The sequence below is a fragment of the Pezoporus wallicus genome, unplaced genomic scaffold, assembly GCF_028554395.1.
Source record: "Pezoporus wallicus isolate ANWC-B61680 ecotype Strahan unplaced genomic scaffold, APGP_CSIRO_Pwel_v1 scaffold_2584, whole genome shotgun sequence".
In the NCBI taxonomy this organism is placed as follows: Eukaryota; Metazoa; Chordata; class Aves; order Psittaciformes; family Psittacidae; genus Pezoporus; species Pezoporus wallicus.
The window spans coordinates 8450089-8513529 of NW_026642851.1; the positions used below are offsets into that span (position 1 = coordinate 8450089).

At 45.1% G+C, this 63441-nt stretch overlaps 1 long non-coding RNA gene and 1 other non-coding gene across 2 annotated transcripts; both read right to left on the reverse strand.

Annotated features, from left to right (window-relative positions):
* Nucleotides 1-8945: 8945 nt before the first annotated feature.
* Nucleotides 8946-9019, reverse strand: TRNAN-GUU (transfer RNA asparagine (anticodon GUU)). Its single transcript has one exon. It is a non-coding gene; the product is annotated as a tRNA-Asn (tRNA).
* A 17558-nt stretch (nt 9020-26577) lies between these two features.
* LOC130611731 (uncharacterized) lies at nt 26578-37761 on the reverse strand. The gene is made up of 3 exons (XR_008975293.1): nt 37694-37761; nt 30950-31009; nt 26578-27993 (listed from the first exon to the last, which is right to left on the reverse strand). It is a non-coding gene; the product is annotated as an uncharacterized LOC130611731 (long non-coding RNA).
* Nucleotides 37762-63441: the final 25680 nt, after the last annotated feature.

Below are 63441 nucleotides of genomic sequence, written 5' to 3' on the forward strand. Positions count from 1 at the left end.
GCCTGAATGTGGTGCTGATTGACCCAGCCCCACAAAACCAAGTGAGTTTCTTTCTTCTTTGGACTCCTCAATGCAGGGCACTGAGGGCTCCACGCTGGACAGGTTTTGTCTTTGAGAGCTGCAACTGCCTGGGGCTGGAGAAGCTGGAGCTTGGACAGCTGCTCTGAGGCTCCAGGAGAGCCAGGGCAGCCCCACACCCCCAGCTGCTGCCTGCTGACCTCTACTTACCCTGTCACGTTGCTGTGTATGCCTTTCAAGACTCTGGAGGACCTCTAAACTGACACCTAGATCCATACTCCAGAAAGACCGAGGAGAACACTTTGAATTAGTAATCAGCAAAGTATCCAAACTACCAAACCCTGGAAATAGTCCCTTGTGGATGTTTAAGTGACAACTATATTGTTGAAAAAATCTGTTGTTCCTCTGAGGATTAGTAATGGCACAGCCAAAACCTGCTTGTCTGTCAAGAGGAATCCTAGCAAAGTCAGAGGGAAAAGTAATAGGACTTAACACATAACCAATAACAGTAAAAGAAAAAGTCATATGGTGGCATGTTCATTGGCCCTGTACCTCCCAAAAGGTCAGGGTAACAAAGAATGTCCTGCTTCGATGGCCTCATCATAGCAGCTTTGTGCCGCAGCAGCTCACTTTGCAGGTCTTCTCAGGACAAATACAGCTTCATAACTGCTCACTGGCACTCAGCTTCAGTGTTGGGATTTCAGTATGTTGGTAGAATACCCCAGAGACTATACTATACCATAACCTCGTGGCTGAGCAACAACAGCATTTTTACTGGGGAAAATGGCAATCTGCTAAGTTTTTCTGAAATAGACCTTTTTTTCCTAGTGGGAGCATCACTCCTCACCTTCAGGGCCAGCCCATGCAGCCCCATGAAACTAAGACAACATCCCTTACATTGTCTTACAAAGAAACAGATTTAAATATGGTCAGTGAAAATCAGCATGGATTCCAGAGATAATCTCCAATTACCAACAGCACCCGTTGGCCTGACTGTGGTATCATGTGCTGAGTATATCCCATAAACCGGTCTAGGACTGATTATGAAGGGAGGGGGGGGTGGGTGTGTGGGTGTGTGGTTTTAATTAATACTATTTTTGTATCATTCCACTTCCCAAGCCACCTGTCAAACTGACCATAAATTAGATTTCTCCCTTGCATATTACCACCACAGTTGAGCTACACCTGAGATCAAGAGTATTGCCTTTGAGTTAAAAGCACACAGATGTCTGAGTAACAGTAAAATTACTTAAGTATGTAAAAGCCTATAGAAATGCTCCAAAGCAGCTTTCCGTATATAGCAACATCACTGTTTTAAGTCAGATACATTGGGATTTATTTTAAAAAGCCCTCCAAAGCAACACAAACTAAATTTAAACATCTTTGGTTCAGAGGAATACACTCTCTACATAAAGAGTACATATCAGGAAAATGTCATGTATAAAATTGTAAAGTGCCTTTGTAGGAAAACCCAGAGTTTCATGCACAAGCTCCTTGTCCTATGCATTAAAGCTACTTTTTTTTTTTTTCCCCATGCAATTTACAATACAGAATCATTTTTAAAAGCAGCAGTGTTAGCCCAGCCACAGATAGACTCATAGATTTCAAAGCCTGCTTGAAGCCCTCCCCTTATCACCACCACACATATGTGGAGGAGATCCGCCAGTAAGCCAGTCCAGTAGTTTCCATCCAAGCCCAGCCCCAACAGCCTGGGGCTGCTGAAGTCATTAGGATTTTTATGAACACCTACTAGCCAGATGAGTCCTCATTTCCAAATCCCTTTCAATTTTTTCCACTACAAGAAAACTTTCCAGAAGTTGGGTAATAGGCCCCAAACAGCTCTTTCAGCACTAATGTGAACTGGAAACTAAAAAGCCATCCAGCAGGTAATTTGTACAAGTCTCTTATATCTTGAAAATGAGGCTATTCATTTTCTAATAATAAATCTTTACTGCAGCTAATCTTATCTTCCTTCCACAATAAACTCCAAATTATTACCTTTCGAGTCAGCCTATCTGTGATTTTAGAAGTGTGTGACAGCAGTAAAAGCAATCCCCGCATCTTAAGACTGAAAAAAAGGAATACTTAGGATAGGCACACAGAAGATCTTTGTTTCTTAAGCTCTGAACAACATAACGGAATAACTTACAAACTGGGAACAAACTATTCATACTAGAGAAGTCAAGGACAGTCACAGCTGCTCCGACTCCTGATGGCTCTGGGGAAGCCCCACCTTCTGTTTGAGGAGACCTGCTCAAATGAAAGCAAAAGAGGAAAAGTGCTCTTTTTTTTCCTTTATTAATTTTAACTTAGACCTGGTCGAGCCCAGACTTCATTCCTAAACACTAAAGGCAAATGAATAAAACATTTTTGCAAATATTTGTCTAAACTCATTATTACACATCATTAATTACAAGTTTTATCTCTCATTTATACTGGAAGTACCTCAGAGCAAGCAACCTTGTGAGGCCCAACAGTACCAAGCACAGCATGTGTAGTGGCACAGACCTTTTCTGTATCACTTTTCCTCTGCTGAGGTAAGCAAATTATATCGAGTATCTGCAAAGATAATTTCTGGGTTTCAGAATATTTGTATCATCCAAGAAAAATAGAATGTCAGATGAAGTATGTCCTCAAATAAAACTGAAGATCTGAATTTTGAATAGCAGCTTCTTGTCACTCCCCATTCTCAATCAAGCTGTAAGAAATATTTACAGAAGTGATCTGTCTGAGAAACCCAGACATGTTTGGAGAGAATCTGTAAAAAGAAAAGAAGACCAAACCTGATCTCTCCAGTTCTGCCACTTTACTGCACCACTTCACAATCACCTTTTAAACAGCACAACGGATTTAACTGACTTTTATACAGATATATTTACAAACAGCACTCAGCTTCTTAAACCAATTATTCCTTACCAATACATGCACTACTGTAATACATGCTTAATAGTTGTTTGCAGAGCCTGCTGTGGAATGACCCAACAAGAAAGCAAAATAACCAGAATATCCTGTCCATTCAGAGTAAAATATAAAATCACCAGTCCCTTTGGACTCAGTTATTTGGAAGTTCCCAGGTACTCCTTACCCTTCTGAAAGGTGTGGGTAGAAGCATTCTCACCATTTTTGCTGCCTGTTAACCTACTCAGGTACAATCTAGCTCTCGGGTTTTGTCACCAAAGTTATGATGAAGATAAAGGAATATAATACTTAACAGAAAAAATATCTGAGCCTATCTCATGTAAAAGATGGGCAAATTAACCTAATATAAGCTTTATTCTTTTTCAGCAAAAAAAAAATCTTATACTGTTTTTCACTTCCTGTGAATATGCTTCTTTCGGGGAAAATATGTATTTTCAGTAATCATTATAAAGACATTTTTAAACTTATCTCATTTGGCAAGTAGGTCAAGTTAAATTCATTTCTTTCATTTATTTCTACAATATTTCTTTGACTTTCACATTTGATGGACAAAATACAGAGGTAGATCTCCTTAGTACTTCATTGCACCCTGTTTCCTCCCTGGAACCCTACATACCGTTCCCACATAAATCACAGTTTCATGACATTTAAATGCAGTTCCTTAAGCTTGAACAAATTTGATATGGCTTTCCTCTCTGGGCCCTACAACAGCCCCCAAATTCCCAGTATTATTCAATCTAGCTGAGACCTTCCTGTTTCTTACATAACATGAACAATTTGAGCCAAGTGTTGCTTTCAGTTTTAGAGTAAGACCTGCCTATTACAAAGCCAGTGCCTCTTTTTCCAGGTTGTTTCTAGTCTATGCATTGCTTTTATTTTCTCACAAATACAAGTTTGTGATTTTAGGCTTTGATGGAGCTTGTCATTTGCATTTTAGTGATTTTGCTCACTCCGCTTTTCACTCTCATTATTCTTTTGAGATTCCTACATGCTCAAATTATAAAAAACTACTAGGATGCTACTTGACTTCACAGTGCCTTTTGATCCACATAGTCTCAGGAAATGCTGTACAAACATCAGGATGCCTATAAAACAGATGTTAAATATATTTTAACATGTCAGTCCACGGGGGAAAGTATGGCACTGAGAAAATAATGCAAAAGTGTTCAGATACTGAAAGTAAAGCTGTAGCGAGGTACTGAAATAATCAAGAACTGCATATGCAGTGCCTCAACATTTCCTTGAAAAGAATTAGAATCTTTAATGAGAACAATGCAGTTCTTAGTAGAAACCTTGCCCTTAGCAATTAGGATTAGAAATTGTCATTAAAGAAATCAGTAAGTGAATAAAATGAAGCAGTTCTGCCTTGCAATCCTATTCTTTCATCTTCAGGCAATCCTCTCCAGCCATTGCTACATTACTTTTATTAGCTGTCTTTGGCTTTTTTAAAGTGTGTTGTTTCCACTGAAGCTTATCTGTGAAGGACTGAGTCCAAAGTATTCAAACAGCAACGGGGAAACAAATAAATAAATAATTCCAGGGAAGGCGCTTTTCCGAGCCTGTGTAGCTGAACCACTGACTTATTGTCTCTGCGCTCACCACATCACCACCCCCCCCCTTCAGTCGGTTGTTCCTTTTTTTCTTAAAAAAAAAAAAAGGTATTTTATTTTTAAATTTTGGGAAGGCCTAACCAGCATTAATAGCCTTATAAGTCTTAGTAAAACAAAGGATAGCTATTTTGCAGTTATAGGAAAACAAAAACCTTTCAGAAATCAGCATCTTGTATTTGCTTTCACCATCAATTGAGGGGGGGGAAGAAAAAATAAAGACAGATGTTAATCTATTTTAGTAAAAGTGGAAAAAAACCTGGGGACCTTCTAAGCCTAATCTCAGCCTAGACTGATTTTTATGGGCAAACAATGAATCCTTAGAATAATTGATTCATATCATGAATACACAACAAACTCCGAACCCAGGGGCCTGGTCCCATTTCCAGGGTAAGCTGTAGAATATCTCCTTTGGCTTTGGTGATGGTAACAACGTGCAATATCATTAAAACTAAAAAAAATCCTTACACATGTGTTCTGGGTGAACACACAGCAATTGTTTATGTTACATGAACATTAAAGGGGGGGGTGTGGGGAGGCTTGCAGCATTACATGTGAGCGATATCGATGCAAACAAATCAATATAAATCGTGGGTAAAAAACCCAACAAAACACACCATCGCTTAGAGAGGTACTAAATTTCCAGACCACAGTATTCAGATGATGATTATTTATTGCCATTGTATGTAGAGGAAAGGCTGCGGCATTCCTTCCAGTTTCGTTGCTTCGTGCCAGCTGAATTCTGCGAGAGGGATGGTGTTAGAAATGGAAGGCTACAGTAATGTTAACTATGCTGTTTCCCTTCAACATCCATTTTGTTCCAAAGAAACACTTGCCAGAGATTAAAATATTCAAGATGGCTGTTTTCTGCACCCTTTCTGCGAGCTCTACAGTTTTCCACGTTTCAAATATTCCGAGTCCCCGACCTCCCTAGGGCTGTGGCTATTTTATCCCTCATCTATCAGCCTCCCAAGTTACTAAATATTGGCCAAACTTCAAAGAGGGCTGATCAACGGCCGCCCCGTTTCCATCCCGGACACCGCCGCAGCCCTCTGGAAGCCGGTTCGGCCGCATGCCTCCTCCGTACCGACACTCGCAGCCGCGCGCAGCCGGGCGAGGATGCTCCGCAGCCGGGGGCAGAGCACGGCCCCCGCGGCGGGACACTCCCGGCAGATCCCGGCCCTGGGGCAGCGCCCGGAGCCCGGCGGTTCCGCGGGGGCCCGCTCCCCGCACCTGGATTCCGCGCGAGGCCCCGCCGAGCCCTCCGGGGCAGCCGCTGAGCAGCTGCGGGGTGGAGCGGACAGCGGCAGCATCGAGAGGACCAGGGGGTGGCGGCGGCAGCAGCGGGGGGGGGGGGGGGGGGATCCCGGCTCCGTCTCCGCCTCGCCCGGTGGCGGGAGGCAGCTGGAAGGTCCAGGGAGGGGAGGGAGCGGAGCGTATCCCCGAGGTTCTACGCAGAGCCGGGCCCTCCACCGGGGTTCCTGTGGCTGGGGCAGCGTTCTTTTGTCCCACCGTGTGTGTGTGTGTGTGTGTGTGTGTGTGTGTGTGTGTGTGTGTCCCGGAGCGAAGGCGGAGGCCGGCGCGGCCCGGGCCGGCAGCAGTGCTGGCAGCCGCGCCCTCCCCTCCCCCACGGCCGCGCTGGACGCGGCGGCCGAGGGGTGCCCCGCACCCACGGGCAGCGCCGGGCTCCCACCGGCCTCCATCCGCCGGGCAGTGGCAGGCGGGCGGCCCGCGGCGGTAGGGCTCCCACCCCTACCCCTCGCCGAGAAGCGGAGCCCCCGGGCGCTGCCCGCGGGGGGAACCGCGGCAGGGCTGCACCCCCGGCCCCGCGTCCCCGCGAACAAAGAGCCGCGGCGGGTTGCGGGTGGTTCTGTTCACCCAGGCGAACGGGCAGTGCAGGGTGTCTTCTGCGGCTCGGGGCTTCTTCGGGTATGTCGACGTCCGCTCTTGCCCAACCGCGCTAGAATCTGGCTGGGATATTGGTTTGAAATATTAAGGCTGGGGTTTAACTCGGTATTTGTTAACAGGTCACTCTGAATATGTCAGGGCTTTTCCTAAAAGTATCAGGTGATGCAGTCCCTCACTGCACTTAGAAGAGCGTTTGTCCCAAACCGCGTATAGACAAATGGATTAAGCTAAGAATCGGATGGTTTCTCTGGCTACATTGCACAGCTGTGAGGGTTTGTTTTTTTTTTCATGGCTGAGAACTGAGAGCTTCACTGACCTCTAAAAAAATATTACTTCATAAGAAGAAAGCATCGAGTCCCTATCCCCCTCCCTCCCCCCCCCAAAAAAAATAGAAGTAAATGGACCAGGTGTCCCGTTTTCCACAACCTTCATTGTAATTAGTTGGTGAGCAGAAGCGATGAAGCACTTTCCACTTGCACAAAATGATTTTCTTAAGCACCGCCCCAACGCTGCTGTGTGTTACCGAACCCACGATGCGCGTTTGAAGAGCCTCCTACTGTACCCGCATCTAGGGAACGCGTAGTGAGTGCTCACACCCCGCATCTGTTTTAAGCGGTTTGATGGGTGCATTTGCACACCGACGTGCAACACCTGGAAGGAGAGTTAAGAGACCTCCTGGTCAGCAAGAATCACCTCTGTAAAACCCATGTATGACCAGCTAGAGAAAGCAGGACTTGCTGCCTGGGAGCAGAACCTTCCTCCTGAAGTATCACTTCGGTGAATTTTAGCTCCTAAATTACCTCCTTTCCAGCCACTGCTTCTTTACACTGCCGTGATCACTTAGCTGTTGTGATTCCTGAGAGCTCTCGGTGACCGCCCGGTGACAGGCAACCCCAGCGTAGACAAACTCAGGTTTGAAAACCCTGTCCGTCGCCAGGCTTCGCTGGCTCCTGAGCTGGATCCATCCTTCCGCTGCCAACACCACGGGAACGGAGAGAAGGAGGTTTATCTGAATGACTCGAGTTAAAATAAAATTGTACCTGTCACTGGGGAACATCTGTGGGTGAGGCGTTGCTGAGGTCAGCAGGTGGGTCCCGCAGCGAGCTGCACCTATCCCGTGCTGAGAACACAGCTGCCAGGTTTTACAGTTTTTAATGAAAAAAATGAAAAGATGCGGGTGATGGGGAAAAAAAAAAAAAGAGAGAAAAAACTATGCCAGCCAACAGCTGCAGATCCAGCACACCGACCATTTAGGGTTTATTACTTTCAAAAAATTCAAGGTTCCTCGGTGTGTCTGAATCCATGTCTTTTCTTCGGTATCTTAGCTAGCGAGGGCCATGTCCTGTCATCAGCCTGACCTTTAAGAGGGCTATATCCTTTATTCAAAACAGGCGAGTTGAAAAGAAAGATCAGTGAAATACAATTTCACCGGGGAAGGGGGCATTTTTAATACGAATCCTGCTCTCTATAAACTGTAAATAGACCCTCGCAGAGCTGTCAGGAGCTGGTCTGGAAGGCAACCGGATTTCAAGCGGCCGGAACGCTCGTTATAATCAGCTCACGGGCTCGGATACGGCGAAGGTGCCAACTTCTAATTGATACGTTTAGGCGAAGCTCCCAACGTAATTGCTTTTAACATTCATTTATGCAAAGAGGCTTCGTGCGGACAGGGCGGGCCGGAGAGGCAGTGCTGCTGCCAGCAGGAAACGGGCCTCGAGCTACCGGCGGGAGCGGGACCGGCGGCGGCTCCAAGGGTAGCGCACCCGCCCGCCGGGCCCCAGGGGTCTGCTTCCCGCCGGGACGGAGGCTGGAGCCGCGCCGCTGCCGTCGTCCATCGCGGAGAGACGAAAGGTTGTGTGTGACGACCAGGGACGGCAGCGGCGACAGCCCCACACAACAGCGGTTATAACGATAATCATTCTTGCTGACGGCGTTTACCCCCCGAGCAGAACCTCCAGCTCACGTTATCCGATGGCGGTAGCTCGTGTGCTGGAGTGCCGCGAACGCAGTGTCTCCTGGAGCAAACCCTGTTATCGCGCGGCGCCGTCATTAACGATTATTATGCAGCTCAAATATGGTATTTTCCTTTGCACCTTCCACGGCGGGACCTCAGGGTGAAGAAACTCCCGGAGGCTCTCGCCTCTGCCCACCCGTCAGAAGAGTGGCGCTCAGAGAGCCCCCACCAGCGTGAAATGGGCTGGGGGGGTCTACACTTTCCTCCCAGGAGGCAGGGCCATATAACCCCACGCCGTGCCAGCCGGGACCCTCTCGACCCGTAGGCTCGCGTGGCCGCTGCAGCACGGCTGTTAACTACCAGGACTCAAGGCGGCGGGACCGGCCTCCTCCGCTGGCAGCGCTGCCGCCGCGCCTTGCTGGGCTCCCCAGCGGGGGCCCCCCTGCCAGAAACTCGCGGCGCCGGCACGGCCGCCAGCGCTAATCTCACATCCTCCCCGGCGAGCACGCACAGAAAGACGGCGAGCCAAAAGGCAAACCCGTCCCTGGGTGGGCTCGAACCACCAACCTTTCGGTTAACAGCCGAACGCGCTAACCGATTGCGCCACAGAGACTCCCTCCTACTGCTTTTTCCACCACGCCAGTCCTGTGTTACGCCGCTGTGCCAACCTTGCTACCTCCTCGCTACGGCGACCTGCGGGCCACCGTGTACAACCGGGCGGCTTTTCTCCTTTCTTCTTCTAGCCAACATGAAAGGCTAATTCCTAAAACAATTGTTCAGAGCAGCGTCTTTTTTTCCGGGGAATAAATTAAGGAATCAGAGGTGAAACTGCTTCTTCTTGGCTGCTGCTAATTCATCCATTACACGTGCAAACCAAAATGCAATTCCCAAATATCATTGCAAAATTGCCCTATTAATATATCTAAAAGGTAATTTAAGTGACTACAGGGAGCAGTTAGACTGTTTAAAGCAGGCAGCATCCCTCCGCGCGTAAGTAGGCAGATTGTATCTACCTTTCTAGTGATTGAAAACAGCAGTGAAGAAAAGCTATCATTCTTATTATCATTGTATCAAAATCTGCTTCCCACATGACCTTACAGTAAATTATCTATAGCTACAGCTCTGCCAAGTAGAGTTTTCTCATCCAAACTTGAGCAAGTGTTTTCCCCTTTTTTTTTCATTAGCTGATACTGTTAGAATCTCTCTTAAGTCGGTCACTTCATGTTGTCCCTGTGGCTCCATGAAGCTCTACCTGATGACTTTTCTGACCACTGAATGCCACGAAGTGGAGCTGGGACATGGCACCCAAGGCACCAGGATGCGTGCTGGCTCTTTCCCAAGAGAATGCTGATTATCTCCCGGTCTCTGCCCACCCCAGACCAAGAAATCCCTACTCACTCTCGAAACCAGAGAGTCTTGAGCAGCAGGAGTAAGAGCAAAAGAGTGTTACTCCAGCTGTCACATTTTGTACGATACCTTGTTCTTCAACCTTGCTGTAAGACTTCATTCCTCAGCCCAGTGAGTAACTTAAGCTAACTGTCCGCATGCACTGTCCACAGCTCAGCCACTAGTTTTCCCAGTACTTTGAAAAGAGCTATGTAAATGTCAGTGTTATCACAGTACTGCTTCGTTTTACTGCATATTGTAGATACCTTACTGATCAAAATCTTTTCAAATAAGAGGGAGAAAGATGAGATATGCAAGCCCTCAGAAGTAATTAAAGTTATTTTAAAGATTGCTTTCTAGGGCATCATGCCCACTGTGTCATGTTTTCTTCAGCAGACCTCTACTATTCTCAGACTCAGAAGAACCAGTTCAGAGGCTGGACCACTTCTATTTTCTCCGTGTAGGAGGACAAGCAAACAGTCCTGTGACTTTATGCACAAGCAAAGGTATTTCGTGGAAATAGCAAGATTTAAGTCTGAAAAAAGGTCTAGCCCGTAGACCAACAGAGAGACATTTGGGCATGGATTTTGGGCCCTGAAACATTTTACTTTTTATGCATTTAATATTCCCATTAGTTTTAATAAGTGTAAACTTAACTATTTTCAAAATCTGTGTCTAGCATCCAGCTCTCAAAAGGGACTTTGCTACGCTGATACTGAGCACAAGCTCTAATTTTGAGGTGTCTGATTGGAGCACGGGACCTGGCATTAGACATTTAAGGCTGCCTGTTTCATGTATTGGGACAGTGAGAGTGCTGCAGGTGGGGTTACAGAGTCACTTTGGCACCTTTCTTCTTAGCATTCTTCCTCACTTTCATTTAATTTCTTTAAAGACTTATAAGGTAAAAAAAAAAAAAAAATGAGAAGAACATGCACAACAGCAAATGCTACCCCTTTGTCTCGAAACCCACAGATCAGCAAAAGATCTGATCATAGATGAGTTTTGCTGACTGTTGAAGCAGTAACCAGTGAGCCATCGTACCAGAGAGCAACATTATCTATCACTACTCTGTAAATGGAAAAGATTAGCTATCTACCCTTAGGAGAAGGTTTCTGACTGTATCTTCAGTAGAAAGGAAGAGGCCAAGTGCTGTTTGAAGCATTCAGGAGCCAGAAAGGGCTGCTGCTTCAGATTAATCATCCTCTCTATCAGTGCTTTATTCTTTATAACTGCACAGTTCTCTTCCTTGATACGCTGTTTCTTGTGGATTGTATCTGTTTTTTTTCCAATATCTAGTGTATATAATTTAAATACCATTATTGGATTCACTAATTATGGATTATATTTTTGCTTATATTTTTATAAAAACATACATGTAAGCAAAATGTTTTCCATATGAATATATGAAAATGTTACACTATGTAATGTAAAACTATTTTTATATTTTATAATATTTAAATCTTGTATAACGTTGTTGTATTGTTATTTTGAGATCCATGAACTTGCATGTTCATCATTATGATATCTGTGACCTTCTTCTGATACAGGTTTTAGTTCCTGCGTGTCAGAGAAAGGACATTCTGGAACAGAACAGAGTTTGAAACTGGGTATTGTTTATGATTTTTAGAAACATACCATTTATTCATCTTCTGTTCAGAAAAATAAGTCTTGTTATTCACTCAGAACTGTTCCTAAGACCAGTTCTGTAGGATATAACAGAAACAAAATAATTTTCCCACTTACACCACAGAATTACTCATTAACTAGTCTATTTCTACAATTTCTCAAAGGAAAGAACCATTTACGCCCCAACAAGCACATGTGCCTATATTATTTATTATTCTATGTGTCATTTTTGGTGAACTATTTGCCAGCTCTTGAGTTACAACTCAGCCCAAAGTACAAAACACAGTCCCCCAAAAATTCAGAACATTTGCTCTGTTTCTGCCCCAATATATTTCTGATTGCTTATTTTGTAACAGAGGCCCAGCTTACTATCCAAAGAATTCTTGTGTTTTCCTCTGAAACATATGATTCTAGTCCTTACCAGAACACCAAAATAAATGGATAACTAATATAATTCAACAGTGCCATTAAGATTAATAAAAGTAGAGAATAAGTTTTCCATGACAAAAATTTTTTCACTATGGAGCTGCAAGCATCAAACTATGGAAAGCATTATTCCTGAAGAAGTATTCAAAAGGCAGACACAGACAGGGTTTTTTGATCAGTTGAAAGACTTCTTTTCATCCTTCAAATAAAATGCACTTGGAGTTGTTTGGGGTTTTTTATTCAGTTGTTTGCATACTGATTCACTGTTTTTCAGATACAAAGGTGTCTTACCATTTTTTTTCTAAGACTTTATTAACTAAACACTTCTATTCTTGGGTGTATAGGTTAAGTCAGAAAATTACTGGACGTCCCTGCATATGGGATCAACTTACCTTAAAAGCAAAGAACAAGACTGAACAATAGCATTTTACTGACCTCTCCAGTTCACTTAGCTTTGGCTTCTCCTATAATGCAAGTCACACAAAAGAAGGCTGGATGAGAAAATCCAGAAATCTCAGGGTGTTGCTAATTGCACACTGTTGGGTAGCCTAAAAGTCAACCATTCTGTTGACCTCCATAACCACATTTACCAAAAGGAAATGGCATAAGCTGCCTGGTTCTGATCATGAAACGCATGGTTGCACTTGCCTCATGTTCAGGAGAGACAAAATTCAGTGTGTTGTTTGAGTGTGACAAAAACTGTAAGACAGCCATTGCTATTACCAGTAATTTGGAATATGCAGCTGTGGAGGGAAAAAAACAACCAAACACCACAAAATCAAACCAAATGGAGAGAGCTCGGAAGTGATCTTCAGCTCTCTCCTGACAGAATATAAAGGGGAATTTTGCATTGCAATTCCCTGCAATCTATCTTTTTGAGTGACTACTGAAAACAGTGTAATCATTATGGCAGTTTAATAGTTTACACACACACGAAAAACCCCAACCAAAACCCATCATCACCAACAAAAAGTTTTTAAGATACTGCTTCAAAAAAGTGAAAAGAAGGAAATTTTACTGACACAAGAAGTAAGCATAACGCCAAGGATGATTCTCACATAGCACTTATTTCTCTTAAGCACTTTCCATTATCATGGTAAGAAAGAGAGAAATTTCCTGTCCTTGCAGGTTTTTTGAACTGCACCTAAGTAAGAACGCTGAAGAGTTCTTAAAAAATAGTGAATATCATGAAAATAAGAATGAGTCTTATGCAACTGAACTCTAATCTTGTCTCTCCAGAACACACAGGAAAGCAAAGGAATTGTCAGCCTATGTTCTCAGGAGAAGCAACCTATTTTAGCATTTTCTGAAGACCAGGATTCAGAGGTAAGATCTAAACATAGGCCTTGGCTCAGAAAGCCTATTCAGAGTAATATGAAAGCATGTGTTAACATGTACAATCAAATTATTAGCATAGTATAAAACTATTTTCTTAAATAGCCTAAATTTAAGAAAAAAACTGAAGGGCACAAAATCACTGTTTGTTAAAAAATGACAAGAACACAGATTTTGTATCCTTAAAATGCTTAGGAAAACACATCTCTCTGTAATAGTCTCACCAGAAAACATCTGCCACTCTTTTAAAAGTTACTTCACAGGTGATCACACTAGCCAGCTTTACATCTGTCCAAGTGCTGGAGTAAGCCAGAGCACTAACGTTTGAAGGAAAGGCAGTGAGAAAGGAGAGCGCAGGTAAGGTTTGTGGATCCACTCCAGATATTTCCAAACAGGAATCTGACATGTTGTTCCAGGCAGCAATCTTAAACCTGTGCTGACAGGTTGTGTGGGCAGCACCACTTCCGAATGCCTTTTTTTAATCAGACTGTTTCAAAGAGAGCAGGCATCACATTCAGGTATCAGTGCTCTTTTTAGGATGCATTTACATGCTAAAAATGTTCTTGCATTGCCTTCTAGAAGAGCTCTGTAGGAAAGATGACACAGGGGATCCAAAGAACCATAGAGAAGCCATTTTATTTTAGTTCCTTCAGCTACATTTATCACTGGCTAGCAGAAGATTAACAGAGGTCTCTTAATCCTAGAACTCTTATCGCCAAAATGGAGGGAGGTTATAACATTGCACCATGAAAACAAACATCAATTCCTATTGTTATGGTTAGCTCCAGCAAAATTCTAACTTTCTCAACACCTCTGGTGCGAGAAAGCTTTTTCCATTGCTATTCCCTGGCTGTTCCTTGCAGTGTGAGCAGCATTCTGCAGGACCTCAGGATACCAAACATGTTGGTGGCCTGAACCTCCCATAAAACACTCCTTCTTGGAGTTATAATAGGAATTATATACAAGAGACATTATATACAAGAGGTTCTTCTTGTTCCCCATAAGGATTATGTAAGAGATATTCAGAATGTTCTTGGTAATCTACAGCAGACAGAAACTAAAGGATACCTCTCTCCTTCCCTCTCTCTTGGTTATAACAAACCCCTTTTTTTCACATGGTCTCAAAAATAGACAGATGCTACAGTAATAGAGCCTAGATAAAAAACTAAAAGCAAAACTTAGATCTCACTCACCTACAACTGAGAGAAAAAGTGAGGTTTGTACCTACCTTGGTTGAAATAAGGGACAATATATTTCCAGTGTTCTATGAAATTTAATGATTGCTTAGCATAGACAGGAATTCATGTGGGTGCTGGAATATTTAAAGAAAAAAATAAATAAAAAGAAAGGCCTCCAAATTAAATACACCTATCCTAATGCAAAATCTTGGAAAGCATGAAGTAGAGGAAGAGAAGAGCATGGAGAGTAAAGAAAAGAGAGACAGATCAGGGATTTAAAAGAGAACAAAGAGGTGTGAGAGGGAAACAAAAGGATAAAAAATCAGAAAAGTGAAAGGAAGTCTGAATTAGCTCGTTTTTTCAGGCAGGCCATATCCCTGCTGCTTTCAGAGACTTTACCGTGGAAAGGGACCAACATATTTTTGCAGTTTCAGCAGCTTGTGGTGAGACTGAACGCAGAAGAAGAACGCAGAGGGAACTGACCTCTCTCCTGTTGCTCCTGTCCTAATGGATGGTATAATCTCCACTACAGCAAAGGAACAGAGAAGGCACTTAGTGAGTTACTCACAGCTCCCTGTTCCCTCCTCCTCCTCTTGGCCCCCAGCTTCTCAGATCTTTCTATTAAACTTTTAATAGTGGGGACCCCCTCACTCAGGGCAGCACTGCAGTCATTCATTAGTGTCCACCTAGGGAACAAATAACTCTTTAGCTGCACTGTAGGTGTCCAGCTTGCTTTGTGCCTGGAGGGGGATTTGTAATCGAAACAGGGAAGTGCAGGAGCAAAGAGAAAAAATGGGCAATAATAACCCGTGAACTCGCCTTTCATTCAGGTAACACACAAGACACATGTTAATGATTTCAGTTTAAGTACCAGCCAGGGAACTAACTGTACACTAACCAAGCAGAAACCACCTGCAAGTGCCAGGATCTTCTTGGAGAAGGGACAGCAAGAAGCAACTTGCAAATTACCAGGGAATTGTTTTGTTGCATGCTTTACTGTTTTTCATTTGCAAGGTCCATTTATAGACTTCACCCAAATGGATCAACAAGCTAAGATTCTTCTCAGGTCTTGCATTTTAGCCTGTCTGTACGGAGTATTTCTGTAACTGGATTAGGAGAACCCATGAATATCGAGACAGAATGTGCTGCGATTTCAGCACCTATGTTTCTAATGGGACTAGAATATCAGCCAGTTATGTACTATTTTAGGCAGGACTGTTTCAGACCTCATGGCCTAGATTGCCTGGATCATTAAGATAATTTTAAAATACAAATTAATTAAAACATAGATGAATAGGAAATGGGTTTTGCTTCATATAATTTCTGTCAAAATGCATATGTGTAGAAAACCAAATAAGCAATCTTTATCTAAGCACTCTTCTTTATTGTCCCCTTTCAGGTTTTTGGTGACTACCAGCCACAGCAGGGTGAGGCAGCCATTTGCCCATCTTGCTGGTAGCCCTGGATGAACACATCTGCCTGCAGCATATGTAGAAGACAGCCAGAGAAATACAAGAGACGATCTCCTTGACAGAAATGAGGACTACAAATACCTTCAAGGACAATGTTTCCTTTTTCATCCCTAAATATTTGCAATCAATACAGCTTCAGTATTGAGCAAGCTAATCAATAATGCAGTGACAGTGAAAGAGATGTGAGGGTCTTTCTGGCAGCTACAAAAGGGCAACGATGCTTTGATAGCTTCTACCGAGGATTTATCATTTCTTGGATAATCTCCTGCAGAACACTGTGGGGCATAAGAGTTTAATATACAATATGGCTATAGGAAGGGAACTGGACAGATGACTGCACTGTATCTTCGTGTGCCACTGTATCTCATGTGCCAAGGAAATCAAAGGTAAAATAAAAGCATGGTGCATGTCTGAAAATGAATACAATGTACAACGAGTATTGTTTGGACATTTAATACAGCTAAGCTGGGCCATAAAAGGTAAGAGAGTGTAAGGGTGTTATAAGAAGCCACAATCCTGTTTTGTCATTTACCTTCAGAGGGCCTTTGTTATAAACTATTTTTATTAGATTATAAGTTATTTCAGAGACATACAGAAGCTAAATCTCTCTCCCTTTCCACATGCATGCAGTTCATTAACTGTGAATGAAATAAGAACAACTTGCCCTTAGATAAAGAATCCCATGCAGTACTTAATAAATAGGAACAGAAGACGTCATGTCTCCAAAGTTTAATACATTTTGGTCAAAATGCCCCTGGCTCAAGTGAACAGAACATTTACCGAGATGTGCTACCGCTGGGGGAAGGGATCTTCCATTCAGACATCTCTGCTGCTACGCAGAATGCTGCCACTTACACGCAGCATAATCCTCCCAGGAAAAGGAAATACAGGCTGTGCACAGCAGCATATTCTGACAATACCAAGTCCTCCTCCTGCTCCTTGAGGCTGTGGGGCAGGGCCCTAATAATAAGACCAAGAGCAGTCAGACAACACATAAAATCTCATCATTTCACCTATCCAGGAATCCTCTAGGCCTTAAAGGACTAAAATTATTCCTTTTCCCTTCTTCTTTCTCACTTTTCTTTCACTACATAAAAGCCTTTCTAGATTTCTTCAAGTTTGTGTTGCAATTATTTACTACCTCTGAGTAATTACTATACATATATGAAATTCTACTTTAAGAAACTATGGTATATTAATAAATACACACCGCAACATATCCCAATTGCTACTAAAGAGATTCATGATCATCCTGCATTATGACAACTTACAACTATGTATTTTTCAATAGAACACAAACCAGCATTTTCAGGTTTTCATACAGCAAACAGTAATTATGGTATCATTAGCTTTTTTACTGTTTTTTCACACTGTTTGTTAATGCACTGTACATCTGCTCAATTTCCACCTAAGTGAAAATAGTAAATATGAAAAACATATGATTGTGTACAACATATTTTTAAGTCTTATAGCCCTTTCTAGTCTTTTTATTACATTAACTAGCTTTAATAAATTCTGCTAACACTCAGAGCCATTTAACAATTGCTTTCCTTACATACCCATGAAACTGTTATTTCAAGGTTCTCAGATTTTTTCTTTGTTGTAGTTTATTAAAACAAGCAAATAAACAAACCACCCAAAATCCCCAAAACAGGTGTGCATGAGTCTGTCAATGCACCTGGAAATTTTCAATCTTTTTTTTTAAAAATAAGTTAAGCAACACAACGGTACTGTTAAAATCAGTTAATTCACAATTAAAGTGTCAAGCAACCTTAAAATAGCTCATTTTCTGAAATTATTTCATTTGGTCTTAATTTAGGATTTTTTAAAGCTTGTGAAAATATTATGCCCAAAACCATCAAGCTAAAACATGTCAAATGAATTATGATATTAACAACAAAAATTATGTTTATAGTATTTTACAAAGTACAGTATGCAGTTCAATGACACATAAGCAGATTTATAATAAAACTAGTCTCACAAGACTACATAACCCTTTAAAAACAGCATTTCTGCCGTCTTCCATAGGCTTTTGCAGCTTGATAGGTACAGATAATGTGTATTTCATACAGCCAATGATCATTAAAGACCCCCCGCATATTTCTCTTAAATTGCATAAATTGGAAAATTGTTCATTTCCTCTTCCTCCAGCTCTGTTTTCGTGTATGATGAATTTAGGGATGTTTTGCTGAAAATGGGCAAGAGATTACGCCACATACAGATATGCCTGCTGAAAACAATTCAATGAATTAAAAATAACCACGGCCTGCAGCTGACCTTTCATATTAACCATATATCTGTGTATTTTTTACATGCCTTAATGATTATTAGAGTCTGGCTCAATGAAAATTACTGAAGAGTACAATATTTAGCATTTGTTTTATATTATTTACAATTTCAGTGTTGTATTTGCAGAGGTCTATAATCTCCATCCTGGAAATCTTACTTAGATGGATAATGCAATCTCGTGTCAATATTCTAAATGACAGATTCAGGACTACTCTTTCATTATGATATAAAACTAAGATAAACGGGTAGACAAACTATATAGATCAACTTGGCAGTGGATGCCTCCTTACTGGAGACAATATGTCTGCAATCTGTACAGATATCTGTTTATAAGCAGATGAACAAAGCAATGCTAAATCCTAAGTCTTGTCAAGGTCCAAGAGCTCTGCAATACTTCTGATGGAAATATATTACAATCAGCTCTACATTGCATGTACCTGCTCCTCCCTCAAGACAAAAAGTTCATGATCTCCAGCACCAGTGTGTACATAAACACATTTTTCAATACTACGTTAATTCTAGGTAATACAAAGATCACAGACTAGGAGGTATTAAATGCAGGTTTACCTCTGTGAGGAAAACGAATAGACATATATGACATAATTTACATCATAAATCCAGTTTTTGACTAAAATTACCATTGAAATGTGTGTTTTGTTCATTTTGATACAAAGTAAATGGAGAATCACAACTGTGAAAAAACACTTTTGTGGCTAGTAACTTACTCAGTTTTGAAAATGAAAATACTTATCAAAGTATCCATAAGTATTTTAAATAAAAAATAAGACATATAAAAATGTGTTAGAATTACACCTTTCTAGCTCAGAGCAGGTGCAACTATTGCCAACATCTTCCTCACTGGTACTCTTTCTTTTCAGGTCAAAGGTTTGCATACAAGGTTTCTGTGAATGGATTTTTCAATGTGTTCTGGATCTAGCCTTATAAATGCTCAAATAACTTTCTCCAACTTTGCTTCTAAAGCTTCTCATCCTAGCCAAGCTGCCCGCATGTTTACAGAATTAAGCCCTCCGTATAGACGCAAATACACGTGGCTAAATGAGATTTGGCTACCTATTTCACAACGTGGCATTCTGTATCAGACAAAGCAACAAGGAAAGGTGGCGTTCTCCTGTGTGAGCTGTAAGTACCAACCATCACTTCACTTAACAGGCTTATTTTATTTATAGCATATATTTAAAGTCTTCAATGCAAGTTTCTTTCGAATGATGAAAGGCTGGTAAATTCTTAAAATATAATAATTAGCAGTGCAGCAGTTCTTTGATGGTCTGTAATTACTAAACTGTCCACTATTTGAGCGACAGCAGCAAACTACCCCTCACCATTAGTTTATTTTTATTTATAACTTGTACTTTGGGTAAGAATCCATTAATTACAAGCAAAACAAATTGCTTACTCAAAACACTTCCCACAGAGGCTTGTTTTTTTACATGCATTAATCTAGCTGGGATATACATGACATTTTAAATGGAGGTTAAACTGATGTAAATAAATGCAATTATTTGAAAGCAAACAGGATTCAGTCACATTTATTTCTGCATGGGATTACCATATGTTTTCCCCTGACATGTATTGTGAGCAAACACCGAATCACAGGAATCCAGAAGGCTGCAGAATTTAAAACTGCCTACTGACGTGAAATTTGACGATATGGCACTGTACTCTTAATTTTATGATTTGCCTAAGGTAACATCTTGTGTAATTGTTTTTAAAATAATTACCCATAGAACCGCTTAAGCTGTAGGGATGCAGAAAGGTTTGAATTTCACAGAGCTTTTGGCTTTGCTAATAAAAAGGTATATTTGAGCCCCACACACCTGAGCCCCGCACACAGGAGAGCTGCTGATCCTGACATGGCAGTAGGGCCACAACATCCGTCCCGCCTGGGAGCATACCAGTATGGCAACCATCAAGGGTCTCCCCTGGGGGAAAAACACACCCCGGGCAGCCTGCAGTGCCCGCCAGCACTCACCCCACAGACCCTGACCCCATTCCAGGAACCTGCCTTCAGCCAACCCCGTGACCACACCACAGCCCTCAAACACCTCAGTGGCCACCATAGCAACAGTGCTCCTTCCTGCTCTTCTCCACAGGCACCATGTAGTGTCACCCATCCCACTATTGCCCTTCCCTGCCTCACACCCACCTCCTGCTTCCCGGCCAGCTGTGCTCCGGCTCCACTGACTGTTTTCTTCCAGTTCTTTCATCAAAGTACTGCCTCCACCTGAGAAGAACCACCTGGGCCTCTGCCCTGGCTCCTTGCAGCCATCATGTGGCAGTGACTCCTCCACCTCAAGATCCTCTGAGAGGAGGCAGCAGTGGACAGCCCCATCCGCACCCGCCTCTTCTTCACCAGCCCCTCACATTGAGCAGCAGCCCCCCACAGCAGCTCCCTCCTGCCAGCATAGTTCCCAGGGCATCGAGCTGCCATGGCAGAGAAACGGCAGCGGCCGCCTGCAGACTCCAAGAGGCACATTGAGTGCTGCTGCAGCAGCCCAAAACCACCAGCTTGTGACATGAGAGTAAGTATTCTGTGCACCTATATGTGCATGTGAACACACTACATCTGTGCAATACCATTTCTTTGTATCTTTCTTACAAAAATCTGTCAATTTCTGTGTAAGCAAAACCTGGTTGTCACCAAGTAATGCAAAATGAAGTTACCCTGATATAAGGCCAGACCCACTTCAAAGGCAATAATCAAACAAAAAGACATGCCAAAATTAATAACTGCAATCTCACAACCTTGTAAAAAGGATTTGAATTTCAAAAGCGAATTTGTAAAGTTTTTGTTTGCTTTTCTCATACTCTGTGTTGCTTCAGTTTTGCTACTGTGGAGCAGCCCTCAATGCAGCTCTTTGAAACAAAGAAGAGTGAAAAATCACCACACACCCGGGGCGATGCTGAGGAGCCGCCAAATTTTCATGCTGCAGGCACTGGGCAGCCCAATCCTGCTTCTGCTGCAGACAAAAAGGAAAGGGGGGTGCCACCCGTGTCACTGGCAGCAAGATCAAGCTGCCCGCAGCAGCAAGGTTTTGCAAACCAGTTAGGTGGTATGATAAAGACTCTGGGACACAGTGATCTTATTGTACTCGGCAAGGACAAAAAAAAACCCACCCATTCAATGCACCAAGTCAGCCACTGTTTCTGCTTTTGCACAGGTCTTCTGGAGATTGTTTAAAATTATATATAAATATTAAAAGCAAAAAATCATTTTGTATTTCAAATAAAAAAAATTACACTCTGTTGATTTCAGCTAATGTTCTATGCAACAAAACAAAAAGAAAAGAATATCAATAAAACCTAGTTAATAATATAAAAATATACAGCCAAATAATTAACTTTCTATGTGCTGACCAGTGATCTTGACAATGGTTGTTTCAAACAGCACAGTTAGGAGCAATTGCAAAAGGAACAATCTTCCTGTAATCAAACCAATGTAGGGACTTTGTTGCCTTCCAGCACCTTTAGGAAGGCATTGACTGTTCTTCCAACTTTTGTATAAATGCAGAGGCATAAGCATGACCCTCTCTTATTCCTACTCTGTTGTAGAGGTTACCCCACCCAGTGGGTAGGGGTGCTGGGCTCTCAGATGCAGTTTCCTGTGAGGCCAAATCTCACATGTGTTTGCAGCAGCATTACTGTGTAAGGGCTAGTCACAGACACAGTCTGGCCCATATAATCCATTAACCCAGCCAGAGATCAATTCCTGGGAGAAGTCTATCCCAGTTTTTAAGAATGACTTTATCACCGGCATTGTAAATCTAGCAATAAACTGTTGCGAAACTCTATCCTCCCTCACATTTAAAAGACCTCTGCAGAAAATACATCTTGGGGGATAGGGAGCCACAGGGACATCTATCTCCAAATATTGTAAAGAGAAGCTTTTCTACCTGGGACTAAGTACACATTTTTGTATTTCGGACTATTTATGTAAGTAGAACATTTTTAGAATGTTATTTTTACCATTATTTGGATAAACCTTAGCTTTGTACGGTCACTTCCAAAAACATAGGCAGGAATATCTTTGTCATAGTTACATATTATTGTCAGGCATACATATTTATAACTCTCCATTTCCTTGTATGCTTCACACAAATAGATGCTCAGTGCTTGTCATGTTACATGTCTTTCAGATAGCAAGAACAAAAGAAAACCAGCAAAGAAACAATACAAAAAATAATTTTTAAAAATATAAGCTCAAAATATAAAATATAAATTAATGTTCAGGCATTTACTGGTAACAACCACAAAGTTGAAGGCAGTGAGACTAAGCTGTGTTTTGCTTTCCTCATGCTTATGAATACAGTATGATAGGTGCCATGTGAATGGGGGGAAAATTATTTAAATTTAACATTATTCTTTCGGTAAGTGTATTTTGTATTGATAGAATAATTAAAAAAACAGTCAGTTTCACCTTTATAATGAAATTCTAGTGTGCAAAAAATCTAGTGAGAGGCTAACCTCCATTTCTTCGCTCCGGTCACATGAACCCGGCCAGGGTAGCAAGCAGTTATATATGCCCTGTCATATGGCACAAGGGTCAGTATCTACTAATTCCAGTGGCTACTGTTACAATATTCAACCACCAAAAGTTTCAGATCAGTAGTTGAAAGTCTGAGACATTTATGAGTGAGAACAGAAGCTCCTAATTTAAAACGTGTGTGACCTTAATATAGCATTTGGGGGTTCAGAATGTTCTTACATACTTTGCCTAATTCCACAGTTTTACAATACCCCCTTACTTCCAGTATGGATTGATTTACCTTATCTGTAAATTATGAAGAATAGCTCTCTGATGAAAGCAAATTTCCATGACTATTTGAAGCAGTAACAGGCCAAATAGTTTTCCTTAATGCAAAAGCAGAATAAAAAGAACCTGTGTCTACCCCTTAATTCCAGCCATGAGTTAGCATTTTTCACAGATGTGTATATTTCTCATAAAGTACTATAAATCAGAATGATTCTGTACTTGTCAATGATAGCTCTGTTCATGTAAAATAATCTTATAACAGGACACCAGAATAATCTATCTTAATCAAGGACAGATTTATATCCATACGGTCCAGTTATTCACAGACTGTAACAAAACATATAAAAATGTAGATCTGACATCGCTGTAAGTCTTGCATACACAATTGCTTTTTTCATGTGTGGTATAAGAATGAAAAACTACCACCTACTCCTGCTCCCACTGAAACCAGGGACACATTTCTATCTACATCACTCACAGCTGGATGACAGATCAAAACTTGGTGTCCAGCTTTGAAAAACTACTTAAAAACAGGTATCATTTGTATTTGGCTAACTCTGATTTTTCCACAACTCATTGGAAATATCACTTTTTTCATAATTAGCCCAAAGAATTAAAACAAAACTCAGAAAAGTACGGACATGCACAGTATTTTCCATAATTTCCATAATTCCATCCATAAGTTTTTCCATAATTACAGCTCAGAGTACAAGAATCCAACTCAGAAACCTGGCACATCTAACAATTTTCATTAGGAAATTACTTTATAAATGGCAGTATGACATAGAAATGGAAGACCTGTACCCTGTGACATATCTCTGGTGGGAATTTGTATGTTACCAATAAAAGCAATATTTGGAGCAAGATCTTTATTTAATCATGTGTACCCTTTCTGAAGCCAAAACTCAGGGCACCTACAGTAATATAAGTACAAAACTTGTAATCAAATATAACGAAACCTTCAGCCCTTATACAGCCAAAAGATCCATTATTTACATTATGATTTTGCCTAAGGGTCTCACTCATACTATTTCAGCAATATTAATAAATGAACTGACAATGAAATCATTAAAGAAACAAAGTAACATATTTTTAATAGCATGCAAAAGTTCAATGGGGATAACTTACCCAGTCATGGTTTTGTATCAATGTCAAAGAAATTTTAGAATAGTAAGGTAAATTCAAGAACAATTTGAATTCTTTATACAGACTCTGCTTCAGACAAAAGCAGTTACATTTTATTCGAAGTATAAAAACAACAATAAACTTCTAGTGAGACAGAACAGTGCAATAACTCAGGAAAATTAATGCCATGAGCAGTTTTTCCTCTCTTTTTGACTGCAGTGGTCAACAAAATAAATTAAGAACAACAAAAGAGAATCAATGCAAAGGCCTAGAGAGTAACTCCAATTTTTTAAACTATTAATTTTGTGCTTGGTGTCAAAGGCAATGACAGTAAGCGCTGAATAAACACAAAACTTCTTTTGGATTGCTATTTTTTTTTTTTTCCCAAGATGAAAAATGCACTGGCTTGGAATGTTTATTTGAACCATCTGTATGGTATTACTATAGAGAGTCAGGAAGTTAATATATTCTTTGGAAGTCCAGTATCATAACAAGTTATTCTAGCAGGCACAGTGAATGAACAGAGGATGTGCAATGTGATTTGGCAGCCTAAGCACAGACTCTGCATACACTCCTAAATTCAGGCTATGCAGCAGCTGTGGTTTACCAGCTCTGGGTCTTGCCCGTAATTTGAAGACTGAATGGTAGAAGGAGGGCAGAATCAGAATTAAGTCAACATTTCCTACCACATGTGATGGGACCGATCCTCCCTGAAATAACAGAATGAAATCTGACTCAGATCTCTCACACAACAGGATCAGGGTCATCACGTACTGCACCTCTTTTTATTCATTATCGTATTTTATTCCAGGCATTTGTCTCCTGTGATTTATGCAACCAAGTCCTCATTGCTATAGTGTTAATGCTACAGCAACATGTTGTGATATGAGGCACTAGAAAATCAAAGGAATCCCTGTTTTGACAGAAATTTCTATGGCAAGCTGATGTGCATGGTTTATAGGGAAGGAAAGGCATATATTCAGATACTCCAGTTAAGAACAGCCATGAAATCTGTTTATGTTCTGAATCTCTCTTGTAGAAATATTAATGGTGAAATCTTTCATACCACTACAATCAATCTCTCTGTAACTATTTAATAGCTATGCTGAGGCTAATCAAATTATTCTCATAATCAGGGATAAAATACAACACATTTTGCAATCTATCAAGTAGAAGATCACTTACTTGTACTATTAGTGTCTAAAGATTGTAGAGGTTGACTCTGGCTGCATGCCAGGTGCCCATCAAAGCTGCTCTATCACTGCCCCTCAAATGGACAGGGGAGAAAAAATGTAACAAAAAGCGTATGGGTTGAGATAAGGACAGGGAGAGATCACTCGACGATTACCATCATGGGCAAAACAGACCTGTGGTAAAAGTACAATTTAATTTATTACTGATCAGAGTGGAGCATGAGCAGCGAACCCAAATTCGCTTCCCAGGGAAGGAACACCTTCCCCCCACCCTTCCCTTCTTACTGTGCTCAACTTTAGTCCTGAATTCTTTGCCTCCTCCCCCACAGTTATGCAGGGGGATGGGGAATGAGTCTGTGGTCAGCTCATCACACGTTGCCTCTGCCTCCCACGTGGGTCCCTTCCATGGGTGCAGCCCCTCAGGAACAGGCTGCTCCAACGTCCCTGTGAGGTCACAAGTCCTGCAGCAAACCTGCTCCAGCGTGGGCTCCTCTCACTCCACAGGGTCACAAGTCCTGACAGCAAACCTGCTCCAGTGCGGGCTTCTCATGTGGTCAGAGCCTCCTTTGGCACTCACCTGCTCCACCGTGGGGTCCTTCCTGGGCTGCAGGTGGAAATCTGCTCCACTGTGGGCCTCCATGGCTGCAGGTGGAGATGTGCTCCACCATGGATCTCCATGGGCTGCAGGGGCACAGCCTGCCTCACCATGGTCTGCGTCACGCACTGCAGGGGACTCTGCTCCAGCGCCTGGAGCACCTCCTCCCCTCCTTCTGCACTGACCTTGATGCCTGCAGAGCTGTTCCTCTCCCATGTTCTCACTCCTCTCTGGCTGCAGTTGTGCATTTTCTTTTTCCACATTCTTAACTATGTTATCCCAGAGGCACGACCACCATCACTGATGGGATCAGCCTTGGCCAGCGGCAGGTGCGCCTTGGAGCTGGCTGGTGTTGACTCCATCAGACATAGGGTAAGATTCTGGCAGCTTCTCACAGAAGCCACCCCTGTAGCCCCCCTGCTACCAAAACCTTGCCATGCAAACCCAATACAAAGATGAACTGCTATGCTTCATTAATAATGATTTTATGATACAAAGTTTAAAGCAAAGTTAGTGCTGAATTTCAAGGTTAGATGTATATTTTTATGGCAAGACAATGCAGGAATCTAAGTTACAACACTGCAGCATCTAGAAATAATAGGGTAAGTTAAAGTTACCATAACAGATGTTTTGATTTTAGGTCTGCATTCCCTTACTCTGTCTAATGTTGTCACAATCTTCTGGTTGCCTAAATATGGATTATTGTTATCAGCCATATCCCATCATCCTTAGGCAACTTTCCAAAAGAGGGAAAGGGGAATTTTCTTTGAGTGACAGATGCAGAATTCACTGGGTTTTGTCCTCTGTCTGCCATGTAAAATACAATGTGGAACAGTTCTGAAACACCTCTTCTTTGTAGACAAGGACAAAAGCCTCTTCCACAAAATACCACATTTTGCCTTTGTAGAGCAATATATATGTTAAAAATCAAGTGAAATCTTAAAATGTGTAAAGAATCTGAATTCATTTATGCTTAAAAATGGTTTATGCTTTAGGCTACTGTATCTTCACTTTCTTCAAGTTACACAAACAATTTCTTTTCCAAAATATGAACACAGACATGTCATAGTTTAGTTAATTTGTCTATCCATTAAATATAAAATAAAATACAAAACTGTTACTCACTGATGTAATTGGCACAGCTACATAGATCCCAACAGGGCTTTACCAGCTTGTGCTAGGGGATACTTTGGCCCATAATATTAGTCTAATATGTTGTCCTATAAATGACAGATTAAGTGAACAAGTACTCTGGTATGTGATTACATTTTAAAATAAATATTCTCTACCTGATGTAAAAACTCTTCTTAAGTTAATTAGGTATTTTACTATACTCACAGGCTATTTAAAAACTGGACTAGATAACACTCTTTTGGGTCGAGAATGGGATATTCTAAATTCTGCCTTTTTTTTTTCCTCAGAGAGTTGTAACGTAATGCTACTATATTAATGTAAATAATTAGATTACTGCCAGAAAATGCATGCTTGACTTCATTTCCATATGCAAAATCCTTCTGTCATTTTTCCAGTAGAATGTGGCATGGTGATCCTAGTGGATGATGGGAAGCACAAAGCAGGACTCTACCTTCAAGCCTGAGAGGCATGATTTGCCCAGCCTCATCAGTTCCATAACTTCCATGGTGTGAACAGCTTTCAGCATTGGGAAGTTCCAACACAAGCAAAACTAAGAGGTCATTCAACCCTGGCATTCTTCCTTTCTCCCTCCCTGTTCTTCATAGCCACAGTCAAGAAATCTTGGACTTTCTGACAAATTATGGTCTCCAGATTTACTCTTCCCCAAGAGACTCAGGTGAAATCAATCCTAATATTAACTGAGTGGTAGGCTTTGCACTTAAAAGTCTGGACACTGTCTGGGAAATGAAGGTCCCAGTGAAACATGGCAGAGGGAAAAGGTTTCTGACATTTTCCCCTGACACTGGGAGAACTCCACAGATGAATGTGCTCTTTTCAGTCTCATCATACAGCATGTGAGAGAAAAATCCTACCATAGAACCTCCTAGGGTTTCCAGCCTCTCAGATGCGCTTTGCCTCAGAGAGGATGCCTTGACAGTAACAGATGTGATAACAAATGACCTTTAGAATTGCACCCTGAGAGCTGTTGACCGTTTCCTGAGACCTGTTCATCCTCCCGAACTCCTCGCTTTGGAAATCTTGAGATCCTGGCATACAACTAAAAAGGGTCAACAAGAGGAGAAAGAAAAATAGAGCATGAGACTTAGAACCAAAAGAAAGCAAGAGCAAAAGCAGAGTACATACATATTTTAAGAATCTTCCTTTGCTTAAAAGATGAAAATCATAAATCTAAATGCGATACCAAAACTCAGTATTATCATCATCCCCAAAGCAAGGGACAAAATCTGAGATGAGCACAAGCCTATCAAATGATAATACAATAAAAATTGTGTTCAAAGCTATTTACTTTTTATTCCAATTCAAATTACACCAAATACATAATGTTAAATAAGGTAATATTTGTATATTCCCGTGAGTGTGCTCAGATTTGCTGTGCAGCATACAAAACCATCTCTCCCAACAACAGCTTACCAGGTAAGTGGTGCACACAGGCAACAGTGCACCTGGGGAAGGACAGAGGAGAAAGAGGTTGTGCATGCAGGCTGTGTCCACAAGTGTGGCAGAGGAAAACAGGAGATAGTTTATTTGTTCCTCTTGGACTTCACCAGCTACAGTGAAAACTTTCTCAGTACTGACTTCTTGTAAAGCTCCTTGAAATCAGGACTATGACCATATCCCATGACTAGCATGAGGCAAAAGTCACATTTCACCCATATGCTCACTTAGGTTTATGCTGATAACTTCAGGCTGTCTCAACTAAGTCTTCTTGGGGAAAAAAAAAAAAGAAAAAAAAAGGCTGGAAGAATTATAACTTGCTCACTGGCATTCCATTTTTAAGGCAAGTTTGGGAAAAAAATGGCCCCGCTAATACAATGATATGCTACGTCTCATTCATTGCCTGTGAGAGGCAGAGAAGAGAAACAGGGGAGGGGGAAGCAGGAGACAGAATGAGACAGAGAGCAGAAGCAGAAACAAAGATGCAGTATGTGGAGACAAAATGAAAGGAGGGATGACACCGGGGAACGTGCAAAAGATGCCTCTTCCTACATTTGTTGAAACACACAAGCTGTAAAGCTGAAATGAAAAGCACAGGCAGGCAGGCTTATTCAGCTTTATCCTTTCAAGCAGTGAAATAATTTTCTCTGATTTTTTCCTTGTCAGTTCCTGTCCTGTCCTTGCCATGCCTTCTCCTTTCTCACTTGTCTTTTCTGCTTTTTCTTTTCAATGCCATCTTGCTTTGTTCCTTTTTCTTTGCTTCTGCCCGTTTCTTTCTTCCTCTTCCTTTCTTCTCTTGCTCTCCCTTGTCTTTTTTGTCTTGCTCTTGCTCTCCCATGTGTTCCCTGAGCACATGAAGAACATGAGCACAAATAGTGGAAAAGCATTTTTTTTTCCTGATTCTCCTTTTCTATCCCCATGTGGTTTTGACTGCTGTAGCTCTGTTAGGTTTTAAATACACATGGGAAAGCCACTTGTACTCCCATGTGTTTTAGAACTATCTACAGTAGCACACTGCAGGAAAAACATGTGGGAAGGGAATGTGTCAGAAAAGTTTCTTGTACTCCCTCCAACACGTGGGCCACATTTAACAAGGTCAAGGGACAAGTGTGGCTCACAGGCATCAGTTTGACCAGTACTATAAAAAGGATCATGCATTCTTCTTTGTTTTACCTGCACAGACTCTACAGTTAATCACTCAGCTGAACACAGCTTACGGAGTTTCAAATGGTCTACTTTTATTTTTAGGCTAAATGATCAGCTGAATGTATTTTAGGAACAGATTATCATATATTTTTTTTCCTGATTTGACAATTTCAAGATGATGAAGAACATAAATGGAACAAAGAAACCCTTTTCTTTTTCCTTCTTTGTCTTCCCTCCTGCATGAGAGCAACACGCATGCTGTGCCTGAGCAGACAAGGGTATGCCTGTTAAGCTGGCTGGCTGTTCCTAAGGCGGATACTTTCTGTCGAGGGTTCCTTCTGAACTTTCCTGCCACAAGACCAAATTCACACAAATATCTGTGAACTGTTGGTTCATGTTATGCACATTTTGACACCTTTCAGCTGGCTTTCACAGATTTTTCAAAGCACCTGTTCCAATACAACCTGCCTTTTTGGCAGCAACCAGTACCGGTAAGCCCCTGATTTTCTTTCCTCCTCCACTCAACCATTTCTAACAATGTACATGTCAAAAAGTATAATTAAATGAGAGCAGGCAAATGCTGTCCAGCTCTCCTAGATATTGGACCACACTTCCTGCAGGAAAAGAATTGTTTGCATTGTTACAGAGACTAACTAAACCGTTCCTGCCTGTCACTCATTTCTTAGGGTCCAGCTCACTTGCAAGTGGGCTGTTTGCCATGTGAACAGATGGGCACAGGGCTCGACAGCCAAGAAATGATGGATCAAATTTTGAAATTTGTTGCTCACTCTCCACTCTAGTAGTTCCTAATTGGCCTCAATGGAACTTTTTCACTGTAAAAAATGGTATAATGGCAACAACATTTGACTGAACAAATACACATCCTGTGTAGGTGCTGCAAGCAGGCTTCCTGGCTGACAAAACTAGAATGATGCCATCAGTGAATGTCTGTTAGAGGCTGATGTAGCTCTATGAGGTTATCATGTTCCTATGTGAACATACAGTGGAGCTGAAGTGGAACATCTAACGCTTATTTTGAATGGTGGTCTAAGATAAAGGCTTTTATCTGAAAAGATCCTTTTAATAAATATAACCATTTGAACAAAGAATGGGTTCATTTATGTTTTGTAATAAGCAGAAAGCAAGAGGCAGTAAGAATTTTTTTCAATGATGCACTGATAATAATGCATTGTCTAAAATTGTTATCAACTGTATATCAAATACTAGTCAGGATTTAACATAGCAAATTGACCAAAATTAAATTATATTTCACTGCTACTAATAGATAAAGAAAATTCTTTTAGAAGAACATTGTTTCCCAGCTTTGCAAGTGCTGCTAGGGCAGTATACAGTCACCTCAAATTCCTGTGTACTTAGTGAAAATATTAGATGTGAAACCAATGTAGACTTACCTTTGCACCTCATTGCTGCATCTGCAATCTGAAATATTACCAAAGAAGTGTTCGCTTTTCCTGTGAATTACAGACTTCTTACACGTCTTCATATTGGTTGTACATGGCTTTCAATTTTAACTCTTTCTGTTATCATTTTGACTAGATCAACATTGTCTTACATTACCAGCAGCTGCAAGCCAGAACCTTAACATTTTTTTTTATACTGTAATGGGAATTTCTTGCCTTGTGCCTCTTTCTTGGATACATTTTGGCAGGTTACTGATGCATTTGTAAAAAATAGTTTAAGAGTTCTATGAGTGCACGGTAAGAAGTGATGATGATCATAATTAGTGTTACCTTCAGAAATACACTGTAGTTTTTATAAAATTGCACATACAGTACAAGTAGCTAAAATATTTTTATGAACATCTACATAACACATTTCATGAATTATCTTAGGGTAAAAAAAAAAAAGGCAATTTCCTAGGGTCTCTTCCAATTTTTCTGTACTACCTCAGGCCCAGTGCTATTTGGTATGGGTAGATTAGGGTAGCTGATGATTCCCATTGATTTAAATGCCATGCTAGGAAGCCTAAATCCCCAAGAGCAATAAAATCTCCCCTATCACTATCCTACTGCTTATTGACCTAATTCACTAACCAACCATCAGGGTTTTCTCTCACAACAAATAAATCTTGCATGAAACAGACAGTACATGGACACTTGTAATTTTCAGTCATCTTGCCAATAAAATAATCTTAGGGTATCTAGAATTTGTCTTAATTTTCTCAGATTGACCATAATGTCATTTGCCATTTAAAATGTGCAGAAACCACAACTGTATTTTTAATATCAAAACTATTTCTACAATCTGAAATAAATTTGTCATGTAAATGATGCAGACAATTTGGCACATGTAAAATCACAGCAATGAGTGCTCTGGTTTGTCTGTAAGATATTGCTGAAATGGCTGCTAAACAGGTCTAATGGTTGCAGCATTATAAACACCAGTTGCAATATTACTTAGACCCAGCCTTTACTGCCCAAAATTCTGACATTAGTAAATTTCCTCTTTCATTAATTGAGCGAAACAAATGAAGTCAGGGTTTGTTATGTTATTCAGAGTCTCACAGTCTTTTCAACAAAAACTTTTAGATTGGATTCTGCAGATGCCTGCATCTGTATTCACCCTTGGTGATTTTACTGAGTTGAGTAACACGTTTCTTATGTACAAGCCAGGGGTCTAACCTAGTGGCTCTTTAAAATGTGACCATCACTAGATATGATATAGATTCACCAAAAGAGAACACAGAAAAGATACTATATTAAAAAAAATCCACAACTCCATACGCTTTGATATGCAGATCTACTTCAGAGAAGAAGCCTAATTCTGCTCCTAGTAATGTTAATTAGAGCACGGTAAGGTCCTAAATTACTAGTCTTCTCATCAATATCAAGTTAAGCTTTTATCAATGTAATTTGAGCGGTATTAAAAGTGATAAATGCTAATTTATAATTGTTGATATTATCTAAGCAAGATCATTTGCAACCATACGTAACTGTGCCAGATTTTTATCACATTATAAAGGTTAACATAAGTGTTACAAGAAACATCACTGAGCTACGCACACTACGTTTGCTTTTGGTTAGATAAGTATGCTTTGTAGTAGTTGATATTCCCTCTAGATAATGGATAGGGGCCAGATTCTCTGCTGACACAAAGCAATATAAGTAAGTTGAAGGCAGATATGCTGATTTACACTAGCTCCAGATCTCACTCTAATATCTTTAGATGCAATAAACCATCTTAAATAAGTCTGTTTCCTAACTATTACTCAGCCATTCCTCACTATTGCCAAAAGGGAACTGTGAATGCCAAGGTCTGCAGGATTTTATTTATCAAAGCTTCTTTTAAGGCATCTATCATTTTGGCATGCAAGCTTTGCTTTATGATCAGAATCAAACGTGGTCATGAAACAGCAGGATTAATTCAAGAAAAAAAAAAAAAGCCACATAGCGCTTGTTCTTCTTGTCATATCTGTTCCAACTAGTTTGTTTTTTTTTAAATGAAAACTGTATATTAAGTTAGAAGATTTAAGTACTTTTGCTGCTTGGTACTGCTGAACTGTATAAAGAGAATTAAAAATGTTATACCATACATCTGTTTAAATAACTGGATTACTGATAACTTGTTGTTTGTATTTCTGTATTTATCTACCTTGATAAGAAGCTAAGTGCAGAGCTAAGAAAATCACATTTCTATTTTGTTATATAAATATAAAATTATTTTACCAATTAGGTGCTACGCTAAATAACATTTTAGTGTCTGGACATTAAACATTTGGAGATAAATAGTATGTAAAACATGCAGTCTAATTTTCCTTTGAGGTTTTTCTATTTTTGCTTACATTTGCTCAATGTCAGCTTATAATAATTACTGCTCTATACACATCTGTATCACTAATGTGACAGACTGTGAATGCTTCTTGACAATCGAGCATAATATCCTCCTTACAGGCTTCCACCAGCAAGGCTACAATCTTAACCATAGAGTATATAAACATGTAAAAAGACTTGCTTAAAACATTGACAAATTTTAAATGTGCTTGGTTTACTGTTTAAAAGCAAATGCAGATTAGACATTTGGCAATAAATCTTTAAAAAATAAGCCTAAATGTACAGATCATTTGAAAAGTAGCAACAATTTCCATTTAAAAGCTACTACCAATATATGCTGCTAGCAAAGACAGAATACCAATATAATAGCTAAAAAGCATTTTGTAGCTTTTTTTCTTGTGAGCATAACAAACTACGTTCATCTGCGACACAGGACTAGACATGGAATTACAGTAGTAGTTCCACTAAAGCAGCAGGAATCTTTGTATTTCTCCATCCGACATTAAAGGCGGCATCTTTTATGTTGTAGGCCTCATTTGTAAATCTCCACAAATTCAGTTAAAGACACTAGAGTTTTATCTTAAGAAGGAGCCAACACATTATAAAATGCATAGTTTTATTTCCCTGGGAGAGAAAGAGAATGACTAGAAATTTACTAGATAGAGGACTTTCACTTAATTAGAAGGACTTTAACATATGTTAAAATACACAGAAAGACAAAGTTTCTACCCTGGAGGATGTACTATCCAGTACATCGCAGTGACACTTGCTCACATGCTGAAACCCTTACATCCTTTTATTGCTCAGGTTTTTGTGTGATCTTGGACATAAAGTTTACAAATTCTCCTGTGATTTTTTTTTTTTTTATTTGACAAGATAAAATAAAATATAAATTTAAATTTTTTTTTTAGAGTTCTGAGCTGACTTATGTTTTAGCAACATAAGGGGGAAAATGAACTTTTATAATATGCAAGATTTTCCTGAATTGATAGAGAAGCAAAGATGTTTTAAACAAGTGGTACTTCTCTTGTTGTTCCTGAGTACTTAAATAAGGACTGAAATATTAATAGCTTGAAAATGTATAATTTAAATGTGAAAGCTCTACATTTTTAATTTTTGTTTACAGCCTAAGAAGATGTAGCTTTTCTCATGTATGAGGGGAAAATTGGAACACTAAGTTTTGACAAATAGAAGCTAAAATCAAGTCTGAAGAAGGCTGACCAAAAGGTAAATATGTAAGTTCCTCTTTTTTAATAATTTAATGTCACTTAATTCCAAAAATACTACCTAGTAGCAAAAATGTTTTTCAGGTTAAACAGAATAAAAGATATTCAATACCTGAACAAAAAATACATTCAGCTACTATAGGTTTTACCTTACTGAAATAAGCCAAGAGCATTCACATATTTAATTAAAAAGCTAATTCTCTTCATTGTTAATCAGAACTATCTGTGAACGAGGTATATTTTATTGAATAGTGCTTGTCTGTAACCAAACAATGCATTTATTGAAATTAATACATACCAAAAAAATCTGTAAGTATTTTTCAAAATATGTGACAACTACTGCACTCTTACCAGACAGGAGGACTGTCTACAGAAATAGTTCCGAAGAAATAATCTACATAATAGCTTGGTTTAAGGTGGTATTTTATTTACCGTATTCATGTATTTTTGTGCCTATGACATGAGAGAAATTTTCTTACCTGCTTCAAACATACATGCAGTAAAATATATTTTATGATAAAGAAGACCCTATTTGACTTAAAAGTTGTGGGGATGCTCCATTAATGTGTGTATGAATCTCCTGGAAGTCAGTAGTAATTCTGCAGAAAATTGATGCTAGAGTATCATCTCAAATCACTCACTTCAACCTCTGTGAAGAGCAATACATGGAAGAAAAATTGCTAATCTGAGACTTGTCAGAAATACTGATGCCATTCTTAGATTTTATGAATTAGTCCTCTGGACTCACTAAGTGATTCCCCTTCGTTTTGAACAGTTGCGTTATTTTGTCTTGACTAACAAAACGCAAGCTGTAAAAAATACTAGCATGCATGGAGCAAGGTAGTTTGTTTCCCTGATTAATTAATTAATATTCAAGTATTAATGCATTTCCTTCATCACTTCTTTATGCAATATACAGCTTAGCATATCTTGGAATGAACAGGGTTTTGAAATGTGCGTACACTATGCACAAGTAGTAAAATCTGAGAGTAACCTGACAGTCTGAATCCATGTTATGTCCTTCCTGGAGGGAAAATGAGAGAAAGAAAAAAAGTCAGGCTGAGAGGCTGGGTAAGGGAACTGAAAATACAAATTTTGTGATATAAACTAGTTCAACATACATAATCTTGCAATGAATCTTTAGCAGTTGTTTTGCCTTTAAAACAACTAGATTTTAATTTATAGATTTCAATATGCTATAAAGAGTAAAGGGTGTTGAAGAATAAATCTCCATAACATGTGATCATGCTCTACGTGCACATTTCTAACTTTTTGGGGGTGACTATCCTTTTGCCTTAGTATTTTTACCTTTGTAATTCTACAGCTCAGAGCTTTGTCTTCTCCTCCATTTTATGCTTTTTCTTCTCCATTTTATGCTGCTTTTTCTTAGGTATGATGTCTACATTTGACAACCATACCAAAAGATAGAGAAAGCCTTATTTTGTCAACCCATCTTGCCATGCCTTCCTTGTTTCTGGCAAAATAAAATCAACCAGGGCCTCTGACAGCCAGAACCTTCAAGCTCAGAGATCACCAATTCAGTGGTATTAAGTTTTATGCTGAAGTCTCAGGCCAGTGTTACTACTTCAGATTGCACCCCAAAACTCTAAGCATTTGCTCTTCACAGTATCATACACAGTGTGTTAGAATTAAGGGCCTGATCCTGTGCACCAGCATGATTTTCCTTTTGACCTTGACTTGAGCAGAATTGAGACCTAGGTATACAAAAGCATATTTTTACAACACAGTGTCCAGACAAGCCATGATGCCACGAAATGGGGAAGGTAGAATCACCTGTCTGCTGTGCTCTGCATCTGGGCCAAGTGGGCAGCTGGGTGTGCGCAACAGAACTATATTAATATCAGAAAAAGTAAAAAAGAAAGAAAACACAACAGTGGGTGATCTCAAATATAGCATGATTCATATAAACATAAAATGTGATGAGGTGAGATGTGACAAAGTCTAATCTTACCCTTCCTGCTGCAACCCAAACTTAAACTGGCTTCCAAAGCCAGACTGAGCTCTTAGATGACTGATTGTAATTAGTGAGTGCTGTGGATACATATGCAAAAATTCCTAACAGCTTTTTGATTAAATCATCTACCACGCAATTGTCATGAATAGTTCAGGTGAAATGAAATGTGTGTTTGTTCAAAGCTCATTTCTAGGAAGGAGTGTGGTCCTCTGACAGCACCATCAACCTGCAAATCGATTGCAGCACAGGTCGGCACGTGATTGAAAGATCAGGCTACACTCGCTATTTTACATGACTCTGGAATATGCTTTGTAAGTACGGCTATCTGAGAGCTATTTAAGTCAATTAACATCAAACAGTTACAGGGGGAAATGTTCTGTTTTCCTATTATTTGACATATTTGGCAATCATTTGCAAGGTCGGTTTGGCTTTGCACTTTCTGTTGTCTGATATGCGTCGGTAATGGGAAAAAATGGCACTATATAGATGTTATTTTAAAATCACAAATCTGGCAGAGGCCTTTAGCTTTTACTCATTTTTAAAAGACTGAGCAGCTCTCAACATTGAATTGCCCTTTAAGAAATATACAGTAGAAGTGTTTGCTGAATAAAGGCCAGATTACATAGTAATGTTCTTGTCCATCCAAAATAGCCAAGTGCAAATAAAAAGGTGAGATGTAAAATATTTTGTATACTTCAGCTTCAAATGTTGTATACGTCATGACATAGTAAGGCCTTTACCTATGTTTTATTAGATCAGTCCTAACTTGGTCCTTAGCCGACATCTAAATATCATGTCATTACCTACAGATAACATTAACTTCTTTTGAGAACCATGACAATGTTTCAATATGTAAAAAACCAAAATGCAAATACAACAGGTTAACATCTCACATTAGGAATTAACTTGCTTAAGGTGGAAATGTTTTTAGACAGCATTTGTAGGTCTTTATCAGCGCAAAGGTGAAGGCTGTATTACCTGTCACTATGTTATGGATGTTAAAAATGTGGCAAGCCTTTACCAAAACACTCCAGCAATATTAGTTATGACATTACCTTGATTCTAAGCTCAAAATTCAGCTGCCCATAACTACAGGTAAAAGGTGATACTGTGGTTTCGTACACAGGTCTATAAAAATGAGGGGGGGACAGGACAGGGAAACACCTTGCAACAGGTAGACACGTCCAAAGCAAAATAACCCATGGCTAAAGGCATCGGATTCTATTCCTGACGTTTTCAACGGGTAGATGAAAATGTAGAGCCTGAATTTGGGGATTTCAGAGCATTAAAGACGCGTTCCCCATATAAGCACTTCTGGGATTTAATGATAGAGAGGCACTTGAAAGATTTATACAGAAATAAACCCCTTAGAATGGGGGCGGAGCTGCGCGGAGCGCGCAAGGCAGCGCGCTGTGCTCCGCGGCATGCATACGCGTGTCTGTGCTGCGGGGTATCCCGTCGCTCGGCACATAGGCACGGGGGGGGAGTCGCCCTTGAGCGGCTCCAGGGTGCCGCTGCGCGGGTGTCATCGCTAATGCGCGCACGCTTCGGTAAAGATTAAACCTGGCGACCTTAAATCTCCCGACGGGGAGGGGGGAAGTCCCGGACGGCGTCCCCCGCGTATTCGTGTCCGTGAAGCAGGGCATAGAGGTGGTTTTCTGCCGGCGCTCCGTTCCGCCCGTGTTTTTATTTCGCGTGTAGACCCTTCCTACGGCCACCCCGCCGTGGGGGTACGCGGTCGCGCAATTAATGTTGCGGTGTTAATGACATCGCGGCCGGAGGGAGGGATGTGCCGGTGCTGCCGGCGCCGGCGGGCAGTCCCCGTGCCCTGCCTGGCCGGGGTCTCCGACTCCGCTCCTCGCCTTTGGCGACAGGCTTCGGAGAGGATCTGTCTCAGGAGGGAGGAAATTGAGGTTTTCTCCTTTTTCTATCCTTTTTTTTAGCTCTTTTTTTTTGTTTTGGTTTGTTTTGGTTTTTTGTTTGTTTTTTTTTAATGCAAAGTTGATACCGAGGCGGCGGGGCGTGCAGCGCCTGTCAGCCCTGCCTGGCACGGCTTGCACCAGCCAGTGCTTCAGCTCCTCTCTTCCTCCTCCTCGCACTTTGCCTACTTGCTCCGTCCTTTTGCTCTAAGCCCCCACATGTGTTCCATTTTAAAAGTTTTGTGGGAAAGGTACCGTTCAAAGGGCGAGCAGCAGCTCATGGTACCGTGTGCTGGGATTTCGCATGTAAGTGTGTCATCAGTAATTCATTTGCTTTAGACGATCCGGACCTGAAAGATATTGACCCCACGGTATTAAAACATTGCCATGCTGCGGCTGCCATGTGTATTCTGGAGGCAGGAAAGCAGAAAGCCGACATATCTGCTATAAGGTACTCATACTTCAAAGCTACCCCCTTTTTCTAGCGGTTGTTACTTTAAACTGTGCTGCTGAGCTAATGTTAACAGAAAACTAATAAATTCTTTTTCCCTCTAGCACATGTCTAGAAGACTGTAAACTGGATAAAGAGAGAATAGAACAGTTTTGCACCGAATATCAGGTTTTAAAACCAATTTTAACATGTTTATGTTTTCTTTCACTCATACGAATTTATTGAGCAATTTCTTATCTTTTTTTTTTTTTTTTTTCTTCCAGAAAAACAAGGATGCATTGGAAATCCTGTTGGGAAGGTAGGTCAGTCAGTCAGCACAGATACGTAGTTGCAATTACAGCTACTTTGAAACTGTCCTGGAAAACACCTATACACGCTTTAGGTGATTAAAGTCAGAAATACTGTTCCATTTAAAAAAAAAAAAAAAGAAATTTCACATTTTTAACAAACTTTAGCAAAGAGCTCTTGAAACTTTTCCTCTTCTTTTCATAATTCTACTATTCAGAAAACTTTTTGAACTTCTCAAGAACTCTTACAAGGATGGTGAAAAAGTTCTTTGTTGATAGTTTGAGAAAGTGACATTCTCTTGTAGTGTAGGGAGCTTGTAACTGTTGTGTCTTTCAGCATAGGCAGATCTCCTCTCCATATAACTGATGTGTCTTGGCGCTTGGAATATCAGATCAAGGTAATTTGAACACATTGAGGGGTTTCTTTAGTCTGTTTCTGTGCTGTGACGTGACTTTTTCCTGTGTTCTTTGGCCTTAATTTAGAACAATCAACTTCATAAAACTTACCAGCCTTCCTACTTGGTGACCTTAAACGTAGAGGAGGTACTGTACCCCCAGCACCCTCAGGGGAAAAAATGCAGCTTCATTGTATTTTTTTTTAAACAGGCATTGTTGTTTGTTGATTTTATTTTTTTTTTCTTCAGAACAGTGATTCAGGATCACACCCAGATGTTAGCTTTAGTTGCACGATGGAGCAGTTACAGGTACCTCTTTCTTTCATCATTGTTTCTATACTTGGCTTTAGTTGTGGATGTAAATGTTTTTAATAACTTGCTGGAGTGAAATATATTATTATTAAAAAAAATCTATATCCAGTACCAGGAGAAGAGAATCTTCTATTAAAATTACCCAAGTGTAGTTTTCCTGTCTTCTCAAATAAAGTTGCAGAGTAACTGATTCTAGTTGCATGGGGAGTGTTTTACATGTGTGCATAAATATCTTGTCTGTTTTCACAACTTATATGTTCTTTAAAGTTTTATATATATATGTTATATATACCATAATTTTTCTGAAACTGACTTCTCATGCTTTGGATAAATGATTAAAGAAGCTGGATTAGTGGTTTGAATGTGGCACAATTGAAAGTAGAGAACGAACTGAAGTCTCTTCACTGGTGTAAATGACATGTAAGAAATGTCCTGAAACAAATGTTGATCTTTGTTTAGCGATTTAAATGTGTAACTGAACAATGGAGGTATTGTAATGCTTGGAAGTGACCAAACTGTGGAGGGTTGGGAAGAGGGCTTGGCCAGGGAAGAAAAAGTGAGATATTAAAACTTAAGGTTTACACCTCTACTTTTTCAATGCGTGTCTCAAAAGGTGTCCTTGTCTTCCTAATGGGTGTTTTTGGTTGGTTGCTGGCTTAGGAAAATCTGAGGTGATTTGGCTGGGGAACGGTCCTAATACAAAATTGCACTCAAAATATTTTCAGTGTTTTAGAGGTGTCTGTAGTACTTCAAAGCCCAAAGCAGAGTCAGCTCAGCCATCCTGACAGCATTAAGGAAATCTTTGTGTTGAGAATAGTGATCCATTTCAGTAGATTATACACATTAAAAGGTGTGTTCCTTCAGTTCCTGCTTTTCTTCCTTCATGGTAAAATAGGGAGCTGTTTAATGGCTTGCTGGCATTGTTCATCAGTTGCAACATTTCTTTGTGATATAAGGTGCTGGTTTCCTTGCCTCTCTCTGTCTCTGTGTATATATATAAATACTGTGTTCCTTTAGTTGACCTTTTAACAAAAAAAAAGTATGTTCTAAGGCAGTGTTTCATCTCTTAGGATTTAGTTGGAAAACTAAAAGATGCTGCAAAAAGTTTAGAAAGAGCGTCTCAGATGTGACTGAAGGAAGGTGCCAGCCCACTGAGTTGAAGTGCTCTCATTCCTACTCTCATTCCTAGGAGTGTCTTCTAAATGACAAAAGTCTTTCATCTCTTGATGCAAACTCTTCCTTTTTTTTTTTTTTTTTTTTTAAAGTCCTTGAACGCGAATTAAGTGAAATAACTGGGGTTTTATGACCTCACTTGGTATTCCTTGGTTGGTCACTTTTTTTTTATTAACTCGTGTTAAATATTTGGCTACATGACTTGTCTTCAAGGCATTCCTTCCCTTTCATTTTGTATATTTTTTAGAATAGTCACTGATTATTTTTCTCTGGGCTTTAATAAAGTTGATTCGCTCCTGTTCTGCATGCTCTGTGGGTGAATGAGCTGTACCTAACAGTAAGGTGCTAAGCGTTAGACCGGCTCTGTGAGCCCAAAGTCTCGTCCCCCCTTCCCGCTACCGCGGCGCTTTTGCTCCGTTGTCCACAGCGCTTTGTCAGTTCGCCACAACCAGTCTTGAATCCTCTGCAAGAGCGGCGGCTGTACCGGTAACGGAGGCAAAAAGGGCTGTGGAAGCTGCCTGCGGGGCCGGGGCACCCCACGAAAAGCCGCAGCCCGCAGGATCGAGCGGAGCCGGCTGTCGGCTCCAGCCCGACGGCGTCTTCCCGCCCTCGCGGGGCCGCTCAGCGCCCGCCGTCGGGACCGCTGCCGTCCTCTACCGCTCGCCTTGGGCCGCCCCGGTGCCGGTGGCCGCTGCGGAGCACGTCCGCACCTGCAGGAGGGGGCACAGCGGCCCCGCGGAAGAAGCGCGGCGGCGGGCGGGCCCTCGCCCTGCCGCGGCGCCCGGCGTAGAGCGGGGTTCTTCCCGCCCCGCTGCGTCTCTCCCGGGCTGCGGGCGGCGTCTTGTCCGCGGCGGCGGAGAGCACCAGCGACGGTTTCCCCGCTTCCCTCCCGCCCACTGCGGTGGAAGCGCCCGGTGCTCCCCGTCTGTCGGAGGGGGGGGGGGGGGGGGGAAACACCCCGGGTGCCCGCGACACCCGCTGCGCCGCCGCTCGGGGAGAGGAAGCCTCGGCGCGGCCCCAGGGGGTCGCGTCCCCCCGACGCCGGCGGCCCCGCCAAGTCCCGGGGCCGCGTGCGGCCGAGGATCAGCAGGCACGAGGCGGCGGGGGCGCGAGGCCGCGGGGCAGTGCCCCTCGGGGGGCTCGGTCCGGGGCGTGCGGGACGTAACAAGTGCTGGGTGGTGGGCGAGGGAGGCGTGCGGGAACAGCGGGTGTGCGGGCAGAGGGGCTGCGGCGAGGAGAGGATAGAGAGGGCAGCGTCGGGCGGGGCGGGGGAGGCACCACGTCGGGTGCGGGGAGCGACGGGGGAGGGTTGGTTTAGGCGCGGGACCTAAGGGGCAGCTCGGGGGGGAGCGATAGGCGGTGAGGGCGCGGACAGGCAGCGGAGGGGCTGAAGGGGATGGGCGGTGCGGGCGGAGGGAGTGCGGGGAAGGAGACATAGGGCTGCTGCGGGCGGAGCGGGAGGGGGGAGAGGCGAGATCGGAATCGGGGCCGGGGGTCTGGGCGGGCGGGAGGCGCGGCGGGGAAAAGGAGGCATCGGCGGCGCGCGGGAGAGCGCGTGCAGGGCCGGGGGGAGGGGAGGGAGGAGAGAGGGAAGGAGGGAGGGAGGGAAGGAGGGAGGGAGGAGAGACAGGGAGAGAGGAGAAGGAGGGGAGGGGGCGGCGGGCGGGGGAGGGGAGTGTAGGGAGGGAGGGGGGAGGCGGAGGGGGAGGAGGAGGAGGCCGGGTTGCGGGATTGGGTCACAGGGAGGCTGCCGGGCCCCGGCGGCAGCGCCGCTAATTCCCAGGCCGCCCTTAAGGAATGAGGCGCCCCACGTGACGCTGGCGGGGCGGGCGAACTCCGAGCCATTTTGGGGACGGTGTCAGTTTCCAGTGTGTGCCTTCAGCGTTGCATTCTTCCCTCCTCCGCCCTCCTCCCGCCCGCCTGCCCGCCCGCCCTCCTTCCCTCCCCGGGTCCCCGCCACCAACTATGAAATAACAACAACAATAATACTCGTACTAATAACAGCAATAATAAAGAGAGGAACGCGAGCGAGGCCGCGAGGCGGAGCGGGGGGCAGAGGGAGAGACAATGGGCTGGTGGAGAGAGGACCCATCCGGACCGGGGAGACTTTGCGCTCCCAGCGCCTGAGCCGCCGGGGCGGCGAACTCGGAGGGAGAGAGAGCGAGAGGGAGCGAGAAGGGCCGGTGGACGACCGGAGGAAACACGGGTGTTTTGTAACTAAAATGCGCGGAGCGCAGCGGCGGCGGCGGCAATAAGCTTATTGCAATTGACAGCGTCTGCAGTTCGTTTCAAGATGGCCGCTTGGCTCACATTCATTTTCTGCTGAACGACTTTTAACTTTCATTGTCTTTTTTGGCCGCTCCGATCATCACCCACCGGCTCCGTTTTCCGGGTACGTATGAAGCGAGGTGTCGCCTTACCAAGGGCAGGGGGCGAAGGGGGCTCGGCGGCGGTTTTCGGCCGGTTTGGGGGCTGCAAAGGGGAGCCTAGGTGTCCCCCGAGCTCTCCGTATGGGAAAAGCGCTGACAGGCTGCTCCAGCCACACACACACATATAGACACGCAGCAGCAGCAGCAGCAGCCTGTGCACTCGCTCGCGTTGCGCACCCACATTTGCAAATTTTAGTTCCTTTCTTTCTCCACACGCCCCCTAAAACCTTTCTGTGCACATGGCCCCCGAGGAGAATATTTATATTTCCAGACCCTGCTGCCAGCCTGGCCTCAGCGCTCTTTGTTTAAAGGCAGATTTTGATTAAACAGGGACGGTCGTGAAATCTGGAGCTGCCTGGGTCAAGTGATTTCAGTCCTCCCCGAAAGAAATGTGTCTGGGGGAGGTTAAAATGTCAGATAACGCGCCCATTTTATAGAGATAGAGCCAGCGGGGGGTAGCGATCCTCCTGGAGGGGTTGTTAGGCGTCGGGGCGCCAAGCATAAAATGTTATTAACTTAAGTTGGACAAGTACTTGTGTGAAATTGGATGGGTTGTAAGATGGCGGTTCCCAGTTGTTTCCAATGTCTCCTCTTACATTTCTACTCTAAATGCTGAAGTTTGGGGGGTTTTGCCTGCTGGGAGGGGAGAGAGGTGGTCAGCACAGAGAAATAACTTTTCGGGGGGGGCGAGGGTAGCAGTTTGGCTGCGATCTTGGGGAGCTGGGGCGTGCGGTTTGCTGGAGCCTCTGGAGCAAAGGTGATGTGTCTGTGGGACGCAGGGGGGTTTCTGCTTCTCTCTGGTTGGTGTTTTTGGGTTTATCCTGAGCCCGGGCAGGGTAATTTTACATGAAATCCTTTGTCACATCTTAGAGGTGTCACGAGTGGGCTCCTTGTGCTGCTGATGGGCAGCCCTGGAAAGTTGCTGGTGTGTGTTTCTTGGAATTGTGTGGCCTTGGCAATATAGAAAGCAGGATGTTCCTCTGTGTTTACTGCGAATATTTGCAAATAATGAGGTAAAAATAAGCAGAAAAATCGCATTTCTATAGAAGTGAGGTAGTCACTTTTCAGCCTCGAGAAACTTTGGTTCACTCCTCCACTCTCCAGAAAAGTTGAGGAAAACCTGGCCGTGTGTGCCCATTGGCAAGCCTAGTGTGAAAAGGATTTTTTTTCCCCCATTTTTTTTTTAAATTATTATTATTTTTGGCGTGGTCTGTAGTGGTCAGAGCAACTTATTTTAGGGGGCTGTCCCGAAGACCAGGGAGATTCTGGAAACAGAGTCCAGTAAAACTACTCTCAGTGCCTCTGTGCAGTGCGTCCTGGAAACTGAGAGACTGGTGCTGCAGTTTGCCAGAGACACGAAGGCTTGACCTATTTGGTCACTTAGACAGTGCAAAATTCACATTTTAGTGTATTTTTAAAGTAGGCAGATCGTGTCCTTCGCCTAGTTCCAGAGAGGCGATTTAGGGGGCTGGGGTCCCTTCACACTCTGTTGCCAATATTCAGAGCTTTCCTCGCTGCTGGAGGGCTGGGCAGATATATTCCAGTTCCGTGTGCCCTCTCTGAAGGAAGCATCATCCCCTCCTTTGAAACATATGGGGCCATTCTGAAGCGAAGGAGTAGTAGCAGGCTCGATAGTAAAAGTGGCTTTGACTGATAGTGAAGATGCAGAATGACGGCTGCTTTATTCCTGATGTGAAGAGTTTTCCGAGAAGAGACGGGTGCAAAGTACACAGACCTACCTGAGCAATGCTTCTGGGTTTTATGTATGTATTTTCTGTTAGAGACCTGTCGAACGAGGTTTGTTAGCTTATAGCCTTTATAGATTTTTAATAATGTAGCTGATTCCTAGGAGGAGAACGCACCTCTGTTTTTCTTCATTTTGACATAACCCGTTTAAGGCCTCTAAATAATCAGTCGGCTGGCAGTGTTTACTTCTAGCGAGTATTATCTCTGCGTATTTTACGTTTAGTTGTTCCGTGTGTCAGTGTGTAAATATATATTGTTCTGGTTAAGAGGGTGTTTGTATTGACTGGGTGAAGTGTTGGTATTCGCCGTGCTGATTATCAGCACGAGCATTAAAAAAAAACAGCCTGGAAGGGTTTCCCTCGTACCGAACTATTAAGCTCAGGCTGGTGTAGTAAAACGTGCTGCCCTCGTGTTACACACCCGCGGGCACAGACTCGCGTGATCGTGTGCCTGTACGGGTGGCTTTTGGGGAGAAGTTGGGCGCCTGGTTCAGCTCGCTGGGGAAAATCAGTGATTGTAAAGATAGCTCTCAGCACGTTGGAAACGTGCTAACTTTGGGCAATAAATAATTCGCGTTTAGGGGTTGCTTCGACAGAACAGGTTTCACGGTTGAATTTAATCCCCCTCCATTTAGGAAGGGGCTACGCCTGCGTGAAATAAACGCGTTTATGTCTTGAAAGGTTTGTCCCAGTCTGTCAGGGCGGGGAAGGAATTCTCGGTCAGCCGGCTTGCGTGACCTCGGTCACTGCTGGGGTTTTTTGGTTCAGATATTTATGAATTATAAGGTAGTGACTTGAACAAATAAAAAACAGAGCCGTGAAAGCAGCTTGCCCATGTCTAAGTACATAAAGGGACCCCAGAGCCGCTGGCTTCAGGGCGCTGGGCGCTGCAGGGAGGAGCGCAAGAGCCCGGGCTCTGCCTTCTCGGACAAGCAAACCCTCGGCATCGGTTTAGTAGTAAGAAGCGGAGGGTCAGAGACCCTGGAAGCGACATTTAAACCGCAGTACAATGCAGCAGGGGTCTCGCTTTCCCACACTAGGAGCTAGGAGCAGCTCGGGGAACCTGGTCTGGCTCGGAGCTCCTTGCACTTCGCCTCTCCGTGTGCTAGCCGGCTGCATTTTGATTCTGGGGAGTTTTTTCTGCTGCTTGTTCGAGGGTTCACCTGCGGCAGCAAGAGACGTTTCCTGGCTAGGGTCCTTCGTTGGTGCTGTGCACACTTCTTGAGGAATATTGTACCCCTGTCCTGGGCAGTTTGGCCGAAATTCAGAGCTTTCAGAAAGCTGTCTGTGTTGGGGTCGCTCCCCCCCCCCCCCCTTTTTCTTTCCTTTTTTTCCTTTGCTTAACATCGAAGTTTGCGAGTGGCTGAGGAGCACCCTGCATCCTGAGCCTCCTCCAGCCCACCGGGTGCTGCAGGGAGAAGTGGCTCGTAAGCTCTGCCTCGGGAGGAGTGGGGACCCAGGGCAAGAACCGGTGTGCTGGGAGCACCGGCATGGGGAAATGGAGGTCTTGCGTTGGAGCAGGGCTCTTACGTTACGTTTTTCAGGATCTAGACACAAAATTTACTCTGAAATTGACGTGGCTGACAGGTTTTCTTTTTTTTTTTCCCCTGGTGTCCTTTCCCCTCTGCCTCTTATTCCCTCTCATTTTGAATAGTATGTGTGCATCTAATGTTGGTGCCAGTGCATCCGATGGGGGTTTATGGGTTTCAGGCTGTGAAAATGACATTTGTTTTTCACTCTTGTCGCTGCATTGTGTTGACAAGGTGTTGATTTAGCTTTAGGAATGATCTGGTCACATGGTCCTTCTCATGTTGTCACTAATGTACCGTTTAAAGTCGGTTTGGGCTTTTCCCCCCACCTCCTTGGTGGGCTTTATTGCTGAAAAGGGGGGTTGTTTAAGGATCCGGAGACTTGTTTTCTCCTGTCCCAACACCTTACACTGGTGCTGCAAATCTCGTTCCACCTCTTGCAAAACTTTGCACCGCGTTCGCTTCGTCCGCGGGAGGCTTTTCAAACGAGAGTCAAAAGAGGGGAGGGAAGGACAGAAAGAGAAAGAGTTGCGGGGTGGGACAGAAAGGAAGGAAGGAAAGAGAGAAAGGAGGGAAGGGGAGAATGGGGAAGAAGGGATGCCGGCGGCGCTGCGCGGGAGCTGGGGCTCGGCACCCCGCTGGCGGTGCGGGGGGCTCGGTCCAGGGAGCGCGGCGCGGCGGAGGGAGGGAGGGAGCGGAGGGGGAGAGGAGCGATCTCAGACCAGCTCCTCGCACCGAGTCGACGTGGAGAGAGGCCCCTGAGAGGATCCGAAATGGCCGAGGCTCGGGAGGAGCCTCTGGCGCTCGCCTCCTCCGGGCTGCGACCCCGAAGCCCGGCTCGGTCCTGGCTGCCCCGCACCGCGCCCCGGCACCCTCCGGGCTGTGGCACCCGGACCCCGCCCGCACCACCCCCGTCCTCCCCGCCCTCCCCCTCCCCTCGCAACCGGGCTCCCAGACCCCCGCGGGCTCCTCGGCTCTTCCACCCCCTCCGCCAGCCCCCGGGCCCCGCGTCCCACCCCCTGGCCCGGCTCGGCTCGGCCCGGCCCGCCCCCCCAGCCCGCCCCCCCGCCCGGCTCTCGTGTGTTCCCAGCGGTGGCAGGATGCCAAGTGTAAGTGTAAGTTGCTATAGCAACCCCCTCGGAGAGCGGAGCAGATCCGGATCGGCACCGAGCAGCAGCGGCAGCCGCCCGGACCCCCCTCGCGGGCCGGCCCCGCCGCCCCGGTGCCCGGCCCCGCTCCGAGGTGCGTGTCCCCCCCTCTGTCCCTCCCCCGCCGCCGCCCCTCCCCGCTCTCCGGAAATGCCAGGGCAGCCGCACCGGGAGGCGCTGGTTCCCCTTTGTGCTGCTCGCCGGCAGCCCGGTGCCCGGCCGGCTCCCCGCTCAGAGCTCCCCTCCGTCCCGCCGCATCGCCGCTGAGCCGCCCGGGGAGCCCGAGCCGGCTGGTGCCCCGCCGCTCCGCGAGGAGAGCCGGTGTCCGCCCAGGAGCGGCGCGGTGGGTGCCGCGGACCGACCGCGCCTCCGCGGGGCTGCGCCCAGGCCGGCCCGAGGCTGTGCGGAGCCGTGCGGGGCACTCCGCCGGCCTCGGGACCAGCCCTCGGCCGCCGCTCGGCCCCGCGCCGCCGCCGCCGCCGTCTTCCGCCGCCTTCCGCGCTTGGTCTTCCCCTGCGCCGGGGGATGCGGCGGCACGGGGGAAGGGGTCGCGTCGGATCTCGGCACCTGGGACGCCGCCGCGCTGGTCCCCGCTGATCGGTCCTCTGTGTGTGTCTGTCTTCCAGAACCGCCCCTCGCCACGCCAAAATGCACCGAACCACCAGAATCAAAATAACGGAGCTAAACCCCCATCTCATGTGCGTGCTCTGCGGCGGGTACTTCATTGATGCAACAACCATCATAGAGTGCCTCCACTCCTGTAAGTACGACCGGGCGCTCCGCGTTGTTCCCTCGCCGCTTCCCACCTTTCCCGGCATCCTGGGAACACCCTCCCCTCTTCCCCTCCAAGCCCAGACCCCCCGAAGTGCTCGGCCCCGCCGCCCGTCCGCAGCACCGGCGGGCCCGGCCGCGGTGCCGTTTTTTCTGACGGCGGCTCTACAGTCTTTGTTAAAGTAATAATATATGTACTATAAGCGTCTCCTTTTCATGGTAATTGCAGCTTATTTGGGTATTTGTTTAGCTTAAGCAGCGCGCTGCTGGCAATGGACGGTTTGCTGTAGCTTGCATAGTTTAGAAAATCGCACCTCGATCTATGCACAGCTGAGTGGCACCTACGGCCATCACTAAAAAAAGCCCTGCTTTCCTGTTTGACTTGCAGTCTGTAAGACCTGTATCGTGCGTTACTTGGAGACCAGCAAGTACTGTCCCATCTGCGATGTCCAAGTTCACAAAACTCGACCACTTTTGAATATAAGGTAGGAGGAAGATGCAGCGTGCACCCTGTTTCTCATATTCCCCTTTATATGGGCAGACCAGCAGTAGTCCTGTCGATGTTATCTCTGTCTGCGATTTAAATCTGAAAAGACTTGTCAATTTACAAGCTAACTCGTGTGTATGCTCTCTCTTTGGAGTGTTGTCATTGATTGAAATTGAAGATTTCTCTGCATGTGAGTCAGAAAGTTTTTTGTTAGTCCTTATTTGCATACGCCAGGCATTGATGCAGTGCCTCTGCCCTCTCTCCCATTCTCATGGGGACCAGCCCGACAGTTTTTACCTCCACTTTCTATGTCTCCCAAACAAGCTTTGCTCCTGCCATAGCCCTAGTCATGAGAACTCTTGCTGAAACTTCCCAAAAGCCTTTAAAGCACGCTCTTCCTTTCAGAACTGTTTTTGCTGTCAGTGTTACTTTCTGCTCTCGTTATGTTTTAGGGAGGAGATGTAGTTTTTAAGGCCTTCCTTCAGACCAGGAGAGTTCTTTTTCAGTTGTGGTAGCAGAGATGAGGTTTGGTTTATAGCGGTATTTAGAGCAGTGTTAGTTTGATTATAAGCTCTTGTAAGTTAACTTTTTAAGATTAGCCTCCCAGTTTGTAGAAGATGCCTCGTTGTGAAAGATTATAAATGACGAGCTGCCACTTGGATTAAAATATCGCTTCATCTGCTTAATTTTATATTTTGAGGTGGTTCTTTTTTTTTTCCCAGGTCAGATAAAACTCTCCAAGATATTGTATACAAGCTAGTACCAGGCCTTTTCAAAAGTAAGTAGCTAAATCGGGCTTTTTGTCAAGAGCAGAAAAGCTAAACCAGAGCTGCTGTTCTCTGTCAATGCCAGGAATTACAGAGTAAATACTAAAAGAACAATCTATGCTTTTCCATCTAGATGAAATGAAAAGAAGAAGGGATTTTTATGCTGCTCATCCATCGGCTGATGGTAAAAGCTTCTCATTTTGCACTTCCATAAATGTAGCATTGACCTAGATGCTTTGCTCTTTCCTTTTGACTTACAAATTATGTCATGTACTGTGACATGGTTTTAAGGAGTAAACTCAGCATGATAAAAGTTTATTGTTTTAACAGTTAGGTAGCTTTAATTCATAATCTTACTATGGAGATCTTTTTTCTTCTTTTATTTTTTTCTTGTTATTGAGAATTGCCATTCTTCCTGATTTGAATTTCAAAATGTAAATGATTGTGGAAATTTCTGCGCAGCTGCCAATGGCTCTAATGAAGACAGGGGAGAAGTGGCTGACGAAGACAAAAGAATTATAACAGACGACGAGATAATAAGCTTATCCATTGAATTCTTCGACCAGAATAGGCAAGTTCCAGAATGGTAATATTTTATGTTTGCGTGACTGAGAGCAGCTCTATTTATTATTTGTGGTCATTGTCTCATTGCTTCTCACAGACTGGAACGGAAAGGAAATAAGGAGAAAGAAAAATCAAAGGAAGAGGTAAATAACTTTCCTTTACTCCAGGGGAAGCATAACACACACAAACATTTTTGGGGCATGTTTGGAGCTGAGAAAAAGACCTAGGTACGTGTATCTAGAACATGAGAAGCACACCTCCTGTCATGGCGCTAGGGACAGAAGAGGTAAAACATCTTCATACAGCCATATATGTAAGCAACTTTGTAAAATAAAAAATACCTGCAGTATTAACTTTAAAGCAGAGTATGATTTTTTGTCAAATTCTGCAATAAAATTGTATTTTAAGACATATATAAAAATTAATTTAAAATTTAATATATAATGCATATATGTATATCTCAAGAAGGGATTTATTATGACATACAAATCTTTATGTAAAAAATTATTTGCCTTTTTAATTACTTTCTCTGTCTCTGTGATTTATCGCTTTATTTCTGTTCTTCCTTCTAAGGCAGCAGAAATTGTTATATTAGAGCTTGTCATTAAATAAAGTGCATTTTTCTGAAAGATGACATAAAACGTGAGAATACAATTTTGGTGGGAGTAATGGCTTGTTCTCAGTAGACTGACTTTATCTACCATGCCATTAGGTGAATGACAAAAGATACTTGCGCTGCCCAGCAGCAATGACAGTGATGCATCTAAGAAAGTTCCTGAGGAGTAAAATGGATATACCCAACACTTTCCAGGTACCTCTGGGGAAAGAGGGATTTTTGGTTTTGTAATCAGTCTTGCTATTCTCAGCCCAGTGATGCTGGTGAGCACTCTTTTTCTCATTGCAGCCAGTTCCAGCAAGTATTTCTGGTGTGTGCAATATGTTGATGGGATTATCAACATTATTTTTAAAATATCTATCCAGGCACTTTGGTGACACTCTGTAATTTCTGCATACCGTAAATGTCTAGCTATCAAGAAATTGCTCCTTCACATCTATCTAATAGATATGAAAATTCCCTATTTCCTGCTGAATTTGGAAGAGCTTCCCCCCCTCTGCCCCCAGTTTTCTGATATATGTAACAGTGGGGCTGCATTCACCTCAGAGCGTTCTTATGCTAGGGGTAAATACCTGGGTGCTGTTTCATGTCTTGAACAGATTGATGTGATGTACGAAGAGGAACCTCTGAAGGACTACTACACCCTAATGGATATTGCCTACATCTATACCTGGAGGAGGGTGAGTATCTGACTCCAGTGTACCTCCTCCTGGGGGATGTGGGTCCTGGCCTGGGGAGGGCGCTTACCAGTGTTTGCCCTTTCCCTTGCAGAACGGGCCTCTCCCCCTGAAATACCGGGTCCGACCTACTTGCAAGAGGATGAAGATCAGTCACCAGAGGGAAGGCTTAAATAATAGCGGGGAGCTGGAAAGTGACTCTGGGAGCGACAAGGCGAGCAGCCCAGCGGGAGGCATCCCCTCCACCTCCTCCTGTTTGCCCAGCCCCAGCACACCTGTCCAGTCTCCTCACCCCCAGTTCCCCCACATCTCCAGCACCATGAACGGCACCAGCAGCAGCCCCAGCAGTAACCACCAGTCCTCCTTTACCAACAGAGCACGGAAAACATCGATAAATGGCTCCTCGGCCACTTCATCTGGTTGATGTGCCAACCAGGCTACTACCCCCCTGCCCCTTCTTTATATAGATCTCTCCATGCCATTACAGCTTTATAGATGCTAATCCATGTGACTCTCGTCCAAATTGCTTTCTTTTGTAGTGACACTGAACTTGGCTATAAAAGGACTAAGTGACATTCAGGATGGACGTTAATGGAAACGCAAGATTGAAATGTAAATGGTTTTCAGAGGACTGGGTAGCAAACAAAAGTTACACCTTCACCTTGTTCTGAGTGATACGGAGTTGTTTCCGTCCCCCATCATCTGGACTCGGCAGTCTCCAGAAGTCAATCCAAATCCCAGGAAGTAGTTTGTTAATCCAGACTAACTCCTCCATTGCGTTCTCTTCGATTGTTATTGTTCTTATGCTGTTTCGTGAACCTGTAGAAAGCAAGTGCTTTTTCATCTTGAAATCCAACAAAATGGAAAGAATATGCATAGAATAATGCATATATGTAGCCATGTCACTGTGAATAACAATTTTTGCGTATTAGCCATTTTGATTCTTATGTTGCATCTTTTACTCCTCTGTTGCTGCGCAGAACCGATCAAAAGAAAAGTAAACTTCAGTTTTACAATCTGTATGCCTAAAAGCGGGTATTACCGTTTTATTTACTGACTTGTTTAAATGATTCGCTTTTGTAAGAATCAGATGGCATTATGCTTATTGTACAATGCCATATTGGTATATGACATAACAGGAAACAGTATTGTATGATATATTTATAAATACTATAAAGAAAATATTGTGTTTCATGCACTCATGATATGGTTGTTAAATTTCTAAACTGGTTCGACCCTTGCAGATGCCGCCTATTCAAGCTTTGCTCATACTGCAAGAAACACTGCGTGTGAGAGCTACAGTATTGGGAAAGCACATTTGAGTGTCTGATATAACCAGAAGACAATTGGCAATCTTGAAAGGATTTTACTGGCTTTGTCTTGTTTTTTTTTTTTCTTTTCCAAGTGATATATTTTTACTTTACCAAATGCTGAAGTGATGCAGTGAAGAAAAAAAAGTAAAAAAAAAAAAAAAAAAAAAGTTGATGGACATGGAAGTTTTTGACCTGTTTGGTTACTTTTTTATTATTTGGTGTGGTGGGACTGTGTTTCTAAAAGCACACGGAATCATTAGAGAAGCCATAAACTATTTGGTATAAATTTTATGGAACCAGCAAGTGGCTGGGTGAAGGCATTTTATCTAAATTTGTTTTAATATATATGTATATGGTACAGTACTAACTTCATTAAAATTTAACAGGTACTTTAATATTTCAGATAAATCCTGGAGAATGCCTCCTCTTTAATGGCCTGCAAATAGGTGCATTTTAGGGTATTTTGGTTTTGTTTTTTTTTTCTCAGTAGAAGAAACTTTTCCACCATAAAATCTGAACAGCCCAGAACACTTTTCAGTTTGTGCTTTGCTTTGGTCGAACTTCGTGTGTGTTCATCACCCATCAATTATACATTTGTGAGGGTGTTTATTCTATATGGATATTGTTTCATGTTTGTACGGGAAAATTGTAGTTAAACATTTCATTGTCTCCAGTCTGCAAAAGAAGCACAATTCTTATTGCTTTGTCTTGCTTATAGTCATTAAATCATTACTTTTGCATATAAATTGCTGTTATTTGTCCTGCTTGTTTTTATAGACCAGGTGATTGCAAATCCTCCACAAGGTTCTTGCTTATTGATGTATAATGTCTTGTTAAACAAGAGTTGATATTTTTTCCTGTAGTAAACATGTACAGTTCAATTTCAACAGTAAAAACTTCAGTTTTATATACACGAATAACTTTCATTTATAGCTGATCAAAGAAATAAACAAATAAAAGGGATAATTCATTGAAAAATAGCAAATGACCTCTGTTGGTAATATGGTGTTAAAGGACAAATATCTTGCTCTCATTGGAAGTTATTCTGGGTGTACAAAAGATTTTAGTGACCAAAAGAGCACTAAAATAACAACAAAAAATGCCTAGAAATCGCCCTGATTTGTTTTGGTTGCCTCCCCCGAAAACATTTGCTGTTCTTTATTTGACCCCGACTTATTCCTGAAAATCAGCAAACGGTGTGTTCTCACAGCCCAGTCAGCCACAGGTTTCACCTCCTGTTCCCCCCTGTTAAACTGCACTGCCTTGGAAGGGAAGAATGTGATTTTTCTGATGGCAAGTGCCAGGTTCTTGTGGTGCTCTGGGTTTCTGTTAAAGCCTCAGTGGAAATAAGTCTTAATGTAAAGATATCTCTCTCCATGTCTCTCTTGGCAGTATTCCTTCAACTATATGGGTTAATCACACTGTACTGGTTGAATTAGTTCACCCAAAGACAAGCCCTGAGCCTGCAGCAGAGGCTTGTACGTTAGTACATTGATGAAATCGAGCTTATTTGTACTTGAAGTAGCTGATAATCACAACTTTTAGCATCAAAATGGAACTATTATCGGTCTTTGTAGAGTGTCCGTGAAGCATAAAGCAATGAAAGAGGACTCTGAAAAATTCCTTCCAGGTTTACTGAGTTCTTACAGCAATTTTAGCATCTCCCAGTCTGACATCTCCAGTCCGAAAAAGACCAAACTCTTTTCAGCAGCTCTCGCCGGGCGGCAGGAGCCACCAAGGATGTTTGTGCTGCCATGTGAAACTTTTGTTTTGCTGCTGACACTGGGCAGATGGCACTACGATGCGTCTATATTGCTAAGCCCAATCGGGAGGACGATCAAAGACAGCATCTTGATGTTCTACTTGGGAAGCTACGCTCTCAACCTCCCCTGTTTCACAGGGTTTTCCTTTGCAGCTTCACAGGGAACGGGTTCCCTTACAAATGTACGGAAATCTTCTTTATTTGGAAAGAATTCTCAGGTCAGTATATGTAAGAAGAACCTTTCCATTATCCGACATTGCATTTCTATAGATCGGGAGATAGAGCCGAGTTCTGCTGCGTTTTTTCTAAGCTTTTCACAAGCCATCTGATCAAAGAGTCAGGGGCGGTCTGTGCCCGCTGGAAAATGATGGGTTTCTATCTCGTCCGACACAGTTTTCCGCCCTGGTTGAGGTGCCCGCAGCTCCAGGCAGCGCTTTGTGTCGGGCCGGGACGGGGGAGAGGCGGTAACGACCCAGCCCCGGGGAAGGCGAAGGAGGGAGAGCGTGAAGAGCAGCTCGGGCTCCGGGAGAAGGCGGGCAGAGACAGGAGGAATGCAGAGATGTGCAGGAAGAGAACGAGAAGGACCACGACAAGGGGGCCAACCCGAGCTGTTTGTCCCCTGGCGCAGCTCAGAGCAACCTCCGACACCGCCTCACAGAAGGCCGGTGCCGGCGGGCGGGCACCGCCGGGGACCAACCGGGCGCCTCCGGCGTCCCGCGGGCAGGGGACGGGGCAAAGGCGGCGCTCGCAGCGGCGCCGGGGGCCCGGCAGCACAGGGCGGGCTACGGGGAGCTCCACCCGAAGGCGACGTTCTCCGGTTTTCTGCTAATGACGGGGGCAGTGAAACCCGAAGTCAGAGACACAGCGAGCGGCATGCGTCCTCCAGCGGGAGTGATGCTGCTGGTCTTTTCCCCCGGCTGCCGAGGGCGTCCCGCCGGTCACCTCCTCCTCCTCCGGGCAACTGCCCAGGATTCACCCGTTTCACGGGGTATTTTCAAAGCGCGGCCAAAGAAAGTCCTCCCTGGGTCGGTACCGGCTCAAAACCTCTTGTTTTCCACCTCTGTTATCCGTTTTCTTCCTCGCCGCGGCTCCGGACAGCCCGGTCCCCTCGCCCCGGTGGCAGGGAGCTGTACTCCTGCATTCAACACATCACTTCTGGACTGTTCATCTCTCACCACGCAGGAACTCCTGCAGTTCCGATCTTTGCCACAAAACCGGCTCGCGAGGATCGGTTTACTCGCCGTGCCCGGCTCCGGTTCCTAGCCCCGGTGCGGCGCGGGACGAGCAGGTACCGCCGGGGCAGGCGGGAGGCTGTGGCCCCGGGGAGCACCTTACGCCCTCCCGGTTTTAAGACGGTGAAATTCTGAGACAGTGTTTACTCAGATAAGTGTTTCCTGTTTCCGCTGTTAATTTTTAACGTTCTTGTTTCTACTCGGGGTACTTGAAACGGATTTCCTTTATTTTACTATGAACAGTTTCTTTTTCGTGCTTTCTGTCGGTCTCCCATCAGGAGGACGCCTTGAGAAGAACCTGCTCTCCCGCCCGCGGGGCCGCGGGTCTCCGCTCTCCCCGGTTCAAAGTCGTTGTCCCACTCCGAGAGCTCCAAGCCACGGCCGCTTAGTGCTTTATTAATTCAAGAATCGCAAGGCTTCTGGCAGCGAACACTTTTTTCCACCTCCGGCTCCTTCACTCCCTTTCCCCAAGACTAACCGAGAAGCAGAGGAGTCCCACCAGGACAACAGAAAAACCGCTGAAGCCCGGCGGGGACGGGCAGCTTTCGGTCTCAGCGGTTTTGGGGATGGGACATTTGTGTTTATTTAACAGTGATGATGTGGGATTTAAAAAAAAATGGAAAAAGGTCGGTAACGGGTGAAGCACGAAGGACACGTAATTCCCGTGGAAAAAGGAGGTTTTCCCGGCCGGGGGTGGGCAGGGAAACAGGACTTCCACTCCCGGGCTCTACGGCAGAGCCGCGTGCACTCCGGGCAGGACAGCAGCGGCAGCGGAGAGGCCGCGAGTGGCGGCGCCGGGGGCGGGCAGTGGCTCCGGGGTGCGATGGGCCTCGCCGCCGGGACGTGGGGCACCCACCTCCCGCGGAAGGCCGGCGGGGAGCTGCGGTACGACCGCGCTTCGCTGCGCACTGCCTACCAGCGGGGAGGAGGGAAGCGCGGAGCCGTGCCGCTCGGCCCAGCCGGAGCCACGGACCGGGCCTGCTCCCCGCCGGTGGTCCCCGCGGACCGCTCCGCTACAGACCCGTCTCCGCGCCCCCCGCCGCCGCCCGGGCAGAGGCCATCTTGCGCCTGCGCAGCTCTCCCGCCTCGCGCCCGCGGAACTTCCCCGCGCACCCCGTTCGAATCTGGCGGCGCGCAGGGACCCCTGGGCGCTCCGCACTGCACCGCGCAACGCCGCGCCCCCCGCGCAGCGCTGCCCCAGCGGCCTCCGCCGACGAGGGAAACCGCGGCCGGGTGCGGCGCCCCTCTTCACCGCCGGGTCGGGCCGGGCCGGGCCGGGCCGGGCAGGGGGGGAGGCGGGCACGCCCGGCTGGGTGCACGCCCGGCTGCCACCGCCCTCCGCAGAGGCGTAGCTCCCGCACCGCCCTGCTTTCCCGTCTGCTTTCCCTCCCCCATCCTGCCCCTGGCGTGGGTGCTGAAGCGAGCCCGGATATTTGGGGATGTGCGCAACGCGAAGGGGGCACAGGGACATGACTTTCCGGCATTCCCGCTCCAGCTGCGGGGCGCTGCAATTCCATGTCCCCGCCCGCCCTGCCGCAGGGACCCGGCCTCCCTCTGAGGCCGTCCGGCCCCAGCCTTTCCCCTTGGCATGCTGTGGCCCAGGGGCGCTCCTACACCCTCAACACCCAGTCCGGAGAGGTGACAGGGCCGCGGTAGCCATTTGGCGCCTGTGTTTTCGTGGCACGCAGTGGAGTATCGCACCTCGTCTAGACAAAGGGCTGCATGTTCCCCATCGCCGGGGAAAGGCAGATGCGTTCCCCGCGCCGGTGCTCTCAACGGTGTGGCTGGTGAATATTCCCCAGGGAGAGGCCGGTTGAGGTCTCCCGGTGGCTGGGAGGCACTTTTACAGCAGCGGAGGCGGCCCGCGCCTCTTCCCCATCAGCGCCTGCAGCCGGGCTCCTGCCGCCGGTGTCTTTCGCACGCCGCATCCCCGGCGGCAGAGGCCGAGGTCGGGAGGTGCCGCCCCGCAACCCGGGGCCTCCGCAGAGCGCGGAGCTCCTGGGCGGCCCTTGCTCACTCCTCCCTCGGCATGTGCTGGGGGTGCTCGAGAAGTGCCTCGTCGACGAGGCGTTCTCTGATCTGTGAGACAACGGCGTTGTGCCAAAGATCCTGCCGTTGTTGGAGGCCTCTGAATTGGACTGACCCTAAATAAAAATACACAGGAAAAAAAAAACAAAACACACCCACAAAACAAAAAATACCCCAAAACAGCCTTGTACACACAAACAAAAAACTTCAAATGGGAAATACGATAAAAAATCCCCAAGCAAACACCAAACCCAACCAAAACAACAACAACAAAAAAAAAACAACCCAAAGCAGTGGGAAAGCGGTGCTGCAAGGGGAGGTGTTGGTATAGTCAACGTGTTGGGGTGCTCAGTGAGTGATGCCCCTGAGAGGCAGCTCTCGCTGCGCGGGGTGCGGAGCTTGTGCGCACTCTCTGCGGGTTCCCGGAGCCAGTAGCCTTCGGGCAGTGCTGGGCTGCGCAGGGCACGGAGATGCCGCCCGGCCGGCCACCGTGTGCTCTGGTGCCGCCGGCCGGGACGTGTCCCATCCGGAGGGATGGGGTTTGGTCTCCACGCTGGGTGGGCTGGTTACGGAGGGCGAAGGGCTGCGCCTGGATCCTCGGGGAACAGAGGGCTGGGGCTCTGCTCCCGGGCGGGCGGGCAGGGAGAGCCCCGGGGCACGGCAGCAGCGGAGGCCGGCGGAGGCGAGGCAGGCGCTCGGCGCCGAGAGGGATGCCTACAAGCCACGGGCTGCCATTTTGTCTGTTTTACGTGGGCTGCCTTTCCCCTCTCCAGGAGCGCCGTGCGAGGCGGTGGCAGCAGCGCCCGCCCTTGCCCAGCCCTTGCCCGGCCGCCCCCCAGGAGACAGCCCGGGAATTCAGGAGGGGTACCCCCGGGAGAGCACCCTCCGGCCCCTGCCTCCCCGGTCCCGGCTCTTTCCCTGCCACCTCCGCCCTAGGTGCTCGGGGTTTGCAGGCTGTTCAGCTGATTTGTTGCTAATAGCAACCACACGACAGCGATTTGCAGCCTTTTCTGCTGCCAGTGCCTCTCGTTACACCTTCTTCTGCAGAGCGGGGACCGTCCTCTGGCTGCGGCGTGTCCCCACCCCTCCAGCCGCCGCAGACCGGGGACAATGACGGGGCGGGAGGACGGGGCGGCCGCGGCTCCGCCGGGCAGTGCGCAAATTGGGTCCTTCCCCATCAAGAGCTAAACACTGGACAGCTCCAGCCCTCCCTTAGCCGCGGCCGCGCAGGCTCCGCGTACTTCGCATTGTCTGGCAGCATTGTTGCGAGCTGCCACCTCCCGCAATCCTGCCGGCGAGGGGGGAGAGCGCTGCTGGGTTTACATATGTAGATGTGGGCAGCGTTCAGCGCCAAGCCGACACACATTCTCCCCCGGAGCAGCAGACACAAAGGAAGACCTCGTTCCTTTCAAGTACCCAGAATAAATTAAGCTCCGTCTTTCAGTTTTGGAACGTCCCAAAAATATTTGTCTATTTTTCTTAATGTCACTGCACAAGCGCTGACAGTTCCGTAGGAAACCAGAGGTGTAACCATATGCACGTGGTTAAAAGGGCTCAACACTATCAGCTCATATTTCCTGGTCTCATCCTACAAGTCAACCTGAAACATTTTGCCCTTCCACTTTATTGATCCCTTATAATTTTTGTTCTGTCTTTGCCTAGTGCAATGGCGACGCACCAAATCTCCACTAGCCAAGTCTCTACCGTTTACCTGCTTACGGTTACAGATTTCTGAAGTGAAGAATAAGGAGAAGTCCTCTTTCTAGCGCGTTTGAAGTGCCTCGACGTTCCTGTCTTCACCCCACAGAACTAATTTATTCTATAGGAAAGTCTCACAAATTAAACTCGCCACCGAAGCTCTGGAAAGGGGACCCCAGAACAGAGTGAGACGATGGAACCCAGAGCAAAAATCAAGGAACAAGAGAGGGGACTCTCTACTGCTCGGTCCCTCTGACAGAACTTTTGCTAAAATCAGGTAATGGCAAAGACGAACTGAAATTTTAAAATCATGCAAGGATTCAAATAATACACTGCAGTAGGGGCTATACATGGAACTGGAGATCCCTCCTTCAGTACACTCCCTTTGAGGGAGCACTTCGGTTCCCGCATCCCATTCACTTCCACTAACCTCTCCACGCTTCACCTACCCTCTTCCAACAGCCTTGCGCTTTCCTCTCCTAGCCGCGGAGCCAGCAGAGGAATTCGCGCGTTGCTCTTCCCATCAAATGTCCTCCGTCCTGGAAGCACCGGATTAAACCCCTAGTTCCGGTAACCTTGTAAATACCTGCCCCAAAACTTGGACAATTTTCCAGGCTTGTTGCAAGCGAAGGAGACCCTCCAGGGGCAGATCGGGCGCCCTAGCGCCGTGCCGATGGGCGCGGGGGGCGGCCGGGGGGCTCCAGCCCGGCTGTTCTCCAGCACCGACCGGCTGTCCCGGCGGGGTTCCGCAGCCGGTGTGGAAGCCGCCATGCCAAGACGCAGGAAGACCTCACCTTTTGACTGGCATCGCGGGGTTTCTAGCAGCAGAGGAGCAGCCACGGCTTAGCTGTGGGATACGGCGGGGCATGAGCCGTCGGGGGCAGTGAGAGGGACCCTGACCCTGCCACCCAGGGCCCCTCCCGCCGGAGGCTGCCCCAGACAACAGAGCCACCTGTTGCCTTGACCCGCGGGGCCGGACCAATCCAGGACAGCCCGTGGGAAACCCCCCGGCACTCCTCACCCCCCAAAGAAACTCGAGGAGCAACTTCGCCCTTTACCGACTTGGGGACACTGATGCTTTTCCCGCCCGTTACGAGCATATTTCCGTGTGAATCAAAGGCTGAGATTAAAGAACACCCACCGGAAAGGGAAGGCACGTTATTAATTTGGATAATTGTTGCCTAATCCTCTAGTCTCCGGTTTATTTTTTAAGCTGACGTGTGCAGTAACGCGGTCGTTACTAACACCACCCGCCTGAGGATACAGGTTTCCTACTAATGAGCACCCCATCAGCGGGCAATGCAGTCTCACAAGTACTTCATTTCCATAAATGAGTTTCCGTCTTCAGTACTTTTGCGAGAACCGGTGACATTTCTGTAGACCGCATTTGCATGCTGTTTATTCCTTATTATTATTATTAACCATGTGAACAGAACCTCAGTATCAAGCAACGAAATGTGACAGCAAGTTTTGGAGGTACTCAGGGTGCGTTTTGTTGTTTCACTTATGGGAACATTAGACTTAATGAGGCAGATAAATCAATTTATCTGTAATCGACACATCTGCTTTTTTAAAAACCCCAAAACTCTGGAAGTAATTCATCACCGTTTGTTTATTTTTTTATTTAACTTAAGAACAGAAATAAGTATAAAGAAATGTGTTTAACAGCTGTTCCCTTCCCAAATACACATGGTGATAATTTCCCAAAATATTTTCTGTGGCAAACGACCTTCTCACCAACCTGATTTAATTTGACTCATTTATTTGTAAAGAACGGCACATCGCCTGCTTGGTTTGTTTCCTCAAAGAGAGGGTTTTTCCCGCATTAAATACTCCTGGAAACACATGGCTCACTTCATTCTCCGGTACTGTTTGGGTTAACCCCCCCACTCCTCAACTGAGGATCCCCGGAGGTGATTTATTAAAATTAGGCGTCTTTCTTACACTTTCACAAACTTTTGAAATGCGGCTGAAGTAACTTCAGCCTTTCAGCTTTAAGGTGTGAGACAGAACTTTGTACTGACTATGAAATAATATGTGTGTATAGTGTCAGCCACCTGATTTTGTACATTTGGAGCTTTGCAAAACAAAATAGCAGCCTGTGAAATCCTGAAGCCACTGTGCGGTGCAGGGTGGCTGCAGAAGGGGACATTTTTTAATTGAATAGTAACTCTGGGTTTCCCTCTGAGCAGCCTGATCTATAGCAGACCTAACCAGTAACTTAATTCACAAATATCCCTCTTCTTGGGAACCTCCCTCAGAAGATACTGGAGGAGATGGAGAGTCTATTTCCATTCAGATCTTGACCACCCTGATTTCATTTTTCAGTCCCACCATTTGCATTAGTTGCCACAGAGACCTCCAAGGTTGGGTTTACTCATACATAAACCACGCCTTGGCCGACCGGTTGTGAAGGGAATTATTCGTAAATTGTCCTCAGAGTGGGAAGCACCAAGGTGGGGATAGAGGAAAGCAGCGCCAGGCTTATCTGCCAGAATGATGCTCTGATGAAAAAAAAAACATAGTACAAAATCCTGCTGTGGTGCAAAGGAGCCGCCAGTACCTGTGCTTGGCAAAGCCAGAGGGCTGCTGCCGGGCCGCCCCACCGTGCCGCCACCTCTGCGCAGGCAGCGCAAAAAGGACCTCCCGCGGCTGTGCAGATGGATGCGCGGGGCACGGGGTGAGCTGCGCCTTCCCCTCCAGCAGGGCCGCCGCTTCTCCGCGGCACTTGCACCGCAGCCCCAGCCCACGGGCTCGCCCCTGCGCTCCGCGGGGGCTCCGCGTGATGAGTTTATTCCCCGTGCGGAGCGAAAAATTCCGGGGTGGGCCGGCGCGGCGGTATAAAGTAATATTGGGGATTCCCGAGGAAGAATCTCAGGGGTGGAAAGAAACAGAGAAAGAGAAAGAGACAGAGGAAAAGAGAGAGAGAGAAAGAGAAGGAGAGAGAGAGCAAGAGACGCAGAAAGACAAAAAGAGAGAGACAGAAAGAAAGAGACAAAAAGAAAAAAGAGGAAAGACAGAAAGGAAAAATTAAAATCAAAGGACCCCCTCCCCGAGGAATAAATGCGGGGCGGCGTGCGGAGGGGGCAGCCCCGGGAGCGCAGCGGTTGCACTTATTTTTATTTTCTCCTCCTTTTTTATTATTTCTCCCTCACCGAGGGATCGGAGGGGGAGCAGGAGAGGGGCTGGGGGACCCCGGCGTGGGACTCAGCTGAGACGACGGGGCTCTCCCGCCCCTCCCTTGGCGAGCTGCGCAGCAGCGGAGCGGCACAAGGCAGCTATCGGGACCGCGGAGCATAGCGGCGCTGGGGTCCGAGGAGTGGCTGCCTGCGCAGGGCGTGCAGGGGCGCGGGGACCCCCTCGGACCCTGTCCCGTCGAGAAGCACTGGTGGGGCGGCCGCGGCGCCACTCCTTGATACCATCGGGGGGGCCAGGCCCTAGTCCTGACGCCAGCCTTCGTCTGCTCCGCGCTGCCGGGACGCGGAGACACGGCAGCGGCAGGCCGTGGGGAGTGAGCCCCTGCGGGGATGTCAGCCCTGTCCCGTCCCCAGCCTCGTCCCGCGGGCTCTGCCCGTCCTGTGCCCGTCTCTTCCCCCGCTGCGCTTCCGT